The sequence below is a fragment of the Benincasa hispida genome, chromosome 7 (genome assembly GCF_009727055.1).
Source record: "Benincasa hispida cultivar B227 chromosome 7, ASM972705v1, whole genome shotgun sequence".
Lineage (NCBI taxonomy): Eukaryota > Viridiplantae > Streptophyta > Magnoliopsida > Cucurbitales > Cucurbitaceae > Benincasa > Benincasa hispida.
Window position 1 is genome coordinate 31,374,989 of NC_052355.1, and position 72,089 is coordinate 31,447,077.

The window sequence follows — 72,089 nt, forward strand, 5'->3', positions numbered from 1 at the left end:
ATTTCTGAATTAATAAAATTTTGTGCCTAAAGATATTCCACTGTGTAAAATTATTTTTTGGTTATAGAATTATTCTACAAGAATTATTAGGCAAAGTGTCAGCCAAAGAGTTTGATAACTGCTAGCAGTTCACGCCCTTTTCCTGAGGCCTAAAGAAGGTGAGTCTGGGGCGGATGTGACGAGTTTGGTATCAGAGCATAAGTTTCTGGGAAATTGATACTAGCCTTAGTATTTAAAGCATAAGAATTTTGGGTGAAAGAGAGAGTTCATGATTTATTAGTCCCATAAGTAAATCCCTAACAGTGTGCACTTATAAATTAGCAAAGATGCTGAGGGAGAAGTGGCAGGTGAGCCAGGCAGTACTGAGGAAAGGGATGTTGACCCTACTACGAGGTCCTAAGCTAGACGGGACCCAGATCCGAAGAGGAAGAGAGTTAGAGACTCAAGTAGAGCAGAAGTGACTTTCTTACAAATGAGTCGAGTACACCAGGGGTTAGATGATAGATCCCCATAATGGAGGATCGAGTGTTTTAATAGGAATCGCTCAAAGATTTAGGCGGCGAGTGTGGATCGATTCAGGATTGATTCAGACCGATTTAGAGAAGAAATCCGGCAATCGAGAGGCTGAAAGCTTTAGGGCCACGATGTTCGATTGGAGCTACAAATCCAGTAGATGCTGAGACTGTTGGACTTGATGGAGAAATTTTTTAAGTTATGAGGTGCCCCTGAAATCGTAAGGTCGAGTTAGCGCATTCTTGCGCAGAAAATGGGTGAGAAGTGGTGGAAATGATAGAGGCAGAAGGAATAGTTGGGAAACTATGACTTAATCTGAGTTTAAACAAATATTTAAGGATAATTATTTTCCCTAGGCTTTTAGTCCGAAAGAAGCGAAGAAGAGGGAATCCCCCCAGCCCCAAACACCCGCGTCATGCTCTTGTTCACCCCCTAGGTTTGATACTCCTCCAGGAGTTCAAGCTATCTTCCACAGCTAGTACTTTTTCGGGAGTTATATTTCAGAAATTGACTTGTTGAACCAAAACTCCCGACGACCTTAGACATCATCAGGGAGATAGTTAACCACCGATGAAGTATCAAACAAGCCTCGGGAGTTTTCTATCTCCCAACGAACATATATTAAGGTGTCAGGTTTTTCATAACTTCTGAGGTAGGCCTTTATCGTCGGAAGATGTTCTCCCAACGATTATTCCCGACCAAACTCCCGAAAATCATTAAGAGTTGATCTCATGACACGTTTTTACCTATTTTCTTGACAAATTGAAAGCTTAAAATGAATTAGTGTTTTCGTGTAATGTCAACTTTAGAAGTCTTCAGAACTTGGAGTCTTAGCTCCTCTTAAGTCTTGGTCCGGGCATCGATCTTTAGAACTTGGGAGCTTCAGTATTGATTCTTTAGGACTTGAGAGCCTCATATACTTTAGCTTCTTCAAAGCTTGAGACCATTAAGAGCTTCAACCCTGTAGGAGCTTTCCAACCTCTATTCTTCTCTTCTCTTTCAAATGAAAAGGTGAGGAGCCTCTATATACAGAGGATTCCCATGGCCTTTTAAGTGTGGGCTCATTGTGTTAGCTCTTGCGATGGCTAAGTTGGATTGTGATGGTAGTGAATTGGCTTGCTATGTGTTGATTATAGGCTATGCATTGAGTATGGACTATGCGTTGAACATCCAAGAGTTGGATGCATATAAAGGATGAGATCACCTAAAGGACGTCATCAAACCATGTGTCTTCTTGGGAGGAAGCCTTAAGCCTTAAGAATTTGAGGTGGTTGCATATGAGGACATGCAATTTGAGGCTCATGCATTGGCTACATAGGAGGAAGACACTTAGATTGCGTTGATAAAAAAGATGTGTTGGTAGTGTGAGGAGAAAACACTTGGACATGCAGCCAAGTAGGAGGTGTCGAATTTGGAGAAGGTTTGGACGCCTATAAATAGGGCCAAAAGACTTCATTTGTAGATCACAACTCAAAAAGACAGTAAAAAGAGTGGGAAAGTTGAGTAAACCTTGCATTGAGAGCAAAATCCATGCATTGGTCATAGAATTTCAAAGGGGATGCATTGGACAGTGAAGTCTGGAAAGCAGCATCAACTTGGAACGAGGAGTTCTCCCAATTTACTCGTGCATTTAGAGTGATTCTAAAGCCACCTAAAAGCTCTGGAAGTCTAGTTTTCAAGATAGGGCTGCTAGAGGAAAAGCTTGGGCATTTGATGGCATCTTGACTAGGAACAGTAAAAGACAGAAGGGTCAGACTATCAAATCAGCTTGGGCCAGTTTTGGAGATTCTGTGATTCCAGCCAAACCGAGGAGTTCTGAGCTCAAATTTTAGGATAAGCTTCCTGAGACATTTTAGTATATGTTTGTAGAAGGAAGTATCTCAAAATAAGGTCTAGAACTATGAGTGATTTGAGCTGTAAGTTGAATCTGAATTCTAGGGGTGAAAAGGGAGCCCGAGGTAGAAAAGGAACTAGTAGAGTGAAAAGTTCCTAAGCGATCGAGGTGAGTGACTAAAATGTTTGACTTAAACATTTTGACTAAAATGTTTGAATTACAATGTTTTGTAGAAAGCATGTTTTAAAGAAGATTATTCTCATGCCAGCTAGTTTTACAAAGTGATTTCCAAGCAAACCATGAGTTATATTTTAAACGCATACATGTATGGGAAGTTTGTTGAAAAACTATTTATATGTGTTAAATATACCCAACATGCATTAGTATCTTTAAAGCTATGTTTTGATATGTGTTATACTATACATGCTTTAAAGAGAAAGTCATTTATGACTAGTTTTACTTAAAACGTGATATCGAAGGACATTTGAGAAGGTATCCGCCCAATTAGATACTGAAGGACATTTGAGAAGGTATCTATTGGTATTGAAGGATGTTTGAGAAGGTACAACCAACCAGATACTGAAGGACGTTTGAGAAGGTATCCTAATAGCTCGATACTGAAGGACATTTGAGAAGGTATCTATTGGTATTGAAGGATGTTTGAGAAGGTACAACCAACCAGATACTGAAGGACGTTTGAGAAGGTATCCTAATAGCTCGATACTGAAGAACATTGAGAAGGTATCTGAGCAGATGTACCTAATGTGTGAGGGTACTTAGTGTGGCCACAGGTGAATAGAGTCAGAGATTGAGCAAAAGGGTTCTCTCTTGACTAGCAGTCAGAGATTGAGCAAAAGGGTTCTCTCTTGACTAGTAGTTGGTGTTGGGATTAGTTTTACCCACAGTGGGGTTACTTTCAACTGAGAAACAGTTTTACTGTTTTATGATTAAAACAACTTTATATGCTTTATGCTTGGAAAATGTTTATACTGCGGTAAAACGCTGTCTCTTATACACATCTAGATGTGTATAAGAGACAGATTTAGGATTGATTCAGACCGATTTAGAGAAGAAATTCGGCATCGAGAGGCTGAAAGCTTTAGGTGCCACGATGTTCGATGGAGCTACAAATCCAGTAGATGCTGAGATCTGGTTGGACTTGATTGAGAAATTTTTTAAGGTTATGAGGTGCCCTGAAGATCGTAAGGTCGAGTTAGCGGCATTCTTGCTGCAGAAAAGGGCTGAGAAGTGGTGGAAAATGATAGAGGCTAGAAGGAATAGTTGGGAAACTATGACTTAATCTGAGTTTAAACAAATATTTAAGGATAAATATTTCCCTAGTGCTTTTAAAGAAGCGAAGAAGGAGAAATTCCTAGGGCTAACTCAGGAAGTGATGACGGTTACTGAGTATGAGCAAATATTTACTGAGTTATCTCAGTATGCCCTTTCGATCATTGCGGAAGAGAATGAGAGGTGTAGAAGATTTGAGAATGGCCTAAGAAGAAAGATACGTACACCTGTTACCTCTACCTCCAATTGGGTGAATTTCACTCAGTTAGTTGAGACCGCTATCCAAGTAGAACAGAGTGTAGCAAGGGTAGATATACTTCGGCAAGATGCTGGACAGTTTAGGATGCCTGGAGAAATGAGAGGCAAGAGTTTTAAACCCTCGTTCTCTGGATAATCGGGTATGAGGAGTTTTGGAGTCACGAGCCAACAAAGCTCAGGTCGAAAGAGGTCAAGACCTGCAGCTGGACCGAGTGGTAGAACGGTATCAGGTCGTGCTAGCGAGTCTGTAGCTAGTACAGGAAGGGGACCACTTTGTGTAAACTGTGGTAGACCCCATACAGGAGTATGTTATGGAAATAGGAATGTGTGCTTCTAGTGTGGACAAGCGGGAAATTTCAAGAGAGATTGTCCTCAGCTAGGTCATGGAGCACAGAGTGAGCAAAGAGGAGTTACCCAGACTTTAGACCAACCTAGAGCGACCGAAACTAGAGGTGAAGGATCCAGTGTAGCTAAGCAGAAAGGGGTAGCTGGATGACCCCAACAGCAACAGCAACAACAACAGCAGCAGGGTAGAGTATACGCTATGACACACCAAGAAGTGGNCTAAGCAGAAAGGGGTAGCTGGATGACCCCAACAGCAACAGCAACAACAACAGCAGCAGGGTAGAGTATACGCTATGACACACCAAGAAGTGGATGAGGCTCTAGATGTCATAACTGGTACAATAACTTTATGTAATCAATCCGCTTATGCATTATATTATCCTGGTACTACGCACTCATTCATATCTAGCATATGTGCATTACATATAGATAGAGTGCCTGAGCGTATGAATGAGGATTTTTTTATCTCTACGCCTGTAGGAGATACTCTAGTGGTTTATGAGTATTATAAGAATTGTGAAGTAATTCTTGGAAATCGGAGTTTATGGGTTGACTTGATTCCATTAGAATTACTAGAGTTTGATGTTATCTTAGGTATGGATTTTTCTAAGTAAACACTAGGCCACTATGGATTGTTTTAGAAGAGAAATAGTGTTTAGAAAACCAGGTGAAAAAGAAATAACCCTGGTAGGAAGTAAAAGAATACTTCCAAGAAGTTTAATATCAGCAGTGAAGGCTAGGAAATTGCTGAGTCAGGGATGCGAAGCCTATTTAGCCTATGTAGCAGTTTCACAGGATAAGAAATTGAGCCCTGAGGATGTACTTGTGGTACAAGAATTCTTAGATGTGTTCCCTGAAGAGTTACCAGGCTTACCACCTGACAGGGAAATAGAGTTTACTATTGAGTTAGTTCCGGGTACAACACCTATATCCTAGGCACCATATAGGATGGCACCAATGGAACTGAAGGAGTTAAAAGTTCAGTTACAGGAACTTGTGGATAAGGGGTACATTAGACCCAGTGTGTCGTCTTGGGGAGCGTCAGTCTTGTTTGTTAAGAAGAAAGACGGTACTCTTAGATTATGCATAGACTATAGATAGTTGAATAAGGTGACCATTAAGAATAAGTACCCATTACCTCGTATAGATGATCTCTTCGATCAGTTAAAGGGAGCCACGGTGTTCTCTAAGATAGATTTAAGATCGGGTTATCACCAGTTGAAGGTGAAAGACACAGATGTTCCAAAGACTGTATTTAGAACTAGATATGGACATTATGAGTTCCTTGTAATGCCGTTTGGATTAACAAATGCTTCTGCAGTATTTATGGATTTGATGAATAGGATATTTCATCTTTATCTGGATCAGTTTGTGATAGTTTTCACAGATGACATACTAGTATATTCTAGTAGTGTAGAGAAGCACAAAGAACATCTAAGGATTGTGTTGCAGATGCTAAGGGAAAAGAAGTTATATGCCAAATTTAGTAAGTGTGATTTTTGTGGTTAAACCAAGTTGTATTCCTTGGGCATATAGTTTTAGTTGACGGAGTTAGCATAGATTCCCAAAAGATAGAAGCAATAGTCAATTGGGAACGACCCCTAAATGTAACAGAAGTACGTAGTTTTTTGGGCTTAGCAGGTTATTATAAGAGATTCGTGGAGGGCTTTTCTAAGATAGCTCTGCCATTGACAAACCTGACCAGAAAAGATGCGAAGTTTGAGTGGTCGCTAGAAAGCGAGCATAGTTTTTAGGTGTTGAAACAGAAGTTAGTGTCAGCACCAGTATTAACTCTACCTACACCAGGTAAAGAGTTTGAGGTCTATTGTGATGCATCCCGACAAGGGTTAGGAAGTTTGTTGATGCAGGAGGGAAAGGTAGTAGCTTATGCTTCTCGACAGTTAAAGAAGCATGAACGTAACTACCCTACACACGATTTGGAGTTAGCAGCAGCAGTTGTGTTAGCTCTAAAGTTGTGGAGACATTACCTGTTCGGTGAGCGTTGTTATATATTCACGGATCATAAGAGCCTGAAGTATATCTTTGATTAGAAGGAACTAAACTTGAAACAGAGAAGACGACTTGAGTTGATCAAAGATTATGACTGCACAATTGATTATCACCCAGGTAAAGCTAATATGGTAGTTGATGCCCTAAGTCGAAAAACCGGATCAACTAGAGCTAGTATCAATTCAATGAAATGTACACTGATTCATGAGTTGTATAATGCTAGGGTAGCATTATCAATCGGTCAAATAGGAGGGTTACTAGCTTCATTTCAAGTGCGTCCTACTCTTGTAGAAGATATTCTACGTGAACAATTAAAGGATTCCGATCTTCATAAGTTAGCTAAAGAAGTAGGTAAAGGATTGAGGATGGACTATCAATTAAGAGCCGACAAAGTGCTACTAAAAGAGGGTAGGATATGCGTACCTAAGAACTTAGCACTTAAACGAGCCATTCTAGAGGAGACACATAGTTCGGCCTATGCTATGCATTTAGGCAGTACGAAGATGTACAAAACATTAAAGAGATCATATTGGTGGCCTGGTATGAAAAGAGAAATAGCGGAGTATGTTGACAGATGTCTAATATGTCAACAAGTTAAATCGAACAGACAAAAGCCAGCAGGATTACTTAATCCACTCCCAGTACCTGAGTGGAAGTAAGAGCATATTACGATGGATTTCTTATTTGGACTACCTAGAACACCAGTGGGCTATGATGGTATATGAGTAATTGTGGATAGATTGACAAAAATAGCTAAGTTTTTACCTGTTAAAGTTACTTATATCCTAGACCAATTAGCCAAGTTGTATGTTGATCAAGTCGTGAGTCAGTTTGGAGCTTCGATTTCAATTGTATCAGATCAAGACTCCAGATTTATATCGAAGTTTTGGCCTAGTTTGCAGAAAGCTATGGGAACCAAGTTATATTTTAGTACCGCTTTTCATCCATAGATGAATGGTCAGTCGGAACGGACAATCCAGACATTAGAGGACATGTTAAGAGCATGTATATTGCAATTCAAAGATAGTTGGGATACGCATCTGCCGTTGATCGAATTCGCATATAACAACAGTTACCATTTGAGTATTAGAATGGCACCATATGAGGCACTATACGGAAGACCATGTAGGACTCCGATATGTTGGGATGAAGTCGGTGAGAGAAAATTACTAGGTCCAGAACTTGTACAATAGACATCGGATAACGTTAAGATTATAAGAGATAATCTTAAGACAGCTTGAGATAGAAAAGAGTTATACCGATAAGCGGAGAAGAGAATTGGAGTTTGAAGTATTTCTTAAGTTATCTCCATGGAAAGGAATACTCAGGTTTGGTAGGAAAGGGAAATTAAGCCCGAGATATATCTGACCTTACAAGATAATAGAAAAAGTTGACCCAATGGCATATAGATTGGACTTACCTCGAGAATTATCTCATATTCATGATGTGCTTCATGTGGCAATGCTTAGAAAGTATGTGCTAGATCCTACCCATATGTTGCCTGAGCAACCGATACAGTTGAGAGAGAATTTGTCTTATGAAGAGGAACCAGTGGAGATTCTTGACAGAAAGGAACATGTTTTAAGGAATAAGATAATCCCATTGGTAAAGGTACTATGGCGAAACCATAGTATGGAAGAAGCAACATGGGAAGCCGAAGAGCAAATCAGAAACAAGTATCCACAGTTGTTTAATTGACGGACTTGTAGCGAAATTTTGAGGACGAAATTTTCATAAGGGGGAGGTAAATGTAACCCCGAATCCTAATTTCTCTACTTGAGTACATTCCCTACTAAGACTAGTGTGGTGAGTGGGTTGATGTGGAAACGAGTGTGTAATGGTAGAGAAAAGAGTGGAGATTTGAAGAAAAGAGGAAATTTGGAAGCTTGACTTTTGGGAAAAAATTTGGAAATTTGGCTAAATATAGAATTTCGTGTGGGATGCGTTGGAAGGGACCAATGCATTAGAAGGGTGACGTTGATGCGTTGGAAGGATTGTTGGTGATGGCATGCGGCTGAAGGAAGAAAGATAGAGGTGATGCGTTGGAAGGCAGCCCATGCGTCGAGCAGGCCAAACGCTGCCAAATGCCCATGCAGCCAAGCACGCCCATGTAGCCAAGCGCACAGCTCATGCGGCCAAGCACGCCCATGCAGCTAAGCACGCCCATGCGGCCGAGCGAGTGAACGATGGTCAGCCTATACCGCACGCCATGCGTCGAGCGGCCAGCTTATGCAGCACGCCCATGCATCAATGACCAGCACCATGCGCCCATGCCAAGCAAGCTGTGCGATGCTACCTAGTGAGCCATGCGTCGAGGATGGACGGTCACCCTATGCATTGGTGATGCTAGCTCTTGCGATGGCTAAGTTGGATTCCGATGGCTAAGTTGGATTGTGATGGTAACAAATTGGCTTGCTATGTGTTGATTATAGGCTATGCATTGAGTATGGACTATGCGTTGAACATCCAAGAGTTGGACGCATATAAAGGATGAGATCACCTAAAGGATGTCATCAAAACATGTGTCTTCTTGGGAGGAAGCCTTAAGCCTTAAGAATTTGAGGTGGTTGCATCTGAGGACATGCAATTTGAGGCTCATGCATTGGCTACATTGGAAGAAGACACTTAGATTGCGTTGATAAAAAAGATGTGTTGGTAGTGTGAGGAGGAAACACTTGGACATGCAGCTAAGTAGAAGGTGTCGAATTTGGAGAAGGTTTGGAAGCCTATAAATAGGGCCAAAAGACTTCATTTGTAGATCACAATTAAAAAGACAGTAAAAAGAGTGGGAAAGTTGAGTAAACCTTGTGTTGAGAGCAAAATCCATGCGTTGGTCATATAATTTCAAAGAGGATGCATTGGACAGTGAAGTCTGGAAAGCAGCATCAACTTAGGACGGGGAGTTCTTCTCCCAATTTACTCGTGCGTTTGGAGTGATTCTAAAGCCACCTGAAAGGTCTGGAAGTCTAGTTTTTAGGGTAGGGCTACCGGAGGAAAAACTAGAAGGGATCGGGCTAGAAACTGAGAAGAAGAGAGAAGAGTCAGGCTATCAGATAAACTTGAGTCAGTCTTAGTGATTCTATGATTCCGGCCAAACTACAAGAAGTTTTGAGCTCAAATTTTAGAGTAAGATTCCTGAGATATTTTAGAAAATGCTTGTAGAAGGAAATATCTCAAAATAAAGTCTATATCTATGAGTAAGTAGAAAGTCGAGGTGAGTGACTAAAACGTAGAAAGCATATTTTGAAGATTATTCTCATGCCAGCTAGTTTCCATGAGTTATATTTTAAATGCATACATGTGTGGGAAGTTTGTTGAAAAACTATTTATATGTGTTAAATATACCCAACATGCATTAGTATCTTTAAAACTATGTTTTTATATGTATTATATGCTTAGCTCAAGATTGGAGCACATAAGGGAGGCTTCCAAAGCAAAGTTTTCCAATATGGGATTCCCCAACCAAAGGTTGGTTCCCTCTTAATTTTTAAAACTAAAATTTTCACCCAATAAATTTTTATCTCAAAAAAAAAAAAATTGAGAGAAATTCAAATTTTATTTTAAATTAACTCAAGCATCTTTGGTAGAAGTTCAGTTATGCTTCAAATGCAAATTTTGAATTAGGTAGAACATAAATTCTACTTAAATTCAAATTAAAGTTTCAAGTAAAAAAAAAAAAAGAAAAGAAAAGAAAAGACTCAAATTCATGTTTTGACAAGTTGGCATAAAAATGTATGTCAATTAAAAAAAATCAAATCAAACTTATGTACCAAATTAATAGTTTGATTAAACTGACCCATAAAATAGAGTCAAAGTCAAGAGGAAACAATTTGTATTTTGATTTCAATTTTATCTTTTTCGAGATTCATCCACTCAAACATGTGCATAAATGTGGCATTTGTTGAATGAAAAATTTTAGACCAGTCACAAATCACCATTTCATTTCTCAAATTAATGATGAAATTACAAATCGTCAAAATTGGGACCAATTAAAGGTTGATATGTATCCTAACTTGAAATTGAAAACATAAATTGGCAAATCTCGATGATAAAACTTGTTTCCATCATGACTGTTGGATTAAATAAAATTATTTTGGTTTAATTCGATATTATTATTTGGGATAAAGTCCAATTTGAGCCAATAAATAGACTTAATTTAGTCTATATGCCAAATAAGACTCAAATCCAATTAATTTGGTCAAAGGGCTAGGTCCATGGACCAACTATGTCCAAGCCCACGAAGTCTATTAGAGAACTCTAGAAAATGAGTTCTCTTTATTTTTTAGGATTAAAAATTTTAGACTCCAAAGAGTCTAGAGAGAATTTTCTATCGTCAGAAGACTCCCTAGCTGCTGAAGACTAAATTACCACTAGATATAAACCTTCTTCCAAGACTTCAATTTTAAGAACATCACGCACTCTAATTCCATACATCAAACATATACATTCAACGATAGTTAATCAAAGGATCAAGTAATAGAGATTGAACCACATCCGCAATAAATCTACATAAACATAAGTTCAACTCCATGAAACGCGTTTATCTAGAAACCTCATGTGAACACTCATTTTCTCTATTTTTTAGACTTATCGAAGAATTTCATCTTACAATCTCGAGAGAAAACTTCTAGTATTAGGTAGTATGAAAATTTTTTCATACTACCTCTACTAATTGTTTACACAAAAGTAGCATTTAAGAGTTAGTGGGGTCCATGAAATAAATCAGTAATAAATTAATAAATCAATTAATGATGTGTCAAATATTGAACGAGAGTAGCACTAGATTTTTTTCCCAACTTTAAACACAAACTTACAAATTCTAATATATTAAGTCTTTAACTTAGTAACCTTGTTAAGTAAGCCAAGACCCCTCAATGGATGGGTACAAATAATTGAGCTCTGTATTTTAGGCTTTTTAAACTTTCAAGAAAGCAATGAAAAGAACGAAAGAAAGAAAGCAAAGTATGAAAAAGATAGAAAAGAAAAGAAGACTCTTTTTCTTTTTAGATTAAAATTTCCTCCATTGTTGCTCTGCTTCTCTCTCTGATATTGATCTAACATTCTAACTCTCTCTCTCAACCTCAGTCTTGAACTTGAATAATTTTTTCTCATCTGATCTCAACCTTTCAAGACAATCTGCTGTTGCTAATTAGACTCTTAAGGTAAGTAACTTTCATTCTCTCTTCTATTACTCTTACTTTCTCATCTATTTTTCTTTCAAGGCTTAATCCTTTTCATCTTAAATTTTTGTGGGATATATACCTTTACTATGGTTTTAGTCATAAATAGGCAAAATTTTTGGAAATTTTTTTATGCACCACATATACATTCATTATCATCTCCATGTATTTTATCTAATTGTCCGATCATAATTGTCGCATGATATATTCTTCTTATATATTTTTCTAAAACCATGTTTGATTTATTTTGTATAAATTACGGTGTGATACAATGTCTCTAATTAGAAATTTTCTAGAGACAAAATTTTATAATTTATATTATTTTTTATAATCATTTGATTCTTTAAGATGGTGATCATTTTCTCAACTTTTTTATATTTAGCGGTAACAAATTCTTAATCAAATTATTAAAAAGAATAAATTTTTAAAAGTTATTATTTTTTAGTTTAGAAAATATGTCATAAAATTTTGAAAACAAAATCATAAGGTAATTGAGGGTAGTTTAATAAGTCTTAAGGAAATGGTTAGAAATAGTACGGTTAGATTTTCATTACAAAATTAGCACGTTTTTTGAAAATTCGTAAAGATAGTTTTTTTTCAGTCCATTAACGAGATTTACCACGAGATTTTAGTTAAAAAATCAACTTTTTCCAACTTATTGATTGTTTGGGGCATTCTTTGTACATCTTGTCAGATTATACACAAAGATTGTGTGCATCTCGATGCTAATTTCAGACAAAATAACATCGAGATTCTGTACATTTAAGCTTTCTCGGTAAAATCTCGGACATAGTTAAGACGAAAATTTATATATTTGAGTTTTCACGGTAGAATCTCGGACAAAATTAAAATCAAGATTCTATATATATCTCAAATCTTATCTAATTTTTTGAAAAGTTTAATATTTCCCAAAATTTAAAAATGAATCAATTTGAAAAATCTATTTTGATAATTGGAAAAATCATTTGAAATTTGGGAAATTCATATAGTTGTGAAAACATATATTATGCTAATTTTTTTTTAAAATTACGTAATAATTTGATATAATATTTAGTAAACATAATCAAAAATTGAAAATAATATAAGATTTGATATGAGATTTGAGAAGATTACATCAAAGAATTAGCAAATCTCGTCCTGTATTTAGGTTAGAAAAAGTTGATTTTTTAACTAATTCTTAGTGATCGATCTTGTGTGAGATGGACAGAGAAAATTTATTTTTACGAGTTTTCAAAAGGTGTGCTAGTTTTGTAAGATGAAAATCTAATCGTGTTGTTTTTGACAAATTTTCAAGCCTAAACCTTTATTTTTTTAGAACCACTCCAAATTAAATCATTGAAGCTTAAGTTTATATATCTTAATGCTTTTTTTTTTTTTTTATAATAAATAGACGAGGAAATCGAATCTCTAATTTTAAAGCTGATAATATAAAATACTATGTCAATTAAGCCAAGATCTTTTTGGCTTGTATATCTTAGCTGGTTGAAGCATAAGTTAACAACTCTTTATATAATTTATAGTCAAACATAAATTTAAAAAACTGAGTCATCGTTAGAAATAACAAAAAAAAAAAATTAAAGTTTTTATATATAAATAGCTCATTTTAAAGAAATTTGTTTTTTTTTAAATATCTATAAATACCATTTTCAATCAATATCTATGTTTTTTTTAAGAAGTATTTTCAAAATTGAAGTCCCAATTTTGAAAATCAAATAAAAAATTAGTTGTTATTTGTTTTTTTTTTGGGTGGGAGAGAATCAACCGTGACAACGTGTTAGAAATTTTCCGCCCATTTAGTAGTCTCGGTTCTGGCTGAGATAGTTTGTAAACAAGGGGCTATTTATGTAGACCGAAAAGCAAACAAATTCTTAACCTTTTTTTTTTTTTTTCAAAAAGCATAGTCATTCTTTGGACTTCTACGAAATTAATAATTTAGTTCATAAATTTTAGTTCGTCGATTTAATCTATGTATCAAATTGTCAAAAAGAATACCTTTTCTTCAATTTAAAAAATTGGAAGCTTTTATGTAACTAAAACATGCAAGCAAGTATCAACCATTATCACTTCAAATGGCACTCACATGAAGAGCTAGGTGTTCAAAGATGGATAAATCCACCATATGTTGGAAAAAAACCCACTACATAAACCAATTTTTAATTTCATTTTCTAAATTATATTTAATTTACAATTAAATTAAATATAATGCAAAATTCAATTTGTTAAATTGAAATTGATTTAATTTAAATAATTAATAATTTAATATCAAATATTAATTTAATTAATCACATATTTCACACATGAATCCTATTTAGGTAATTAATATTTAAAACAATATTTAAATATCGTCCCAACAAATAAATATTACATAATTGAAAAATTCCAAAGGTGGCAGGACAGGACCCTGACTGGAATTTTATCCTTTTAGAATCTTTCTTTTTAGAAAAAGATAAGATTACGATAAGATTTTTTGGTGGGACAGGACTCCACTTGACCTTATCTCATCGTAATAGGAAAAGTAATAATAAAGCAATAAAGCACAAAGCAATAAAGCAATAAAGGTAGATAGATGAGATATGTCTAAATTATCTTCAAGCATTGCTACAAACATCCCTTGATTCCAGTTGGATGGAGTTAGCATTTGAATATTCTCGATTTTGAGTATACAATTTTTGAAGGATTGGAATGATCTGGAACATGAATAATTTCCACGGATTTGGTGTCCACTAAGATGAATTCGTAGAAAGTTCTTGTTTTTTATACATCTTCGAGAAGATACTTGAATCTGTGAGGGAATACTTGAGAACAGACTTCTTGAATGGATGATTCGTCAAACTCTGGCTCGATCGTTAGATCGACTATTGTTGTTTTAGTGAAATATCCCGAAGTTGGTGGCCTCGAGTGGAAAACCTTTGACTTTACCACTTGGGAAAATGTTGTTAGGTTTTTGGGAATTAAATTTGAAGATGGCCTTATGGGTCTCTTATTTGAGTTGTTTACTCCCGAAGGACGTAATAGTGTTGTTGAGGGTTGAGAAGGCAGGTTTAAGGATCTTGACTGTATTGAAAGTGCCTTTTGGGCACTACCTTGACGCCTTCTAGACACAACTTCAAAGGCGGTGTCCATGGCATAATCTGCAAGAGTGTTTTCCATGCCTTTTATAGGCTCAATTTTGAAATCAAAGCAGGATAAGATTGCCTGCCATCTTGCAAAGATTTACTTTGAAACTAGATTCTTCACATCCTTTTCAAAGATGTATTTACTGGCCTTTGAATCTGTTCACACCAGAAAGTCTTTGTTGACAAGATCTCCTTGGAACTTTTCAACGCAATTTACTATTGCGAGAATCACTTTTTTTACCATGGAATAGTTCTTTTGAACACCATTCTAGACTCCAGAATAATAACGAACTACTGTTTCTCTTTCGTTAATTCCTTGCTTGAGAATGCCACCGTAACCAACGTCAAATGCATCGATTTCCACAATTGTATAAGCTTTTTCATCCATGCTTATCCAATTGAAAAAGTTTATCCAATTCTGGAAACCAATGCTTCTAACATTGATTACGGCGACATTCTCAAGCAAGGAATTAACGGAAGAAAACAGTAGTCCGTTATTATTCTGGAATCTGGAATGATGCTCAAAAGAACTATTCCACAGTAAAAAAAGAGATCTTTGAAGGAAATCAGAAACAAGATTTCCATGAGCAACGGAACAAGACTATTCCAAATTACAATAATGAATTAACATATATTTACAGTCGACTTCAAAACAAACGATTATACAAATTATTTCCAAGAAATTACAGCATGAACAATACAAATACATAAAGAGACAAACTACTTGCACATCGGCAGAAACGTCTCGACAGATCTGTTGCGCACAAACACTGGAACACATAGCAGCCTCGAACGCTCGATCTACACGACCGCAACACAGCATGAACACTCGCACTCATCCTTAACGATCTCCTTGGTCATGAAAAAACTCTGTAACATGAAACGGCCTCCAACAGCAACCACGAACGACCTCTAGAAAACCTCGACGGTGTCAAGTTGAGTCGATACCACCAAACAAGGCGACCTTGGTATTCTCGGTGTGAGTATCCAGAGGGTGGGCTCTGTTCGAACTTGGTTATGAGGCAGACGAAACTGAGGAAAACAACGGATCGCGTACACGACTTGGCAAGTGGGAGATGCCGGAGACCTATCGTAATAAGTCGATGCCAACTGTAGATAAAGCTAAACAATCGTCTAGCAAAAGTTATGCGGTCGTTTAGCTCGGTCTGTCTCTACAGATGGATCGTTTTTACCTTGGGCCAGCGATTGTTTAGTAAACACTGCACTTTCGTTTAGCTCGCCATTGCATGATCGTTTAGCTCGCTCAGCAGTCATTTAGTAAATCCAAATTTACTTGACGACTTCGTGAGTTTCTTTTGCACGAGAAAAGACTCGAAAAACCTTTTCAAACTTTTGTAAAAAACTTCTTTTCAAAATAGGAAACCACGTTCCTTTTAAACTCACGGTTACCATGATCCAATAATCATCCACTACTTTGGTTATTTAAAAGAAAAAGTATTAATTATCCAATAATTAATATTATTATAAATATAAATAATAACCAACTTACCATATTATATTTATAACCTATAGTTTTAATATTTCATCTCATGAAACATAAAAACCATGATTCTTTTTCTATTCCATGGTACTTAATGTAAATCTCATTTACATCAATCCTCCACTAGATGTATCTTATACATCATACCGATTATATCATATATAATCAAAATACCTCTTGTCAATTAGAACATTTCAAATTAACACCAAGAACTGATCCTCAACAGAATCCAAGCTACCAAGGGGACCTCACAGACCTGTAGCTCTGAAGCTCCAACGGTACGTGAATAACTAACTAAACTCTTTAGTCATGGGATTCATCATCAGTTAACTGCCAAGTACTCCACTAAAGACCGACAGCTGAACTCCTTACCACAGATATATTATGTGTCTATCATAACCAATCAGCAGTGCGATAACCCTTCATAGATCACTCGTAAGTACAATTGGGCCAATAACCGTTATGCCCTTGTAGTTACATCTGTCTCCTTAAGTATCACCGATCCCTCTAATGAACATAAGTCATAGTCTCACTATGACTGAGTCTTCTCTTCTAAAGAGAAGTTATGGCCACTATGTTCAAGCCCTGGAATCAGCCCTTAAGGGAGCCATCTCTCTACTTATTCCTGCTTCAGGAAATGAGTGAATTTCATATAGTGGATTGAGTTCCCAACTTCCAGATCAGACAAGTCCCCAAAAAGGTAGGCATGTTTAGTTGGCAATCTGGCCACTCTCACCCATACTAATCAAAGGACCACCCTCAAAGGCAGAAGTTCCCAAAACACTCAGGATTGAGGTCGTGTCACCTATGGTCGTTTAGGTGAGATGCAAGTCTAGTATCAACGGCGTTATATACAAAGTCTAGTCATCTCATGGTCCAAGTCTTATACAAACTCTTTGTATAGGACACCCCCGCTCCACGTCTCCACACGAATGATCAGAATCTACCATATGTAGTAGTTTACAACACTTGCAAACCTCTACAAAGCGGACCGTATCCATAGTGTCACCAAGATCAGGTATCCCACCTTAATCCTTATACTACAGACCGATTTCGGTTATCACTAAAGACATGATCCACTTGTATATCACATATACATGCTTAAGTTCATATAAGATAACCAAAGAGCTTTGTTTATTGGATATGAGTAAATGCCAGAATTAAATAACATTTATTTATTCATTGAACAATGTGTATCTTTACAAAACAACGAGACTCCGGGAGAATTAGGACACCAATCCCAACAATCTTATCAACAAATATTTTCTGGTGTGAATAGATTCAAAGGCTAGTAAATACATCTTTGAAAAGATGTGAAGAATCTAGTTTCAAAGCAAATCTTTGCAAGATAGCAGGCAATCTTATCCTGCTTTGATTTCAAAATTGAGCCTATAAAAGGCATGGAAAACTCTCTTGCAGATTATCTAAGCAGAGAACACCTCTCAAAGGAATAACCTCCTAAAAATTATCTCCCTAAAAAACCCCTAAAAGCTCATGGAACCTCTCAGCCGTCCTCGGCCACCAAGGCGGCCTCCGCTGAGGCAGAGCATTCAGGCTACCCTTCCAAGGCTAGTATTTCAAAGGGCAAACAACCCATCTCTCAATCTTCTGCACCATCTCCCATGAGTGTAGACAATTATGCCATGGACACCGACTTTGAAGTCATGTCTAGAAGGCGTCAAGGCAGTGCCCAAAAGGCACTTTCAATACAATCAGGATCCTTAAGCCTGCCTCCTTAACCCTCAACAACACTGTTATGTCCTTCGGGAGCAAACAACTCAAATAAGAGACCCATAAGGCCATCTTCAAATTTAATTCCTAAAAACCTATCAACATTTTTCCAAGTGGTAAAACCAAAGGTTTTCCAACTGAGACCACTATTTTTTGGATATTTCACTAAAACAACAATCGTCGATCTAACGATCGAGCCAGAGTTTGACGGACCATCCATTCAAGAAGTCTGTTCTCAAGTATTCCCTCATGAATTCAAGTATCTTCCCGAAGATGTATAAAAAACAAGAACTTTCTACGAATTCATCTTGGTGGACACCAAATCCGTGGAAATTACTCATGTTCCGGATAGTTCTAATCCTTCAAAAATTGTATACTCAAAATTGAGAATATTCAAAGTGCTAACTCCATCCTACTGGAATCAAGGGATGTTTGTAGCAAAGAAATTCTCAAAACCCTTCAAACCTCAAACATATACATATTGTGACTACATGCGAGCATGGTATAATATTTTTTTTTATTTCAAGCATACAACCATTCTTGGTTTGTTACATTTTGTAAGCAAGCTTACAAAATACATTTTCCAAATTGGTTTCAAACATGGTGCTATTTCAAACTATCAGAAGAAATCTTCCCAATAGAAGTCCAAAGGTCATACCACCTTTTTCAAAATAGGATCTTTTGTTGAAATTTCCAACTAGGACGATATGAAAATTTTAAAGCCTTAAGAAAAACACTAAGGATCAAGTGGTGGGAAAAGTTTGACTACTCTCACTTAGAAGTGTCAAAGCTAAAAGATTGGTTCAAAACCAATGTTGATCTACAAGATCTATCTCGTCAAGAAGATGAACAATTTACTTTGGCAAAAAAATTCAACTATGAGTTCTCTCACTGGAGCAGGATCACATGCTGATTTTACTTCAGTTCTCAATACAGTTGTCAGTCAATTATCAGACCATGACGAAACTCAAGAAGATGCAAATTCTTCTACATCAGTAAATAATGAAGTCGAAAATGATGAAGATGATTATGATCTCTTTGCCGATTACGACATCAACAACCCATTCTTAGACTCACAACCAAATTAGTCTAAAAAATGGTGACTCAAATGTTTATTTAAATTTAAAATTATGTAAATTATTTAAATCGTCTTTGTACAAAGGTGTGTAATCAGTCTGCAATTACTATTGTCGTTCAAAGAACTTACATTTGAGACAAAGATGATGGAGATAGTATGTTTTTGAAGTGGATTAACCACCCACTGGCCACAACGGTTAGCTGAAGATTGGAAAGCTCGGACAATTCACTGTGAGAGAAATGACTATAATATCCCATAAACTCATAAGGATTAGGTTGGGCAACCAAAGTAGGTGGGGTAGCCGAAGGAGTAAGACCCTAGATCATAGTCTCAAAAGAGTTGATAGGTAGATATATTCAATAGTTGTTCCAATCAAGGTCATTCAGGATAAATTGGGTGACATCATCAATAGCTATCAACTGAAGATATTATCAAGTGTGCTTGAAGATAATGCAGACATATCCCATCTATCTAACTTTATTACTTTATTGCTTTATTATTACTTTTCTAATTATGATGAGATAAGGTTAAGTGGGGTCCTGTCCCATCGACAAATCTTATCGTAATCTCATCTTTTTCAAAAAAGAAAGATTCTAAAAGGATAAAATGCCTTCTGCCTACTAGTAATTTCGATAAGATATTGACACGCGTCCCAACAAATAAAGATTACATGATTGAAAAATTCGAAAAGATTATGATAAGATTTTGTCGGTGGGACAAGACCCCCACTTGACCTTATCTTATCTTAAAAGGAAAAGAAAAAAAGCAATAATACAAATAGTAAAGCAATAATTAAAGCAATAAAGATAGATGGGATATGTCTGCAATATCTTCAAGCACGCTTGATAAGATCTTCAAGTGATAACGATTGATGATGTCACTCAGTTTTTCTTGAATGGCCTGCATTGGAACGACTATTACATATATCTACTGTATCAACTCTTTTGGGACTATGATCCAGGGTCTTACCTCTTCCGCTACTCCGCCTAGTTTGACTGCCCAACGTAATCCTTATGAGTTAATGGAATATTATAGTCATTTCTCATACAGTGATCTGTCCGAGCTTTCCAATCTTCAGCTAAGCTCTATGGCCGGTGGTTGGTTAGTCCACTTCAGGAATATACTATCTCCATCATCTCTGCCTCAATTGTAGGTCTTTTATAAACGGCGATGATAATTGCAGACTGGTTACATACCTATGTACAAAAGCGATTTAAATAATTTACATAAATTTAAACTTAAATAATAATTTGAGTAACCATTTTTTAGATTAATTTGGCCGTGAGTCTAAAAATGGGTCATTGATGTCATAATCGGCGAAGGGGTCGTAATCATCTTCGTCATCTTCGACTTCATTATTTACAGATGCAGAGGAATTTGCATCTTCTTGAGTTTCGTCATGGTCTGATAATTTCCTGACGACTGTATTGAAAACTAAAGTAAAATCAGTGTGTGATCCTGCTTCAGCTAGAGAACTCATAATTGAATTTTTTGTCAAAGTAAATTGTTCATCTTCTTGGCGAGATAGATCCTGTAGATGAACATTGGCTTTGAACCAATCTTTCAACTTTGACGCTTCTAGGTGGGAGTAATCAAACTTTTCCCACTATTTGATCCTTAATGCCTTGCTCAAGGCTTTGAAGTTTCCGTATGGTCCTAGTTGGAAATTCCAACAAAAGATCCACTGAATTTGAAAGTATAATGCAAATCTAAACGTCTTTGAAAAAGGAGACACATATATGCTAGTTTGAAAGAGGTGGTAAGACCTTTAGACTTCCACTGAGAAGATTTCTTCTGATAATCCAAAGTAGTTCCACAATGATTGAAACCAATTTGGAAAGTGCATTTTGTAAGCTTGCTTACAGAATGTCCCAAACCAGGAATGGTTGTATGCTTGAAACCAGAAAATATTATACCATGCTCGCATGTAGTCACGGTATGTATATGTTTGTGGTTTGAAAGGTTTTGAGAATTTCTTCATTACAAACATCCCTTGATTACAGTAGGATGGAGTTAGTAATTTGAAAATTCTCAACTTTGAGTAAACAATTTTTGAAGGATCTGATCGATCCGGAACATGAGTAATTTCTAAGGACTTGGTGTCTACCCCCAAGATGAATTCGTAGAAGGTTCTCGTTTTTTATACATCCTCAAGAAGATAATTGAATCCATGAGGGAATATTTGAGAACAGACTTCCTGAATAGATGGCCCGTCGAATTCTGGCTCGATCGCTAGATTGACTATTGTTTTTTTTGTGAAATATCCCGAAATTGGTGGCCTTGGTTGGAAAACCTTTGGCTTCACCACCTGGGAAAATGTTGACAGATTTTTTGGAATTAAGGTTGAAGATGGCCTCGTAGGTCTCTTATTTGAACTGTCTACTTCCGAGGGACATAACAGTGTTGTTGAGGTTTAAGGAGGTAGGCTTAAGGAGCTTGAATATATTGAAAGTACCTTGTGGGCACTGCCTTGACGCTTTCTAAACACGACTTCAAAGTCGGTGTCCATGACATAGTTATCTGCACTCATGGGAGATGGTACAGAAGATTGAGAGATGGGCTATTTGCCCTTTGAACTACTAGCCTTGGAAGGGCTAGCTTGGATGCTCTGCGACGGCGGAGGCCGCCTTGGTGGCCGAGGATGGCTGGGGGGTTCCATGGGCTTCTAGGAATTTATGAGGGAGTTGTTTTTCTTCTAGGAATTTATGAGGGAGTTGTTTTTCTTTCTTAGGAGTATATTTGCTTGAGAGGTGCTCTCTGCTTAGATAATTTGCAAGAGAGTTTTCTGTGCCTTTTATAGGCTCAATTTTGAAATCAAAGCAGGATAAGATTATCTGCCATCTTGCAAAGATTTGTTTTGACACAAGATTCTTCACATCTTTTTCAAAGATGTATTTACTGGGCTTTAAATCCGTTTGCACCAGAAAATCTTTCTTGATAAAATCTCCTTGGAACTTTTGAACGCAATTTACTATTGCGAGAATCTCCTTTTCCACGGTGAAATAGTTCTTTTGAGTATCATTCAAGACTTTAGAATAATAACGAACTACTGTTTCTTTTTCGTTAATTTCTTGTTTGAGGATGCCGCCATAATCAATGTCAGATGCATCGGTTTCCACAATTGGATAAGCTTTTTCATCTATTAGCCATAAGCATGGGATGCCTTTTGCTAAAGCTTTTATTGATTGGACCACTCGAGTATGCTCGTCCGTCCATGGTTTTGAATTCTTTTTCAATCTATCATAAAGGGGGAGACAGATGATACAGAGGTCTTTAATAAAGTCTCCAATATAATTTACACACCCAAGAAAGCGTTGGAGCTGTGTCTTGTCTTGAATAGTGTCTGGAAACTTATCCACGAAGTCTAGTGATCATAGGATTGGTTTAATTATTCCTTGATTAATATCATAACCAAGAAATCTAATTTTTGTTTGAAACAATTAAGATACCACAAGACCATTTGTCTTAATGATGTTGAAAAACACTTGCAAGTGCTTAAAGTGTTGTTCAATTGTATTTGAGAATACCAAGACATCATCAATATAGAAGATGGTGAAATCATGATATTTGTTAAATATGTCATTCATGACATTTTGGAACTCCGAAGGAACATTCTTTTATCCAAAGGGCATGACATTCCATTGATATTGCCCGAAGGGGACGTTGAAAGCTGTTTTATATCTGTCCTTTGTAAATACTTGGATTTGCCAAAATCCAAACTTCATATCGAACTTTGAGAAAATCTTGGCTGAGGTTATTCTTTTTAATAAATCTTGTCGACTAGGAATTGGATACCTAATCCATTTGAGAGCCTTGTTAAGGGGTTTATAGTTGCTTACCAATCTTGGAACTCCTCGTTCCTTCTCGTCTTGATTATTGACGTAGAAGGCCACACAGGACCATGGGCTTTTTTATGGCCTAATAAGCCCTTTTCGGAGGAGCTCATCAATTTCTGCTTTGTAGATTTTGATCAGGTCTTTTGACATTTGAATGGGCCTGGCCTTTGTGGGAATTTGTGTTACGTTAAATCCATCAACATATGAGAGCTCGACTATATGCTTCTTGCGAGCCCAAAAGGCATTTGGAATGTTTGAGCAAATTTTGGCTTCCATTTTCATTAGCAAATGCTGGATTTCTTTTGGACCGAAGGACTAGTAATTTGGTCAGCAACCTTCTTGTTCTAAATGTCATTTTGAAGGAACTCGGTTTGCTTTTCTTTCTTAGAAATTCTATTGATAAACTGCTGGATTTCTTCTTCAATATTTGAGATGTACTTAGAAGTTATCAGATGATAGAACTCAAAAGTCATTACTTTTCCAAATTTCTGAGATGATAATCCTTTCTTAGAAACATGAAAAAGGTATAATTGAGTAAGGAAGGGTGTTCCCAAGATAACTTTCTCTGATAAGTCTTTGACTAAAAGAAAGGTGTTAACAAAACACACATCTCCTTTGCAAATATGCGCTTTTGGCAATTTATAATTGATGTGAAGTCCTGGTTGTTGGCTCTTCTAAGAACTTCCATTGTTTTTTCAAAATACCTTGATGGTATTAATCCTTCTTGGATGACGTTTTGGTCTGCTCTAGAATCCAGTAAGGCAACTGCTTCGAACTTGAAATCTTGAACCTTAATAGTGACCTTAAATAACCATTTTTTATTGTAGACTTTACTGATATAGTTGATTACTTCTATATCATCCTTTTGAACTCCTGAATTTTCTCTTGAAGGAATTACGTTTGCGGATTGCTGTTGGAAATTACTGAATGCATTTTCCAGAATCGACAGTCATTGCTTATTGATTGCAACTTCCCTTTTGAGTTTCTTGACTTCCATATGGAGGTCGGAATCTTTTGTGGGCTCTTGGAATGATTCATTATTGACCCGATTGAGTATTTCTTGAAAGGAATATTGAATTGGTTCAAAGACTTGAAGCTTCGAACTTTGTCCTTCTAGAGACTCCCGGAGTTTTAGAAGGACCGTTTTCTTAGATAATTCATCGGGAAGCTCTTCTATCAGATCAAGTAGGTGTTCTTGATCTCTTGTTAGAACATTGATACATCCCGTGCAAGGGATAGCTTCTTCTGAAAATTGAGAGGAACCGGAAGAGTATCTTTCAGAGGAGGAATCTCCAATAACTTCATTGATTATTCTCTCGGAGATGATTCTTCTGAAATAGAGATTTCATCTTCAAACCAGATGGCAAAGAGAAGAGATTGTTTTAGGTCATTGTCAATCTCTAGATTGTTGATCTTCTTTATCAAGGGGCATTTATTAGCATAGCGTCCCTGTTTGTTGCATCGAAAACAAGTGGTTCCTTTCTTCTTGGAATACTTCTTGTTTCTATTGTAGTTTGTAAAAGGATTACCTACTTATATTGCCAAAAAATTTTATCAGAAGATGTCTGAAATACTACAATACAGAAACTTCAAAGCCTTGAGCAAGGAATTAAGGATCAAGTGGTGGGAAAAGATTGATTACTCCCACCTAGAAGCGTCAAAGTTGAAAGATTGGTTCAAAACTAATGTTCATCTATTGGATCTATCTCGCCAAGAAGATGAACAATTTACTTTGACGAAAAAATCAATTATGAGTTCTTTAGCTGGAGCAAGATCACACGCTGATTTTACTTCAGTTCTCAATACAGTGGTCAGGCAATTATCAGACCATAATGAAACTCAAGAAGATGGAAATTCCTCTGCATCTGTAAATAATGAAGTTGAAGATGACGAAGATGATTACGACCCCTTCGGCGATTACGACATCAATGATCCATTTTTAGACTCACGGCCAAATTAGTCTAAAAAATCGTTACTCAAATTATTATTTAAATTTAAATTTATGTAAATTATTTAAATCACTTTTGTACATAGGTATGTAACCAGTCTACAATTATCATCGCTGTTTATAAAAGACCTACATTTGAGGCAGAGATGATGGAGACAGTATGTTCCTGAACTGAACTAACCAACCACTGCCCACAGCGGTTAGCTGAAGATTGGAAAGCTCGGACAGATCACTGTATTGGAAATGACTATAATATCCCATTAACTCATAAGGATTACGTTGGGCAGTCAAAGTAGGCGAGGTAGCAGAAGAAGTAAGACCCTGGATCGTAGTCCCAAAAGTGTTGATACGATAGATATATGTAATAATCGTTCCAATCCAGGCCATTCAGGAGAAACTGGGTGACATCATCAATAATTATCACTTGAAGATCTTATAAAGCGTGCTTGAAGATATTGCAGACATATCCCATCTATCTTTTATTGCTTTACTGTTTGTATTATTGCTTTATTTCTTTTTCTTTTAAGATAAGATAAGGTCAAGTGGAGGTCCTGTCCCACCGACAAATTCTTATCCTTATCTTTTCTTCTTCAAAAAGAAAGATTTCAAAAGATATTTTACCAGTCAGGAGTCCTGTCCTGTCTGTCACATTTGGAATTTTTCAATCATGTAATTTTTGAAATTGTTAGTAGGCAGATAACAAAACAAGAAATTCAGAGATGGTAGAAGTGTTTGTAGACTTCATTTTCAAAATAAAATTTAAAAAAACTCAAAAACTAAATAGTTACTAAAAGGGCCTAAAGTGTTACAATTTTGAAATTACATTGACTAAATAGTTACCCATTAAAATATATGCATCATGAATCAAATGTGTTTTCTAACCAAACAAAAAATAAATATATATGCATTAGATATTAGTGATAAAAAAAAACGTAGTTGCAATTTGTGAATTAAACTTAAAGAAAAGCTTTGCGTTGCAACTTTAAATTAAAGAGGTTAGCACAGATCAAAATGACACAACAAACAACTAACATGAGATTGAAGCTTTTAATAGACACAGAAAGAAGTGTTCTTTATGGTGAAGCGGACAAAGATTTCATAGATTTTCTTTTGAATCTACTTTCACTTCCACTTGGGGCTGTAATTAGGCTGTTGACTAAACAACACATGATTGGTTGCTAGGGAAACCTATACGAAAGTGTAGAAACCTTAAACGAGACGTGTTTTATTAAACCAAGGCAAAGCAAAGAAACCCTATTGAGACCCAAAGTCTCACTCAATTGTTCCACCAAGCTTTTGCCTTATATTATTGATCAAACCTCTAGTAGTTCAATTGGTGATAATGCTCCTAATTCAAGTACTTGGAGTCATGGTTGTAGTTCATTTGGAGCTCATTCAACTACTTTGAGTGATAGTTGCAGTTTATTTGGTGCAGCTTCAAGTACTTCGAGTTTTTGTTTTAGTACTATTCCTTCTAGTTCATTCAGTCTTGGTTCTCTTAGTTCGGGATTTAGTTCTATTGGCTGTTCAAGTACTTCAATTGAAAGTGGAAGCACGAGGTGCGAAGTGTAACGGTCATGCTTGTCCAGAGCCTGTTTCCCATGGCCGCATGCCCAATCCAACCCCCTTCTAGCTTACTTTCATATCCTGTATTGTATTAGTTTAGTTAGCTTGCTTTCTTTACATTTACATTGTAAGTGACCACTCGCCCTTTTGCATATGCAAAGGCGCCAGTTGGCTTTTTGTTCAGAATGCACTATATGGGGATAAGACTAACCATCACTTCCTCATACCCGGAGTAGTACTCTATAAAGCCGTTGTTGTTGCTTATTGCTTTCTAGTCTACTACAATCTTTCTTTCTTTATACACACTCTCAAATCTTCTTACGAAAACCTTTTCTCTAAACCCGTTTTCTAAAACCATTTTCCCTAAAACGGGGTTGGAGGTTGCAAGAGGCACTCGGTGTGCCATCGGCAGTCCGTATTCGAGTTGGCTGGCTTGTTCGTGAGCGGGAACAAGTGCCGCACAATCGCTAAAAGAAGCTTCCGAAAGAGCGATTGTGACACGAAGCAAGTAGTAGCAGTGGTGGTGATGGATTAAAAGTGGGATTTGTGAAGGAATTGGCAACTTACATTGTGATGGATGATCTAACTGTGAAGCATATTTCTGACTTCTCCATAGTTTCCCTTTTCAGAAAGTTCAATATCAAGGATGCATATACCTTGGAGGAGAAAGTTATCACTTTGAATGTTGATGAGGTGATATATATATAATATATATGTCCACTTTTTCGATTTAGGGTTGGTTAACGTTTTAAAGAGTATTTGGTAACAACTTATTATGTTTCCAATTTTTCATTTTCTAAAAAAAATGGAAAACTTTTGGAAATAATAATTTTGGTAACTGTTTCTAATTTATCATTTTCTGAAAAAAAAAAAAGAACTTTCTAAATGATAGAATTATGGTTTGGTTTAGAAATTTATGCTTATTTTCTTGGTTTTCTCTCAAATTCTTTTATAATATGGTTTTCTTATTAAGGAAATATTTTAGTTTTATATATGTGTATATATATATATGTATATTTTGTCGAAAAATAGATTGTAACCCTAGGGGTATTTTAGTATTGTATGTACCCTAGGGCTTCCCACTAGTCTATTTATTTGGCCTATTCCCTTGTACTTTGTGTATCAGAATTAATAATAAAAAGCAGTCTCTATCGTGGTTTTTTCTCCCTATCTTGTGTTCCTTTCTTCCTCTTTTTTCAACATGGTATCAGAGCATGGCGATGAAACCCTAGTCAACATTGATGAAAATAGACCAGATTCTCCATCAACAACCTCCATTGGAACTAGTCGGGAAGCCGATATCACCAAAGTCGTTCGGGAAGCCGTAGAACAATAGCTCGAAGTCACGCTACCAAAACTCATCCAATCCGTTTCAGACCCTAACCCTAATCGACCTAGTTTCAGTCGACTAGATCCCAGCCGTAGCCGAACCCAAAATCATCCAGTTGCGTGACCCCGACGTTTTCCAGCCGCTCGACCATTCCCAATCGCTGCGGATGTACCAGCCACGAGACCCCAATGCTTTCCAATCGCTCGACCACTCCCAACCGCTGCGGATGTTCCAGACGCTCGAGCACAATGTTTCCAGCCACTTGACCACTCCCAACTATAGTGATTCCAGCCGCACGACTCCAGTTACACCTCATCATCGGTCGACCTAGCTGGTGCGACAAACCAGTCGAAGCAGATCCCGCCAGTCGCAACTTCACATCCTCTTCTAGCTGGTTGCTGTGGTCGAGCAGAATCAATAGTCGATGCGACTTCTCATCAACGGCCTACTCTGATGGTGCCAGCAGTTAGACCTGAACATCAACCTTGTCGGGGGTCTACAAGTGATCACCAACGGCGTTTTGCCCATCTACAATAGCAGCTTGCAGATTTCAGGACGATTCTTGGGACTAACTCTCAACTAGATGTCTTGGCCAACATACCAGTATACTCTAAAAACCCGATAAATTCTTTCCCTATTTTACCCACTACAAATATCCTGTCTGGATCCATGGAAAATTCTACCCTATTTTACCCATTACTGGAGAGAAATTGAATGGCCAGAACTACTTTTCCTAGGCTCAATCCATCAGAATGGCCTTGGAAGGACATCATAAGTTTGGATACTTGACTGGAGAGATACCTAAGCCCGTTCAAGGAGACCCTCAAAAGCGAATCTGGAAAGAAGAAGACTCGCTGTTGATATCTGTTCTGATTAATAGTATGGAACCCCAGATTGGCAGACTGTTACTCTATGCTGCAACTGCCAAGGATATTTAGGATGTTATTCAATAAATTTATTCACAGAGGCAGAATGCATCCCGACTCTATACATTACGAAAACAGGCACATGAATGTAAGTAAGGCACTATGGACGTAACGTCCTATTTTATTAAAATGACTCTTTTGTGGTAGGAGATGGATCTTTGTAGGGAAACAATCTGGAAATGTGCTCATGACGGAGCACAGTATGCAAAAATTGAAAAGCAGATCATGTCTATGACTTCCTGGCCGGTCTAAATTCGAAGTTTGATGTTGTTCGGAGTTGGATTCTGGGGCAATGCCCTACTCCCTCTCTCATGGAAGTATGCTCAGAAATACGTCTGGAGGAAGATAGATCAATTGCAAAGAATAACTCTGTCATCACCTCTACTGATGTTGCGGTTTTGCCACTAAGTCCTCAAGTACTAACGGCGATAAAAGGCCCACTTCTGTCTGTGAGCATTGTAAAAAATCGTGGCATACAAAGGACCAGTATTGGAAGCTACATGGACGACCCCCAAATAGTAAACGTTGCCAATCACATGATAAATCAACATCTGGATGTGCCCTTGTGAGTAACTCAGTAAATGAGAATCCTTAGAAACCCTCAGTAGATAGTTCGACTAGCCTGAGTACGATTGGAGTCAGTGCCATCGCCCAGTTAGGTAATATCCAGTCTTTTAGTCTTATTAGTATTAACAGGAAAAAACCTTGGATTGTTGACTCAGGGGCGACATATCATCTTACTGGTACCTCTGAACAGTTCCTCTCATATTGTCCAAGTGCCGGTAACGAACGAATTAGGATTGCAGATGGGTCGTTTGCACCTGTTGCAGGAAAAGGGAATTTATCTCCATTTGAGGGTTTGGTTTTGCGAGATGTTTTGCATGTTCCTAAAATTTCATATAATTTGTTATCCATCAGTAAGATTACAAGAGATCTGAATTGTCAGGCAGTTTTTTCACCCGATTTTATTTTATTTCAGGATTTGAGCTCGGGGACGATGATTTACACTGCCCGGCACGATAGGGGACTCTACTTCCTGACAGATGATGCTTCCTCTAGGAATGATTATAGAACTAGCCTTGTCTCTTTAAATTTTTATATTTCTGAGAATGATTTTCTGTTATGGCATTACCGCTTAGGACATCCAAACTTTTAATACATAAAATTCTTAGTTCCGCATTTATTTCGCAATATTAATATGTCTTCTTTAAATTGTGATGTGTGTATTCGTACCAAACAGTGTCGTGTCTCCTTCCATTCCCAGCCCTGTAAACCATCCAAACCCTTCACCTTAGTTCATAGTGATGTTTGGGGTCTCTCACCAACCATTACCTCCACAGGAAAACGTTGGTTTGTCACTTTTATAGATGACCACACTAGGCTTACTTGGGTATTTCTTCTAACTGATAAGTCCGAAGTGTTATCTGTATTCCAGAAATTCTATACCACTATGGGAACCCAATTTAGTGCCAGGATTGGTATTTTGAGAAGTGACAATGGGTGGGAATTTTTAACACTTCCTTCCAGGAGTTCCTTGTATTCAAAGGGATTTTCCACCAAAGTTCGCGTGCCTACACTCCCCAACAAAACGGGGTAACCGAAAGAAAAAATCATCATTTGGTGGAAATTGCCAGGTCCTTGATGCTATCCACATCACTCCCATCTTACCTATGGAGTGATGCCATCCTTACTGCTGCTCACTTAATCAACCGAATGCCTTCCCGAGTCCTCAACTTTCAAAACCCATTAGACAGTTTGAAAGAGTTATACCCCACTATTCGTTTAGTCTCCGATGTACCACTTCGGGTTTTTGGCTGTATTACTTTTGTTTACTCCCATGGTCAAAACCGCATGAAATTCACCCCCCGTACTAAAAAATGCGTCTTTGTTGGGTATCCACTTCATCAACATGAGTATAAATGTTACCACCCATCGTCTCGCAAGTATTTTGTTTCTATGGATATCACCTTCCTTGAGGATCAGCCCTTCTTCCCTGTTAGCCATCTTCAGGGAGAGACATCTAGTGAAGAGACTAACTAGTCCACTTATACAGTTCCCTTGGAGTTCCCGAACATGTCGGTCCTATCCTCCCTACCAATCAAGTCCCATGGATAACATACTATAGGAAGAATCTCATGAAGGAAGTAGCGTCACCTGTTGCATCTTCGGCTCCAGTCCATGAGTCAAACCCGACATCAGGTACGTGTATTCCTGAAATTAATGAGATTGATACTTGCACTGAGACTAACGAGAGGAAAAGGGGGGAAAAGGTGCTGATAACACCACTATAGCAGATGGGAAGACTACAGAAAATAATGTTTCGAACACAACTCTAGAAAATGTGAGTGATACTAGAGATAATCGTGAAAAGGTGATATCTGAAGATGAAAACCAGGCAAAGGAGACTAGGGATCACAGTGAAAATTCTAACAGACTGAAGGAGCATGATGCTTCTCTTGATCTTCCAATTGCCCTAAAGAAAGGTATTAGGTCATGTACAAGGTACCCTATGCATAGTTACATGACCTATAGTAACCTGTCATCTGAATTTAGGGCGTTTACCACCAGTTTAGATACAGGGGTGATATCGAGTAACATACAGGAAGCAATAGGAACTAAAGTTTGGAAGGTTGCTGTTATGGAGGAGATAAGGGCTTTTGAGAAAAATGGAACATGGGACCAGGTGATCCTACACAAAGGGCACAAGAAAGTTGGATGCAAATGGGTTTTCACTATAAAATACAAGTCGGACGTGACTGTTGATCGGTACAAGGCCAGACTAGTTGCCGAAGGGTTTACCCAAACCTTTGGGGTAGATTACTCCGAGACAATTCTCTCTCAGGGCTAAACTCAATACTATCCGAGTTTTGCTATCAGTTGCAGTTAATAGAGATTGGCCTCTGCATCAACTGGATGTAAAAAATGCCTTTCTCAATGAAGAACTTGAGGTGGAAGTCTACATGAATCCTCCCCCCGGATTTGAAGATTAGTTCAAACAGCGAGTTTATTGGCTGAGAAAGTTGTTATATGGGTTGAAACAATCTCCGAGAGCCTGGTTTGACATATTTGCCACCTTTGTCAAAGGACAAAGGTATACCCAAGGGAATTCAGATCACAGACTATTTACAAAGAAGTCAACTTCAGGGAAGGTTTTCGTTCTCATTATGTATGTTGGCGATATTGTGCTCTCCGGTGATGACGATGATGAAATTGTGAAACTCAAAGCGAAGATGGCCAAAGAGTTTGAAATTAAAGACCTTGGGAAGTTAAGATACTTTCTTGGAATGGAAGTAGCCCGGTCAAGGGACAGAATCTCAATGTCCCAACGGAAATACACGATTGATCTTCTAACGGAAACAGGAATGACTGGGTGCAAATCTGCTGACAGCCCAATTGAATATAATTCAAAGCTCAGCAATACCAGTAACAATGTCCCGGTCAATAAAGAAAGGTATCAGCGGTTAGTTGGAAAATTGATATACTTATCTCATACACCTGATATTTCATATGCAGTGAGTGTTGTCAGTTAGTTTATGCAGGCTCCTTGTGAGGAACACATGACAGCAGTTGAATGCATTCTATGATATCTGAAAGGTACACCAGGTAAGGGGTTAATGTTCAAGAAGTCTGATAAATGCTGCATTGAAGCCTACACTGATTCTAATTAGGCAGGGTCTATTGTTGATAGAAAATCAACATCAAGGTATTGCACATTTGTTTGGGGTAATCTAGTGACTTGGAAGAGCAAGAAACAGAGAGTTGTGACCAAAAGTAGTGCGGAAGCTGAGTATCGAGCCATGAGTTTAGGGATATGTGAAGAAATCTAGTTGATGAAAGTGTTGTTAGATCTTCATCAAGACAATGAGCTCCCAATGAAACTATTTTGTAACAATAAGGCAGCAATAAGTATTGCAAATAATCTTGTTCAGCTTGATAGAACAAAACACGTTGAGATCGACCGACACTTCATCAAGGAATGACTTGACAACGGAAGTATATGCATTCCTTATGTTCCCTCAAATCAGCAAATTGCAGATGTGCTCACAAAAAAGTTACTGAGACTAAGCTTTGATTATTGTATCAGCAAGTTGGGCCTTATTGATATTTAAGCCCCAACTTGAGGGGAGTGTCGAAAAAACAACTTGTAACCCTAGGGGTATTTTAGTAATTGTATGTACCCTAGGGCTTTCCACTAGTCTATTTATTTGGCCTATTCTCTTGTACTTTGTGTACCAGAATTAATAATAAAAAACAATATCTATCGTAGTTTTTTCTCCCTGTTTTAGGATTTTCCACGTAAATCTTGTGTTCCTTTCTTCCTCTTTTTTCGGCATATATATATATATATAAGCAACAAATATTTGGTCATGTCAAATTAAGTAACAAAACAGAAGCTAAATCCAAAAGCAAAGATTTGGTCAAGTCAAATCTTAAATATTTTGATAATTAAGCAACAAAACAGAAAGACCAGAGGAGCATTATGTTTTACAAATATGCTTCAATGTTGAAGTGCAAGAGGAAGTGTCGAGAGGCTTGTACTAACCAGGTAAGGCAATAAAAGCATTTGAATGCATGAGGCATCTATTCAATAAGATATATAAAACAACAACAAGCACTCAGACCAACGTAGCTAAGTACTTCTCAACATCAATAAAAAAAAAAAAAAAAAGTTACACAATAAAACTAAAACAATCAATATTCATTCAAGAAAATGATTAAAAAACAACCAAAGACAAAAGGAGTTAATGATGTAGTTTGGCCATAGTCAAGATATTCATTATCTATAGATCACAAAACTCCAGCTTGCTGAAAATTTCAAAACAAACAAGCATTTTCGCTATTTTTGCCAGACGTTGTTAGCTCTTGTTCAATAAATCTAAAATTAGCTCAAAATTGCAAATAGAGAAATTTCAGAGGTTAATGTCCAACTAACAACACTTGAAACATGTTGAAAAGTGAATAAACAAGTCCTTACCCATTGTTATCTGTCGAAAAAACTTATTCATTGTTGGTTCCTTGTTTGAAGAGGTTCAAATTTGAAAAGTACAACAGGAGGAAAATAAACCAATCTAAGTTCTTCGAGTTTCCATCGAAACATGGGGCAATTTGTACTTAAGACCAACGATATTAAAATCTAGAAGAAAAATGAAATATGTAAGTAAAACGAACTCAATAAAAACCATTAACAACACAAGAAAATTACCTATAAATCCAAGCAAGTAAGCGTATCAAACAACTTTAGAAAAATGCATAAACATAAACAAAAATACTTATAAACTTATAAACACAAGACCACATACATGTTTAAGTTGTATCTAATAACCTTGGATCTTAGTTTATTGGTTTTCAGGTTAATGCAACTAAATGTTAAATAAAATGCAACTTATTTTATTAGATAAATAATATGTTTGTACAAATACAATTTACAAACTACAAGACCACGAGATTTAGAGCATCAATCCCAACAAATATAACACTGAGATCGAAGCTAACATAACACTAAGTTTGAAGCTGATAGAACACTCAAGTCAAAGCCAATAAAACACTTGAGTCAATGGTGATAGAACACTGGGATCAAAGCCAATAGAACACTGAGATCGAAGACGATGGAATGCTTAAGTCAAGGATTGAGGTCGAAGCTGACAGAATGCTCAAGTCGGGGACTAAGATCAAGCCAGTGGAACACTGAGATCAAAATTGATAAAGCACTGAGATCGAAGCCAATAGAATGCTCAAATCAAGGACTAAGGCCAAAGCCAATGGAACACTCAGGTCACGGATTAAGATCAAGTCAACGAAACATTGAGATCGAAGCCGACAGAACACTCAAGTCAAGGACCAAGACTGAAGTCGATGGAACGCTCAGGTTCTAAGATCAAGCCAACAAAACACTGAGATCAAAATGGGTAGAACACTGAGATCGAAGCCAATGGAACACTCACATCAAGGATTAAGGTCGAAGCTCACAAAATGCTTAGGATTGCAGACTAAGATCAAGCCAAATGAAACATTGAGACCGAAGCCAATAGAACATTGAGATCAAAGCCGGCGAAATATTCAAGTCAAGGACTGAGGTTGAAGTCGACAAAATGCTTAGATTGTGGACTAAGATCATAACATAACGCTAAGATCGAAGCAGACGAAATGCTCATGTCAAAGACTGAGGCCAAAGTCGATAGGACGTTCAGGTCATAGAGTAAGATTAAGCTAACGGAACACCAAGATCAAAGCCTCTAAGATCGAAGCCGACAGAACGATCAAGTCAAAGACCGCGGCCAAAATCGATGGAACGCTCAGGTCACGAATTAAGATTAAGCCAACGGAACACCGAGATCAAAACTGATAGAACACTGATAACAAGCTGTCAGAACTTTAAAATCGAGGTCGAATGGACACTAAAGTCAAAACATTGAACCATCGTCTATTTCATTTATAGCTGTAAAAAAAATACTCCCTTGAAGTGCAACTAACCAGTAACTTTAATTCTTGTAAAGAAAAAAGCAATAGGGTTAGTAAAAAAAAGTATACAAAATCCCAAATGATAAAAAAGAGAAAATTTGGAAAAGATAAAGAAAAAAAAAAGAAAGAAGAAAAGAAAGAAGAAAAGAAGAAACAAAAAAGGAAGAAAAAAAAGAATAAGAAAAAAAGAAAAAAAGAAAAAAAAAACGAAAGAAGAAAGGGAAAACAAAGAAAAAAAAGGAGAAAAAAGAAAAGAAACGAAAAAAGGAAAAAAAAGAGAGAGAGAGAGAAATGAAGGAAAATGAGATGGAAAAAAATAAGTGGAGAAGAAAGTATGGTTGACCCTATTTATAGAGGTTAATTCTAGATTCAAATCTTAATTTAATTTAGATTTCATGTGAAAGTCTTACTTCCGTTTGATTTATGATCGAAAATTTGTTTTCGAAAACAAAGAATGAGTTGAAAACAAAAATAAATTTTCTTTTTTACAATATCCAAAAACACGCTTGATTCCAAATTAAAATTTTAAAATTTGAATTCAAAATTTAAAATTTGTATTTCGTGAATTTGAAAATGCGAGAGAACATTAATTTGTGTTCGATAAAACTAATTATTCTAGATAATTAAAAATAATAATTTACTTGTTTTGTTATTATAATAAAAATATGAAGAAGAAAATTTTTTTGATTTGTGAAAATGTAAGTGTATGAGAATAAAAAGTTACTCATGAGAAAATAATATAAATAATTACTATTCCATCAAGATAAAAGAAAATCAAAAAGGAAAATCTTACAAATTTGTAAGATTAATGTTGATAAGATGTTGCACCATTTAAATTAGTGGTATATTTATATTCCTTCATATATGTAACGATAACAAAACTCTTTACTAAAATGGATAAGAGATACACTTTGTAGATAGAAGCAATCGTCTCGGTTCTAAAGAAAAATATTATAATATTCAATCTGTAATTTATGTAGTTTGGCATAAATATGTCAAGTGTATTTTGTGTTCACAATCTTTTAAAACAAATTTTGAAAAAAAAAAAAAAGAAAAGAAAAAGACAATTTATTGTTTTTGAAAATGGGTTATTTTAAGCGTTTTTTTGGAAAATCATTTTTTGAAAATAAATATACCAAACACTTTTTAATAGTTTTCCTTATATTTTTTGTTTTTGAAAATATAAAACTTAAAATGAATTACGAACCAAACGCTTTTCTCATTTTTTTATTAGATTTAAAATAAAATATCTTATCTTTTAAATTTAAATTTAAGATTTATGATGATTCAAATGGATTAGCCTAAAATCAAGTGTTAGAGATATCAAAATCCATTCAATTCAAATTCGAATTTAGAGCATATTCTAAAATTTATTTCTAGTCCACATTATTTAATTTTTTTTAAATTAGGCTTTTATCCTCAAATCAAAATAAATTGTGCATAAAACCTCATATTCATCTCAAATTAAAATTTGGCTATATTTCAAACTTTATATCAAATTTAAATCATCAAACTTTGGCTTTTTATCTTCGTGTCAAATTAAATTACAGATAAAACCTCAAATTCATCTCAAATTAAAATTTGGTCATATTCTAATTTTTATTTCAAATTCAAATCATCCAAACTTAGGTTTTTATCTTCATGTCAAATTAAATTGCGGATAGAACTTCAAAGTCATCTCAAATTAAAATTTGGTCATGTTCAAAATTTTGTCCCATATTCAACCATCAAAGCATAGACATTTATCTTCAACTCAAATTAAATTGTGAATGATACCCCAAGTTTATTTTAAATTAAAATTTGACCATAATCCAATTTTCATCCCAAAGAAAAATTGAGAGAAATTCAAATTCATCTCCAAATTTTATCTAAATTTAACTCAAACATCTTTGATAAAAGTTCAATTATGCTTCAAATGCAAATTTTGAATTAGGTAGAACATAAATTCTACTTAAATTCAAATTAAAGTTTCATGTTAAAAAAAAAAAACGACGATTCAAATTCATGTTTTGATAAGTTGGCCTAAAAATGTATGTCAATTAAAAAAAAACAAAAATCAAATTAAACTTATATACCAAATTCATAATTTGATTAAACTGACCCATAAAATAAAGTAAAAGTCAAGAAGAAACAATTTGTATTATGATTTCAATTTTATCTTTTTCGAGATTCGTCCACTCAAACCCGTGCATAAATGTGACATTTGTTGAATGAGAAATTTTAGACCAGTCACAAATCACCACTTCATGAAATTACAAATCGTCAAATTTGGGACCAATTAAAGGTTGATATGTATCCTAACTTGAAATTGGAGACATAAATTGACAAATCTCGATGATGTCACTTGTTTCCATCATGACTATTTGATTAAATAAAATTATTTTGGTTTAATTCGATATTATTATTTGGGATAAAGTCCAATTTGAGCCAATAAATAAACTTAATTTAGTCTAGATGTCAAATAAGACTCAAATCCAATTAATTTAGTTAAAGGGCTAGGTCCATGGACCCACTAAGTCCAAGTCCATGAGGGCTATCTGAGAACTCTAGAAAATGAGTTCTCTTTATTTTTTAGGATTAAAAATTTTAGACTCCAGAAAGTCCTGAGAGAATTTTCTAGTATAGAAGACTCCCTAGCTCTTGAAGACTGAATCACCTATAGATATAAACATTCTTCTAAGACTTCAATTTCAAGAGCATCACGCACTCTAATTCCATACATCAAACGTATACATTCAACTTAAAGGATCAAGTAATAGAGATTGAACCACATCCGCATTAAATCTACATAAACACGTTTATTTAGAAAGCTCATGTGAACACTCATTTTCTTTATTTTGTAGACTTATCGAAGAATTTCATTTTACAACCTCAAGAGAAAATTTATAGTATTACCTACCTCCACTAATCATTGACACAAAAGTATCATTTAAGAGTTAGAGGGGTCCATGAAATAAATAAGTAATAAATTAATATCAATTAATGATGTGTCAAATAATGAACGAGAGTACCACTAGATAGATTTTTTTTCCCGACTTTAAACAAAAACTTACAAATTCCAATATATTAGCTCTTTTAACTTAGTAACCTTGTTAAGTAAGCCAAGACCCCTCAATGGATGGGTACAAATAATTGAGCTCTGTATTTTAGGCTTTTTAAAGTTTCAAGAAAGCAATGAAAAGAAAGAAAGAAAGCAAAGCAAAGTATGAAAAAGATAGAAAAGAAAAGAAGACTCTTTTTCTTTCTTTAAATTAAAATTTCCTACATTGTTGCTCTGCTTCTCTCTCTGATACTGATCTAACTCTCTCTCAACCTCAGTCTTGAACTTGAATAGTTTTTTTCTCATCTGATCTCAACCTTTCAAGACAATCTGCTGTTGCTAATTAGACTCTAAGGTAAGTAACTTTCATTCTCTCTTCTATTAATCTTACTTTCTTATCTATTCTTTTTTTCAAGGCTGAATCCTCTTCATCTTAAATTTTTGTGGGATATATATACCATTACTATGGTTTTAGTCATAAATAGGCAGATTTTTTGGAAATTTTTTTTATGCATCACATACTACATTCATTATCATTGCTCTGTATTTTATCTAATTGTCCCATCATAATTGCCACATGGTATATTCTTCTTCTATATTTTTTAAAAACATGTTTGATTTATTTTGTATATAATTAGGGTGTGAAACACGATTATGGTTCGATTACTGTCTCTAATTAGAAATTTTCTTAGAGAAACTTTTATAATTTATATTATTTTTTTTTTATAATCATTTGATTCCTTAAGATGGTGATCATTTTCTCAACATTTTTTATATTTACCGGTAACAAATTCTTAATCAAATTATTAAAAAGAATAAATTTTTAAAAGTTATTATTCTTTTAATTTAGAAAATTTGTTATAAAATTTTGAAAACAAAATCATAAGGTAATTGAGGGTAGTTTAGGATGCATAAAAAAAGTCTAAAGGGAAATGGTCAGAAATAGTACGGTAATATTTTCACTTTACAAAACTAGTACATTTTTTTGGAAACTCGTAAAAATAATTTTTTCAGTCCATCTCGACGAGATCGACCACGAGATTTTAGTTAAAAAATCAACTTTTTCCAACTTATTGATTGTTTGGAGCATTCTCAATATATCTTGCCAGATTATATTCCAAGATTATGTGCATCTCGATGCTAATCCTAGACAAAATAACACTGAGATTTTATACATATGAGCTTTCTCGGTGAAATACCGAACATAGTTAACACCAAAATTCATATATTTGAGCTTTCAGTGGAATCTCGAATAGGATTAACAACGAAATTCTATATATATCCCAAATCTTACCTAATTTTTTGAAAAGTTTGATATTTCCCAAAATTTAAAAATGTTGAATCAATTTTTTTCTTTTAAAAAAACCTATTTTGATAATTGGAAAACCCATTTGGAATTTGGAAAATTCATACAATTGTGAAAAAATAAATTATGCTAAATTTTTTTTAAAGATTACGTAATAAATTGATATAATATTTAGTAAACAAAATCGAAAATTGAAAATAATATAACATTTGATATGAGATTCAGAAAGATTACATAAAAGAATTAGCAAATCTCACCATGTCATCAGGTTAGAAAAAGTTGATTGTCACTTCAAATGATACTTTTTTGTAACTATATCAAATTGAAAGAAATAATACTTTTTTTCAATCTCAGAAATTGAAAGCTTTTATGTAACTAAAACATGCAAGCACCGTAAATATCAGTCATTGTCACTTCAAATGGCATTCACATGAAGAGCTAGGTATTCAAAGATGGATAAATCCACCAAAGTTGGAAAAAAACCACTACATAAACCAATTTTCAATTTCCATTTTCTAAATTATATTTAATTTACAATTAAATTAAATATAATACAAAATTCAATTTCTCACATTGAATTTGTTAAATTGAAATTGATTTAATTTAAATAATTAATTAAATAAATAATAATTTAATATCAAATATTAATTTAATTAATCACATATTTCACACATGGATCCTATTTAGGTAATTAATATTTAAAACAATATTTAAATATCGTCCCAACAAATGAAGATTATATAATTGAAAATTTTCAAAGGTGGCTGATAGTACAAGACCCTGACTGGCATTTTATCTTTTGGAATCTTTATTTTTTGAAAAGATAAGATTACAATAAGATTTGTCGGTGGGACAGGACCCCAATTGACCTTATCTCATCATAATGGGAAAAGTAGTAATAAAGCAATAAAGCACAAAGCAATAAAGCAATAAAGGTAGATAGATGGGATATGTCTGCATTATCTTCAAGCACGCTGGATAAGATCTTCAGTTATAGCTATTGATGATGTCGCCCAGTTTCTCCTGAATGGCCTTGATTGGAACGACTATTGAATATATCTACGTATCAAATCTTTTGAGATTATGATCCAGGGTCTTACTCCTTCCTCTACCCCACCTACTTTGATTGTCCAACATAATCCTTATGAGTTAATGGGATATTATAGTTATTTCTCTCACAGTGAACTGTTTGAGCTTTCCAATCTTCAGATAACCGCTCTGGCCGGTGACTTTTTAATCCACTTCAGAAACATACTATCTCCATCATCTCTGCCTCAAATGTAGGTTCTTTTGAATGGCGATAATAATTGCATGTTGATTACACGCCTTTGTACAAAAGTGATTTAAATAACGTACATAATTTTAAATTTAAATAAACATTTGAGTCATCATTTCTTAGACTAATTTGGCTGAGTCTAAGAATGGGTCGTTGATGTCATAATCGGTGAAGGGATCATAATCATCTTCATCATCTTCAACTTCATTATTTACTGATGCAGAAGAATTTGCATCTTCTTGAGTTTCGTCATGGTCTGATAACTGCCTGACGACTGTATTGAGAACTGAAGTAAAATCAGCGTGTGATCCTGCTCCAGCGAGAGAACTTATGATTAAATTTTTTGCCAAAGTAAATTGTTCATCTTTTTGACGAGATATTTCTTGTAGATAAACATTGACTTTGAACCAATCTTTTAGCTTTGACGTTTCTAGGTGAGAGTAGTCAAACTTTTCCCACCATTTGATCCTTAGTGCTTTGCTTAAAGTTTTAAAATTGCCATATGATCCTAGTTAGAAATTTCAACAAAAGATCTACGGAATTTGAAAATAAAATGCAAATCTAAACGTCTTTGAAAGGGGAGACACGTAGATGCTATTTTGAAAAATGTGGTAAGATCTTTGGACTTCTACTGGGAAGATTTCTTCTGATAGTCTGAAATAGTTCTGCTATGTTTGAAACCAATTTGGAAAATGCATTTTGTAAGCTTGCTTACAAAGTGTCACAAACCAAGAATTGTTGTATGCTTGAAACCAGAAAATGTTATACAATGCTCGCATGTAGTCACGATATGTATATGTTTGAGGTTTGAAGGGTTTTGAGAATTTCTTTGCTACAAACATCCCTTGATTCTAGTAGGATGGAGTTTGCACTTTGAATATTCTCAATTTTGAGTATACGTTTTTTGAACACAATCTCCCTAGAACTTTTGAATGCAATTTACTATTGTGAAAATCTCTTTTTTTTACTGTGGAATAGTTCTTTTGAGCATCATTCCAAACTCCAGAATAATAACGGACTATTATTTCTCTTCCGTTAATTCCTTGCTTGAGAATGTCACCATAACCAATGTCAGATGCATCGATTTTCACAATTAGATAAGCTTTTTCAATTGGATAAGAATGGATGAAAAAACTTAATTGAGAATATTCAAAGTGTTAACTCCATCCTACTGGAATCAAGGGATGTTTGTAGCAAAGAAATCTCAAAACTCTTTAAACCTCAAACATATACATACAATGACTACATGCGAGCATGGTATAATATTTTATGGTTTCAAGCATACAACCATTCTTGGTTTGTGACATTTTGTAAGCAAGCTTACAAAATGCATTTTCCAAATTGGTTTCAAACATGGTGGAACTATTTCGAACTATCAAAAGAAATCTTCCTAGTAGAAGTCCAAAGGTCTTACCATCTTTTTCAAATTTGCATTATATTTTCAAATTTCGTGGATCTTTTGTTGAAATTTTCAACTAGGACCATATGGAAATTTTAAAGCCTTAAGCAAAGCACTAAGGATCAAGTGGTTGGAAAAGTTTGACTACTCTCACCTAGAAGTGTCAAACCTAAAAGATTGGTTCAAAGTCAATGTTCATCTACAAGATCTATCTCGTCAAGAAGATGAACAATTTACTTTGGCAAAAAATTCAATCATGAGTTCTCTCATTGGAGCAGGATCACATGATGAATTTACTTCAGTTCTCAATACAGTCGTTAGGTAGTTATCAGATCATGACGAAACTTAAGAAGATGCAAATTCTTCTGCATCAGTAAATAATGAAGTCGAAGATGACGAAGATGATTATGATCCCTTCGCCGATTACGACATCAACGACCCGTTCTTAGACTCATAGCCAAATTAGTCTAAGAAATGGTGACTCAAATATTTATTTAAATTTAAAATTATGTAAATTATTTAAATCGCTTTTGTACAAAGGTGTGTAATCAGTCTGCAATTATTATTGTCGTTCAAAAAACCTACATTTGAGGCAGAGAAGATGGAGATAGTATATTTCTGAAGTGGATTAACCACCCACCGACCACAGCGGTTAACTGAAGATTGGAAAGCTCGGACAGTTTATTGTGAGAGAAATGACTATAATATCTCATTAACTCATAAGGATAACGTTGGGCAACCAAAGTAGGCGGGGTAACCGAAGGAGTAAGACCCTAGATCGTAGTCTCAAAAGAGTTGATACGGTAGATATATTCAATAATCGTTCCAATCAAGGCCATTCAGGAGAAACTGGGTGACATTATCAATAGCTATCAACTGATGATCTTATCAAGCATACTTGAAGATAATGGGCACATATCTCATCTATCTACCTTTATTGCTTTATTGCTTTATACTTTATTACTTTATTATTACTTTTCCCATTATGATGAGATAAGGTCAAGTGAGGGTTCTGTCCCATCTACAAATCTTATCGTAATCTTATCTTTTTTAAAAAAGAAAGATTCCAAAAGATAAAATGCCAGTCAGGGGTCTTGTCCTTTCAGCCACCTTTGGAATTTTTCAATTATGCAATCTTTATTTGGTGGGACACGTGTTGAAATCTTATCGAAATTGCTAGTAGGCAGAGACCTAATAACAATTCTATAAGTAGCACTCGATCTCGACCCAAAATGGTATCAGAGCCTTCAAGCTCAGCTTTTCATAAAAAAAAAAAAAAAACTCAAAATGGTATCAGAGCCAAAATAGTATCGAAAGGAATTAAGGACTTTCTGCAAACAATACGGCGTTGAACAAGATCTACTGCCTTCAAAAGTAATTTTATTTTTTTTAACTAAGTCTTGGTTGTCGATCTCGGGCGAAATAAATCGAGAAAAACTATTCTAGCGAATTTTAAAAAAGAGTGTTAGTTTTGTAATGTGAAAACTTAAAAAAGTTATTTCAGACAACTTTTTTTTTGAATCGATAACAATTTAGCTCCTAAATTTTATAAAAAAGTATAATTTAAATTAAAATACTATATTGGTCAGTGTACTCAAAACAAAATACGTATGGAATGAAATTTCAGTGTACATTGTATCGGAATGAATTGTAAGTACATAAGTAATATTAAAATATAGCTAAATATTATGTAACCTCAAAATATTGTGGCTGATTGGCCTCTTTACCATAAAAAGGGAGAACTTAGTCCAAATTAAAAAGTTATCTGCGGTAACGAAGAGATAAAAAAAACCATTTGAAAAAGAAAGGCATAATAATAAACAAGAGTGAACAGGCTGGCCAATATTTAAAAAGAAAACAAAGAAAAATGAATTTCCAAACTTTCTCAATTGTTGCTTATTAGTTCAATGACTAAGTTGATTTTAGTAACTATTTTATTTTTTGTTTTTTTTTTCCTTATTTTTTTTAGATTGAGCCTATTTTCTTATATTTTCATATAATGGTATACATCTTTCTTGAGTATAAGAGTTGAATTCTTAGCCAAACTCCAATAACAAAACAAATTTTTAAAAACTATAACTCTGTTTGATAATTATTTTATTTTTTATTTTTGGTCTTTTGAAAAGTAAATCTATTTTCTCTTCATTCTTAATTATTCTTATAATAATTTGCATCTTTCTTAAATACAATAATTGAATTCTTAGTCAAATTTCAAAAACAAAAACAAGTTTTTAAAAGTCATTTTTTTTTCTAGTTTTTAAAATTTGGTTTGATTTTTTAAATCTAGTAATAAATAGATAACACAGAAGAAATTTGGAGTTGAAAATAGTGTGTCTAAACTTAATTTTCAAAAACAAAAAAATCAAACAACAAATAGTTACCAAACGGTATCTACTTTTTTAGTTTTCAAAATTCAGCGAGTGAAAAGCAGATAGCAAAACAAGAAATCCAAAGATGGTAAAAGTGTTTGTAGACTTAATTTAAAAAAAAAAAAAAAAAAAAAAAAAAACTAAATAGTTACTTAAGAGGGCCTAAAGTGTTACAATTTTAAAATTATATTTAGAAATAGTTACCGATTAAAATTTATGCATCATGGATCAAATGTGTTTTTTAACCAAAACATATATGCATTACATATTAGTTGATAAAAACAACGTAGTTACAATTTGTGAATTAAACTTAAAGAAAAGCTTTGCTTTGCAGCTTGAAATTAAAGAGGTTGGCACAGATCAAAATGGCACAACAAACAACTAACGTGAGATTGAAGCTTTTAATAGACACAGAAAAAAGAAGTGTTCTTTATGGTGAAGCAGACAAAGATTTCATAGATTTTCTTTTCAATCTACTTTCACTTCCACTTGGGGCTGTAATTAGGTTGTTGACTAAACAACACATGATTGGTTGCTTGGGAAACCTATACGAAAGTATAGAAACATTAAACGAGACATGTTTTATTAAACCAAGGCAAAGCAAAGAAACCCTATTGAGACCCAAAGTCTCACTCAATTGTTCCACCAAGCTTTTGCCTTATATTATTGATCAAACCTCTAGTAGTTCAATTGGTGATAATGCTCCTAATTCAAGTACTTGGAGTCATGGTTGTAGTTCATTTGGAGCTCATTCAACTACTTTGAGTGATAGTTGCAGTTTATTTGGTGCAGCTTCAAGTACTTCGAGTTTTTGTTTCAGTACTATTCCTCCTAGTTCATTCAGTCTTGGTTCTCTTAGTTCGGGATTTAGTTCTATTGGCTGTTCAAGTACTCCAATTGAAAGTGGAAGCACGAGGTGCGAAGCAAGTAGTAGCAGTGGTGGTGGTGGATTAAAAGTGGGATTTGTGAAGGGATTGGCAACTTACATTGTGATGGATGATCTAACTGTGAAGCATATTTCTGACTTCTCCATAGTTTCCCTTTTTAGAAAGTTCAATATCAAGGATGCATATACCTTGGAGGAGAAAGTTATCACTTTGAATGTTGATGAGGTAATATATATATATAATATATATGTCCACTTTTTCGATTTAGGGTTGGTTAACGTTTTAAGGAGTATTTGGTAACAACTAATTATGTTTCTAAGTTTTCATTTTCTAAAAAAAATGGAAAACTTTTGGAAATAATAATTTTGGTAACTGTTTCTAATTTATCATTTTCTGAAAAAAAAAAAATGAACTTTCTAAATGATAGAATTAAGGTTTGGTTTAGAAATTTATGCTTATTTTCTTGGTTTTCTCTCAAATTCTTTTATAAGTATGATTTTCTTAAATATGTGAGTCATTATCCTTTTCTTCTTATTTTTTTAGTTTTCAAAATTTGGTTGTTGGATTTGAAAAACATGGTTAGAAAATAGATGATAAAACCTTTTTTTTTTTTTAAATAACAGAGGTCAATAGTTTGGAATTAGTGTTTGTAAGTTTAATATTTAATAATTTTCAAATATAAAATCAAATAGTTGTCGAATGATGCTAAAGTTTCTATTTTTTTCAATGCCAATTTTTTTTTTCCAAACCATGAGTAAAAGAGTTATCGTATATTCTTGATATAACAAGTGTGATTGTTTAAGCCTCCGTTTGGTAATAATTTGACTTTTAGTTTTTGTTTTTTTTAATTAAACTTATTTCATTCGCATTTCTTATAATCATTTGCATCTTTTTAAGTACGATAATTGAATTCTTAGTCGAATTCCAAAAACAAAAACAACTTTTCGAAAGTTATTTTTTTTTAGTTCTCAATTTTTTGCTTGGTTTTTTAAATCATTAGTGAAAAAATAGATAACAAAGGAAGAAATTTGAAGGTGGAAATAGTGAATAATGAATTTTTTTTATTTTTTTATTTTATTTTTATATTTTTTTTGTAGGGAGTGGAATTACTAAGGGCGGCTCTGCAGTCAAAGATGGTTCTCACAGATGTATTTCTTAGGAGAGAGCGACAAATTATTGATAATTATAATGATGATGAAAGACCATAATCACTTAAATTAGTGCATTGTGTTTTTTGATCAATTTGTTTGAACACTCCTTACTCTATGAGTCTACTCTCTCTTTCATGTAAGTTTTTTTTTTTTTTTTTTCCTTTTTTAATAGTTGAAGGAGAACCAAACTACGTATGGAACTAAACTATAGACTTCGAAATTACTCAAATACTACTATGACAATTATTATAGTAGTTAATGTAATGTTATCTTATTATTATTGTTATCATATAATACTCATCTCAATCTTTTTTTTTATTTTTATTTTTCAATAAATTCTGCTTGATAGCCAAAGATAATGATTATCATATGTTTGAATTATAAATTTAGATTATATAGGTATATGAATAATTTGATTGGTAATTTTTTCTTTCTCCCATGAATAATGTTTTTTTTAGTTTAAAATTGTTCGTATAGAATTAATCATATAAAAATTTAGTTAGAAATTAATTGTTTAATTTAAACTATTCATAGTCGTTAGGATTTTTTTAATAGAAAAATGGGGCTTTTAAATATAAAAAAATATTTAAAAATATTCACAATTTATTTAGAACTTTCTACTATAAAGTTGATGTCTATCTTGCGGACTCCGGTAGAGAGCGACTTATGGATGAGGAGTGTCCTGAGTGTGCTGCTCGCCGCAAGGAGGGAGCCAATCCCGACGAGTCTATTTATTCGTACCTGCGGTCCATTGACAACTCACTATCAAGGTTGGATGGTCGTATATCAGGTTTAGATAGTCGTGTATCCAGTATGGTGAAAAACATGATTGACATGAAAGGGCAATTATCGACCATCCTGTCATTGTTGCAGTTTATGTGCAAGGTTTGCATCATTTTATGTCTTTATGTGTTTAGTTTTTACGTGTTCGTGAACTCACCATTTTACTTTACTAATTAAAAGGTTCCACGGTGAATGAGGAGACGACCAGATCACCCATCCCATCTCGGGATCCCGATACGACTGCAACTGCCTCTGACACTCCCATCCCCATCCCCCTCTACAGCCTGATACCACCACTTCACCTACTCCCACCCCCTGTACAGCCTGATACCACTACTGCCTTGACATCACCAATTGATGTCGAACTTATACAGGCCGACGTCCCACAAACAGAGCCCGACATGTCTGCCTTACTCACTATGCCACATACAGAGGCTGACATGTCTGGCATCCCAGAGGCCGACACTTCTGAGATTGTTACGACCACAGAAAGAGTTCCACTGGTGAGTAATTTATTGATCAGTAATCTTTGTTTATATTTTATATTTCTTGATGAGTAAAGTTTTATTATCTGTTTATGTAGGAATCTCGACGAATTAGTCGTAAGAGAAAACCTGTTGATAAATATACACCCCCAGCCCAAGTAAAGAAGAAAAGTGTAGTTAAACATCCTCTCCCAGGTGTAACTACGTCAATATCCAGATCGATCGTCAAATATAACATACCACACGATGTTCCACACAATATCCTGACAAAAATGATGGGTTGGATCTTGGACGAAACAATACAGACAACGAGGTTCGAGAGAACTCCTTTAAACCACTCGCCAAGCAATTCTTCAATGAATTGATTACACCAAATTCATTGGTCGAGTGCGATGTAAGTGTCCTAGTCTTTACATCTTTACATGTTGGATATCTTGTACTTTTACTGACATATTAATTTTTTGTGCAGATCATAAATATTTATATTTATTTTATGAAAGGTAATTTTATACCCAGCTCGACATGTGCATGCACAAGTTCACCATCTTGTCAATTGGTGTAACGGTAAATTTTGATATTTCGTTTCTTAACTTCTCATTTCGTTAAGTTTCCTGGTCTTTACTTCTTTACTTAACTTCTCATTTTATTTGATAGAGTCACCTTAATGCTCGTGGCGAGGTATTTAAACGAATAAATAATAAGTCACTTCTGAAGGCTACCCTAGCATGGGAAGATGAAGACACGTATAAGGACTACGTCACCGGTAAATTCGATGTCAAATGGGCAGATGTGGATTTCATTTATACGGTGATGAATATCAACGACCACTGGATGGTCCTTGCAATGGACATTAACAGAGGTCACATATTTGTGTTCGATTCACTTCCGTCATACACATCAATGACAAAGTTGATGAATTGACTAGAGCTATTGACGGTTACAGTACCATCCCTACTTCACTACTATGACGTGGATCGATCGAAGCTGGACCTATCCACAGCCCATTGGAAAATCTCGCGACCTATGAACGCTGACATATAACACGGGTCGCTTAATTGTGGCATCTTTGCAATCAAACTACTGAAACACCTGATGACTGGTGTGGATCCATTCGTAATCACTCAGGAGAAGATGAGTGAGTATAGGATGCAATTAGCATGTCAACTATGGGCAAACACTCCATTTTTTTATATGTATAGAGCATGTATTTTTTATTGTATTTTTATGTATGTAAAAACATTCATTTATTTTTTATGTATGTAAAAACATTCATTGTATAATTGAACATGTATTTTTTATGAAAGTTCAAAGTTCAAAGTTAAATATCAGAATTTTATCAAAACGTGCATTTTTTTATGTATAATGGAGCTACTGCTCTTTTCATTGTATAATTGAACATGTATTTTTTATGTAGGTTCAAAGTTCAAAGTTCAATATCAGAATTTTATCAGAACATGCATAACTGAGCTTAGAACATTATATGGTTCAAGGTTCAAAGTTCAAAAATTGAGAGAGCGAGATGTTGAGAGAGAGCAAGATTGTGAGAGAGAACGAGATGTTCAGAGAAAGCGAGATTGAGAGACCGAGATGTTCAGAGAGAGCGAGATTGAGAGAGGGCAAGATTGTGAGAGAGAGCGAGATTCAGAGAGAGAAAGATCTAGAGAGTTGATGAACTGGGTAAAATTGCCTTAAAACACCCCGCGATCGTCTAGACAATAAAACAAACTCTTTACTATACGATCGTCTTGACAAATCCAAACGATCATTTAGTTTACCCGCGCTCCCAAAGTTAAACGATCATTTCGCTTTACTATACGATCGTCTAGACAAATCCAAATGATCGTTTAGTTTACCAGCGCTCCCAGAGTTAAACGATCGTTTAGCTTTATTATATGATCGTCTAGACAAATCCAAATGATCGTTTAGTTATTAGTGTACGATCATGTACCTTTACTAAGCGATGAAGCCTGAAGTACACGATCGTTTAGCACGCTCTGCATAGGTAGTAACCAAGCAAGAGAGCAAGATTCATGGAGAACGAGATTGTGAGAGAGAGCAAGATTGAGAGAGCAAGATGTTCAAAGAGAGCGAGATTGTGAGAGAGAGCGAGATGTTTAGAGAGAGCGAGATTGTGAGAGAGAGTGAGATTGAGAGAGTATTTCTTATCCATTTTTGTTACAAGTATGAAGATTGAGAGAGTATGAAGTTATTGTTTTTTGTTACAATGGAATATCAGTGTTGGTAGACAATGAAATATCATCCTCTTCCCGACTAAACTGATACGATTCCTCGTATTGTCTGTCCACAACCATATCATCATAACTTATATTTCCAAACCCCATTCGACCCTTTCGTCCTGTTTAGACTTCGACATTACAGCTATCTGAAGTCTACTAAGCTCTTCTCGAAAAAGAAGGAAGTGACATCATCATCATCTATTATGCATTATGGAGGGGCTTCAAATTCAAGATTATATTTAACTTTCAGGATAAGATCAAACTCTGAAGAACTGACTTTTGTAGCCTTGTAAATACGAGATTTAAGTTCTCATAATTCAATGTAGGGGGCACAATGATTCCTTTCAACAGTCCCCCAATATACGCACTTTCATTCTCATCTCAATCACCTCCAAATCGAATAAATAGACACTTTTCTGTCATCCTACAAAGCAAGAGAACATTTGTCATTAAGTTGTACAAGCAATTGAAGTGTACTCTCACACTCTCTCAAAATCTCGTTCTCTCAATCTCACTCTTGCTCTCTCAATCTCGCTCTCTCAAAATCTCGCTCTCTCTCGTAATCTCGCTCTCTCTCGTAATCTCGCTCTCTCTCATAATCTCGCTCTCTCTCATAATCCTGCTCTCTCAAAATCTCGCTCTCTCTCTTACTCTTCCTCTTTCTACTCTCTCCCAATACAAAATTTCGTAATGCTACATTTCCAAAAATAACACATAAAAAATAATTAAACAGACTCAAAATAATTCACCTTTCTGAAAAAGCTGTTCCTTTCTAAGAAAGCCTCATCTTGGAAATCCCCGTTCGAAAAATCTCCATTCAACACCATCGAAAACCAGAGAAGTAATCACCTTTGAAATGGAGTTTAGAGTTTAAAGAAATCACCATTGTATTGTGTTTAGGTATTATTCATTTGATTTGAGGCTTCTGTCGTGACATTTTGTCAAATCAACAGTACACTGACGAGCAATCACATCAAATCAGGAAATTTCAAGTGAGAGAGAGCGAGAGCGAGAGCGTTTAATCAAAAGAGAGCTAGATTTACCTCGTGAGGCCGGTATAAGGGCAATTTACATAATTTGGTATGGTGATGATGTCAGTAGAGAGTCAATTGACATTATTTTTTAAAAAATGATCATTTGACATTTTGGGCCCAATTTTTGGGTCATCCGTACAAATTTTCCAAGAGGGAGGAGATGACAATTTCAATTTTTTCCCTTCCTCATCAACCCCACGCGCGTTTACAAAATTTTTCATTTCCCCCTCTTTTTTTCCATTTCATTTCATAGCTCATTTTAGAATTTTAAAAAAAATAATGTTATTTTAATATTATTGATAAAAATAGGGTGGGTTTGAAACTATTGACAAAATAGGGTTGTGAAATCGTGGACGGGGTCCACAAGTTTTGAGTCAGTACATAGTGCACGATTTAAGGCTAAATCGTGCACCCATCCACGATTTAAGGCCAGCCACGAATTAAGGCTAATTTTTTTTTCACATTTTATCCCAACTTCTTCTTATATTTCTGTGTTTTGAATCTTCGGAAAATATTTTATTGTGAAATTCAAATTTTCAAATGCCTATAGTAAAATAAAATTGAATCAAATTTGTAGCCACGAATTAAGATTAAATCTTTTTTTTTTCAAATTTTCCCTCAACTTCTTTCTTCTTCTTTTATTCTTTTAGTGTTTTTTTTTTGTATTTTCGGAGAATTTTTTAATGTAAAATTCAAATTTTTAAAGATCTACAATAAAATAAAAATTGAATCGAATTTCTAGCCACGAATTAAGACTAAATTTATTTTTATTTTTTTTCACATTTTCTCCCAATTTCTTTTTTAGTTTTTAGTTTTTTTTTTTTTTTTTTTTTTTTTTTTTCTTTTTCAGAGAATTAAAATTCAAATTTTTAAAGGCTTACGGTAAATAAAAAATTGAATCAAATTTCTATGCACAAGTGAAGGCTAAATCTATTTTAATCCCTTTGTATCCACTTAAATAAAAAAAAATCGTCTGTTGACATAAAAATCGTGTACTGGCTACACGATTTTGCTACCCTATTTTTGTCAATATTTTTTTCCTCCACGTTACCTTTATAATTCCTTTCCTATATACCCTATTTTTGTTATTACTTTTAAAAAATACATTATTATTGAATTTATCCCTCATTTTAGAAAAGGCTATCTCTCAATGTTATAATTTTTTTTAGTGATTAAGGTAATGATTAGGTGTAAGTTAAGCTACATCTAATCATATGCATCTCCAGACATAAGAAAAAAAAATAAAAAGCAACTAATTTTTAAAAATGACCTTATGATAAAATCTTATTGGACAATTACTTTGACTACACCTACATAGTAATGAAATGAAACCTTAGAAATATGATTATTGAATACCCAAACATGTCACTTTTGATTAATATTTAAAAAATTAAAAAAGAAAAACAAAAATTTAAGTCTTTAATTGACTTTTAAAAATTTAATTTATAAACTTCACTTTCATCTACAAGTTTTTTTTTTTTTTTTTTTATTTTGCTAAACACTTTTTGTTTTTAAATTTTGATTAAAAGTTCAATTGTTTTGTTATATATAATTTTCAGAAGAGAACAAACATAAATTTTTTTTAAAAAAGATTAAGCGAGATGTAAATAATGTATGGTAAAAATGTTAGTTTTAAAACAAAAAGGATAAAATAAATCGAAAACATTTTAAGGCATCCGTTGTAGTTCTGGTTGAAGTGTTCAAGAAAATATAATAAGTTCCTAGATAGGTCTTTAAATCATTATTCTTCTGCTTTCCTTAGATTAATGCATAATCTTATCAGCAATCCTTACCCACTCTTTTTTTTTTTTCTCTTTTCATAAGATTTTTTTACTTACTATTAAAGATAACAGTGTTCCAAATTATGATCGGTGAATTGAGTAAATAAGATTAAAAATAAAATAATACATGAGTTATTTTTAAGATGAAATTTAATGTTTACCTAATATGGTTATAATGGCATGTTTGAAACTGAACTTGTTAATTTTTTTTTTCTTTGTCTTTGATTAAATCTAAATTGTTAAAGATCCAACACTACCCTACCCACATTAACGTATATATTGAATGAAGAATTTTGGACCAATCACAAGTTGTCACATCGTTTACTAAATTAATGACGAAATTCTAAATCATTAAATTTGGGTTCAATTTGAAGTTGACATATGCATCGAATTGAATTGAAGACAAATTTCGATGACGCCACGTGGTTGGATTAATTGAGATTAAATTGACCCAATTTGATATTATTATTTGGGTTTAAAAATCAAACTACAAAAATAAAAAAAAATAAAAAAACTGAATTGGACCCAAATTTCAAATCAGGCCCAAAACCAACTAATTGGGCCCAGGCTAGGCCCATGGATCAACCAAGCCCAAGTCCAACTAATTGGGCCCATGGACCAATCAAGCCCAAGCCCACGAAGCCCACCTGAGAAATCTATAGATGGAGAAATTCTCTTCATTTGTGGAGGTCAGTATTTTCTATATTCAGAGAGCCCAAAGAGAATTCATCAACAAGAAGACTCCTGAAGTTGCACTCCTAGAAGAGAGAAGACCCTTGAAGACACAAAGACTCTTCCAAGACTTCTACTTCAAGAACGTTCGGTGCTTTTCTTCTTCAAGTCAAACACATACACCAAACTGAGAGAGAATCAGAGGATCAAGTATTAGAGATTGAACCACATCGCATCAAATCAACTTCAACATCAACACCAACTCAAGTTCAACTCCACGAAACACGTTTCTCCAGAAACCCTGGTGAATAAATTGGCACGCCCAGTGGGACCTCTCTACCTCTCATCTCTCTCAGTATCCAAACAAGGCAAATGGCACCTAAGAAGATGACATCCAAGGCTTCCTCCAAAAATGGCTCGTATATGGGACCTATCACCCGCAGTCGCTCAAGAGAAGTCATGTACGAGCAAGAGCAGAGCTCCCTCATTGCCCACAATATCTTGAAGCAAATGATGGAATCCCCACAAAGTGGGGTGGTCATCAAGGAAAACCCCCTGTTTGAAAACTCTACTTCCGCCTCTAGCAAGCTGAAAAGAGATTCACCGCCAAATGTGATTTCTGTTATGATGGCAGATATGACGGTGGAAGTGACCATGGCAGAGATGAAAAGGAAGATTAACTTTCTGATGAAAGCCGTTAAGGAGCTAAACCATGAGATCGCTACCATAAGAGAAAAAATGTAGTCTTGAAAGGCTGCTGAATCAAGCCAAACACCCATGGTCAAAGCAACTGACAAGGGGAAGACCGTGCTGTAAGAAAACCAACTGCAACAGTCAGCCTCGATGGCCTCTTTGTTGGTCCAACAACTACAAGACATGATCATGACCTCCATAAGAGCTCAATATAAAGGGTCGGCTCAAGCTTTCTTCATGTATTCCAAGCCATACACTTAGAGGATCGACAATCTGAAAATTCCTGTAGGGCATCAACCTCCAATGTTCCAACCATTCGACGGAAAGGGCAACCCAAAGCAACATATTGCCCACTTCATAGAAACATGCGAGAACAAGGGCAGATCTACTGGTCAAGCAGTTCTTCAGATCCCTTAAAGGAAACGCTTTTGGCCGGTACATAGACTTAGAGCCTGAGGTGATTGACAGTTGGGAACAACTTGAAAGAGAATTCTTGAATCGCTTCTACAGCACTAGGCACACCGTCAGCATGATGGAGCTAACAAATGCCAAACAACGGAAAGGNAATCGCTTCTACAGCACTAGGCACACCGTCAGCATGATGGAGCTAACAAATGCCAAACAACGGAAAGGGGAGTCGGTCGTCGACTATATCAACCGATGGAGAGCTCTGAGCCTGGATTGCAAAGATTGACTCACCAAATTATCTGCTATAGAAATGTGCACGCATGGTATATACTGGGAACTCTTCTATATCCTACAGGGAATAAAGCCCTGTACCTTTGAAGAATTGGCGACCCGTGCTCACGACATGGAGCTAAGTATCGCCAGTAGGGGAACGAGGGACTTCTTGAGCCATGAACCGAAGAAAGACAAGAAGAAAGTAAAGGGCGCCGAGAAAATTGTGAAAGGTGCCATAAAGAAATCAATGATCGTTAATACAATCCTGTTGAATTTCTCCTCGAAAGGGAAAGAAAAGAAGATAGAAAAGAAAGGCGAAGGAGGTGAAGGAGCGACAGGAAAAACTCTACTCGTTCCTCGACTCTGATGTTGCAGATATGCTTGAGCAACTACTAGAGAACCACCTTATCCAGCTACCAGAATGTAAATGACCGAAATAGGCCGGTAAAGTGGATGATTCCAACTACTGCAAGTATCACAGGGTCATTAGCCACCCAGTTGAAAGATGTTTTGTACTGAAGGAATTGATCCTCAAATTGGCCCGTGAGAGGAAAATAGAGTTAGATCTAGACAAGGTGGTCCAAATGAATCATGCTGCAGTGATGGTAACTCCAAGTGTGGCGGCACTAATCATATATTATGAAGAAAGGGAGAGCTCGGTCCAGTTTGGGACCTTCGAACCTATGGTAGTGCAGTTTCAGTAGGAGGTCCAAGCCACAGATTCTCAAAACAAAGGAGAGCGCGCTGACGATGACGATAACGAGGCTGGATCCTTGTGGTGTGTCGTAAGAAGGAAAGACTGAACTCTACCAAAAAAGAGTCACGCTCTCATAGAAGCTACAAGAGAGGGAGTAAAACACAAAAAAGGAAAGGTAGAAAGAAGGCTTGGAAGCCCAAAGCCATTGACGAGAAAGGCGAGCACGTACATATGTCTTATGTTGCACATCCATAGGCTTCTCAGACGAAGATTTACCATTGGGATCCAAATTGCATAATAGGCCTTTGTACGTCTCTGGATATATTCGAGAATAGAAAGTAGGTCAAATCCTCATCGACAATGGATCTGCCGTTAATATAATGCCTAAGACGACTATGAAACAGTTGGGCATACTCATGGAAGAGCTATCAAACAGCAAATTAGTAATTCAGGGTTTTAATCAAGGCAGCCAAAGGGCGATAGGCATGATACGCTTGGAGCTCCTCAATGGCGATCTGAAGGCTGACGCGCTGTTTCATGTGATAAACTCAAGGACCACTTACAAGCTGCTATTGGGACGCCCTTGGATTCATGGGAATGGTTTGATTACATCGACACTACATCAGTGTTTCAAGTTTTACCAATCTGAGGTCGAGTTTCACTTCATAGATGCAAAGTTTTACCTAAAGAGCGAGAATTCTGATGAGACTATGCCAACAGAGAACTTGCTGGCTAAGGAAGCAGGTGGATCCCGGTTAAGGTCGCCAATAGACACAGAGAAAGGGGCGGGTAGCAAGGCACAAGCCTCCAACCCAAAAAAGAGTAGGACATCCCTCAGCGTTGGAGAAACACCTGTGGTGAGGGGCGAAAAAGCCTCAAAACCTTCGATTCTGCGCTATGTCCCTTTGTCGAGATGAAAAAAAAGTGACTTTACAGAATGCTCAAAAGGTTTGCAGGTCGGCGACATAGAAATTTTAAAGGAGAGTTTTGTCACACCCCTCACGCCGATAACGAAGTAGGAATCCATAAGCCGGAGGGGGAAGTGACAGGGTTAAAGCTGCCCAAGAGTCGAACTGAAGACGAATTCGATCCCAAGGCTTATAAGCTGTTGGCAAAGGCGGGCTATGACTTTACAACTCACACTGAGTTCAAGAGTTTGAAGATTTATGAGCAACCCCGACTCTCCCGACCCAAAAAAAGCTTTTGCAAGAGGGACACACTATACCCATGTCGAGGGCGGGACTCGGATATGAGCCGTTAGATCNCTCTCCCGACCCAAAAAAAGCTTTTGCAAGAGGGACACACTATACCCATGTCGAGGGCGGGACTCGGATATGAGCCGTTAGATCTAGTCCACATAATCAGAAAGGCGAAGGGGAAAGTGGCCAACAACAATCATACTACAGAAGAAGTCGATGATATAGGAGAAAAGAAGGGCAAAGATAAAAGAGCCTCAGTCTTCAACCGTATTAGGTCGTTTGCCGCACGCACCTTGGTCTTCGAGAGGTTAAGCATGACAAAAGCAGAAAGGGGAAGCCCACATACTATTCCTAGAGCTACTCGACGCTCAGTCTTCCGAACGTTGACTCTTCTGAATGAAGGAAATGAGGAAATCATCTGTCAATCATTAGTGGTGGTGCGACCATTAGCCTTCGAAAGACTAGGTTCAATTCCAAAGGAGAGCGAAGAAAAACCCCGCGATCCCATTTTTTATTGCCTGAAGTACGAGAGGTTTGAAGATCCCCTTAACCAATATGTCCCTAGTAAGATAAAGAGGAAAGGAAAAGCCTATGCTGATGCCCCCGAAATGACTATAAGAAAGAGGGAGCCGATACCCCGAGCGTCCTTCTTGCAACGAATCGACCTTAAAAACACTGAAGGGTCACCATACCAGAAGCCATCAGGAGAGGCAAGAAGTGATGGAGAAATCCATAGTATCGTCCCCTCACATATGAAGAGAAAGACTTTTGTTACTCTAAACACAAGTGAGGGCTCGCTCAAAGTAAAGAGGTGTAACGTCGTTTTCACCAATCCTCAAAATGAAAATTTAGAGCAGGAGGAAGGAAAAACTTTGTGCTACCACATCACTATCACAAAAGAATCCGAAGAAGGTATGACCGAAGAGTAAGTGGAGGACGCTCCGCAAGGTCTAGAGGACGGTGGTCAATCCATGGTGGACGAACTAAAAGAGGTGAATCTGGGCACAGTAGGAGAACCGCGTCCGACTTTCATCAGTGCATCCCTCTCAGAAGGGGAAGAGGAAAAATACATGAGTTTTCTCACCGAATACAAGGATGTTTTCGCCTGATCATACAAAGAGAATACCGAGACTAGATCCAAAAGTAGCAGTCTACCATCTCACAATCAAATAGGGGTGTCGACCTGTAAGTAGGCTCAGCAATACTTTCGATCAGAAACTTATCCCCAGATTGAGGTTAAGGTCAATAAGCTGATTGAAGTCGAGTTCATTCGCGAAGTTAAATATCCAACAATGGATAGCCAACATTGTCCCAGTTAGAAAAAAGAATGCATAGCTTCGTGTCTGTGTAGACTTTCGCGACCTAAACAGTGCATGCCCAAAAGAGATTTTTCAATTGCCCATCACAGAGATCATGGTCGATTACGACGACGGGATATGAGGGCCTTTGTCCTTCATGGACGGATCTTTCGGGTATAACCAGATATGAATGGACCTCGCATACGAGGAAATGACGAAATTTCGAACCCTAAAAGGGATATATTGCTACAAGGTAATGCCCTTCGGGTTGAAGAATGCTGGCACTACTTATCAACGTGCCATGCAGAAGGTGTTTGATGATATGTTGCACAAAGATGTGGAGTGTTATGTGGATAACCTCGTGGTCAAGACCAAGGTGATGACAAGACCATTTGAAATATCTAAGAACCGTGTTCGATCGTCTGTAAAAGTAGTAGTTAAAGATGAACCCCCTCAAATGCGCGTTCGACGTAACTTCAAGAAAGTGTCTAGGCTTCGTTGTGAGACATCGAGGGATAGAGATAGACAATCTAAGATCGATGCCTGTTGGAGGAAAATTAGGGGTGGGGTTTACGCACGGAATCATGTTTAGACATGCTTAAGTTATTGTTTACGCCTATGCGTTAGAGATCATGCGTCGGAATGAAAATGCATTAATCTAGTATGCAATGACCATGCGTTCCTATCTCAAGTTTTCTTACGCCGCGCCAAGTATAACGCGAACGCAAGTTTTCTCGGGTAATCCAGGTCGAACACAGGGACTTGTTCACTCAATAATGCTTGTGAAACAATGCGTTTGAGGTGATGAATAAAAATAAAAAGAATAAGTTTAATGAATTTACCGCACTACTTTACTCCTACTAAATAGAATTGAGCAAAAGAAGACTTGCTATGAGAATAGGTAGATACACAACAACCATTAACGCATAGTAATGTTTATTATCTTAAATCGCTCAAGTAATCCCAGCTCATCACACTAACATATCACACACCTCTCGGTGGTTAGCCGCATGACTATATTTCTATAGTGCATGGTTGCGTCGAGCATAAGATTATGCCTATCTCTAGGAACAATGCATACTTTGCTTTAGTGCGTTCTATCTCTTACCTTCTCAGGAAGTTAGATGCGACTATTTAACTTATAGACAAGCATTGCAACGACCCATAGACAAGCGTTGCTACAACCTTTCACCAAGCAAAGAGGATAACTCACTATATTGCACAACGCAACACCTCTCGGTGGTTTGCTACATGCGTCCTATCTCTAGGCTACACGATTAAGTATGCAATGCCTTTGATAAATAAACGCTGAAGAATAACAATGATAGAGATAAAGATGATGAAGAAGACGGCGATGAAGGAATCACAATATGCATTAATTACAAAGTGTCTTAAATTCTTAAGCTAAAATGTAATACAATATAGAGGTTAGAGGAGAAATGAAGGACTCTGCGTCAAGGCTACCAGTGTGCCAATGGATGAATGGTGAGATGTCTCTCTCGAGCTCTATCTCCGGCGAAAGCTCCAGTCGTCACTCGGTCTGGTTTGTGGAGGTGAAGAATTCTCATTGAAAATCTTGCTCAAGCTCTCATCTGTGATCGCAAACCTCTGCCTCGGATGTCTTGAAATGAAGGTCTGTAACGATATTTCTATTATCTTTAAGCATGTGGACAAATATGAATATGAATGAATGAACAAGTCCATGTCCCTAGCAACGGTGCCATAAACTTGATGACATTAATTTTCTTTCTTTATCTACTCTAACGCATAGCTTGTGGATGAAATGAATGATGTCCTAAATATGCGCTCGAGTACCTTGCGATAAAGAGAATTTTTGTGATACTACGTCTAAATAATGCGTGTCACAAGTTTCCTTGCGCTGAAATCAAGTATAATTTCAACGCAAGTTTCTCAAAATAATCCGAGGTCGAACACAGGGATTGTTTTGTTAATGCGCTACTATTGTGATACATGCGACCGGTTTTTAACAATGAATAAAGAATTTGGGTTTATACAGGAATATAAATTGTGATGAAATAACATTGCGTTGATAAAGTAAAATTGTGTTAATAAGTAAAATCCTAAACTAATATGATACAAGATACAAAATACATGATACATGTTATTGAGGTCGAGACTGACTGTGAAGTTGTACAAAGAATCCATGTATGTGATGGTAAGTCTTTATGAATGGAGCAGAAAGAGAAAGAGTAAATAGTAAAAAACACCGCAAGTTTGTCGATTGCGTTAAAGACACAACTAAGGTTCTGCTTTCCCTTGGCGTACACCTCTCGGTGATCGGCCATGTTCTCATATCTCCATGGTGAAACAGGGATGAACGTGATGAACGCAAGGTTGTTTCCATCTCTGGAAATACTTCTCGCTTTAGTTAACGCATTCTTCCAACCTTCTCTCGATAGGTGGAATAACATCTTCACTTCTGCTCTCATAGGTGAAGATTCCATCGAACATGCTTTAGCTAAACTTAATTATTTCCTTAACACAAATTAACTCACTTGCTTAATTCTTGCTATTTACTCAAGGGATTAAGAACACATCATGGAGAAAATGGATTATGGATGTATGGAAAGAGACAGAGAGATGACAATGGTGATTATTATAATATTTAATTCGAAAACTAAGCGTTTGATACATGGTGTGAATGAAAGATTAGAGAAGATGAATACAAATGATGAAATAGAGATTAGAAACAAATATAGAAAGAGTGTCAACGTCTTGACACAGATCTTGAACGGAGATTTTATTTGCCGGTGTGTAGAAGTGGTAGAGAGCAAAGCTTCCCTTTCAGGCTTGCTTTCCCAATAGAATTGACCTTCGCACAGAGCTTCAACTATGGGAATTGGAAGGATTCTCTGCTCGGAGACTCATCTCTCGGCCTTGTCTCGTGGTTCTCTTGAATCTACTCTGGAAAGTTGCTTCAGACTAGCCTCTCTCTCAGAATCAGTATATGCACGTCTCTATGTATACATGTATATCTTTCAGTGAATTTGCATAAGCTATTTATAGGCGAGACTTGACTCTTTGCAATTGTGGTCCCCACTATATAGTTATGGTAGTTTCTGAAATGGCAGAATGAGAAATTCCTTTTGTTACGCAATCAGCCCGTCAGAAATGCACAACTGAAAGCTGTACACTTGTCAGAATCCTCCGCAAATGCGTTGCTCTTTACATCTTCGATCTATCGCCGCATGTGGTGTTAATTTTGATTACCACATGCGGTTGAAATTGCATTGATCGCTAGAGCCCTTGATCGATTATTACATGTGCCGTCATTGCATTAATCAACTCTTTGTTCTTGATTGATGGGTGCAATGCGATGTAGATGCGTTGTTTATTTCGTCTTTGAGCCATGAACGCATGCGGTGACTGATTTCCTGCAAAACAATTACTGAAACATTCTCTTCTACCATCGCAATGGTATTAATGGGTGTATTGACAACATTTTATAATTTTCGCATTTCTTAGCCAATTTCTATACTATTGACGCAACTTTTCTTTCTTTTAGCCGCAATATCTAAATAAAACAGCATAAATAACTTGTATTTCTACAAGTTATCAAGGTCCAAGGGGCTATTTATAGAGTTAAACGCCGATAGCTATCATGATTGCGTTATGTCTCACTACTGCTTTTGTCGTGGTATGGACATTGTCACAACGTCTCATCTTATTGATACTCCTAAGGTATGCGTTCGAGCTTGATTCAGCTGAAGTATCAACGCGTTCTACCCATCTTGCGATCTTCAATTATGGCTATCGCTCCGTGGCCATAATCTCCAAGTGATTATCGCATTCGCTTAATCATCGCAACTTCCATTCGATGGATGCATTCGATCACCGCAACTTCCATGTGATGGACGCATGCGATCACCACATGCATTCGTCATGCAATAGCTCGGTTCTCAGTGCATGCGTTTGTCTTTGCGTTCGCCTGGCTTCACCGCATGCATTTGATTGCGAGTGCTTATTTCCAACGCACACGTTTGATTCCTTCGATAGCTACAAAAATAGACACTTTGGCACGGAGTAACACATAATATTGGGTCAGTGAGGATTTAGGTGCTAATCGACGCAAAACTCAATTTTTCACAAATCTAAGTATTATCACCACATTTTCTACTTGTTAGCCCTCATAATTCTAAATAAAAGGCTCATAATAATTGGCATTTCTGCCAGTTATCAAGAATCTACATGAATTAAGAAGTTTACAAGGACGTCTAGCCTACATCCGAAGGTTTATTTCTAACCTGGCAGGGCGGTGTCAACCCTTTCAAAGACTGATGAGAAAGGGAGAGATTTGAATGGGATGAGGCTTGCCAGAATGCTTTTGATAGCATAAAGAGGTACTTGATCAACCCTTCTGTCTTAGGAGCCCCAGTAACGGGCAAGCCGTTGATACTGTACATTGCCACAAGAGAGATCACTTGGGATATTGTTGGCATAAGAAAGACAAAAAGGAAAAGAACGCGCTCTCTATTACTTGAGTAGGACTTTGAATGGAGCTGAGATTAATTATTTCCCTATAGAGAAGATGTGCCTTGTGCTCTTCTTCGCCATAGATAAGTTGAGACACTACATGCAGGCCTTCACAGTCCACTTAATTGCAAAAGCTGATCCCATCAAGTACATCCTATTCAGGCCGATCATCTCAGGACGTTTAGCCAAGTGGGCAATCGTGCTTCAACAGTACGACATTGTTTATGTACCGTAAAGGGCAGTTAAAGGGCAAGCGTTGGTCGACTTCCTGGAAGATCACCCAGTTCCATCGAATTGGGAGTTAAGTGAAGACTTGCTCGATGACAAAATTCTCTTCAATGAAACCTCAGGGCTGTGGGTCATGTTCTTTGACGGTGCGACACGGAAAAGTGGTACGGGGGTAGGTATCGTCCTCATTTCGCCAGAAAAGCACATGTTGCCTTATAGCTCCACACTTGCCGAGTTATGCTCAAACAACTTCGATGAATACCAAGCCTTGATAATTGGTCTCCAAATGGCCTTAGAGACTGAAGTAGCTTGTATAGAGATCTTCGGTGACTCAAAGTTGATAATCAATCAACTCTGATGCCAGTACGAGGTGAAGCATGAAGACTTGAAACCCTACTTATCTTACGCTCGCCAGTTGATGGAAAAGTTCAAAAGCGTGACGTTGGAACATGTCCCGAGGACGAAGAACAAGAAAGCGAATGTCTTGGCAAACCTAGCCACTACCTTAATTGTAACATCCCCAATTTCAGGAAAATTTAAGTTAATTATCTAAACTTATTGAGTTTAAATTTCCCCTTTATTTGAAAAATTAGGATTAAATTGAAATAATTGAAAAACTTTTATTGGTTATATTGAATTTAATTGATTAGATATTCAAATTGATTATCTTGAAAATATTGAATTTTGCTTCCCTTTGATTTGAATTTTAGGGCCAACTAAAAAGAAAAATTTAAAAGAGATAATTAATTTCATGTGGTTTTGAATTGATTTTAATATTTGGAAGGATTTAATTTGTATCAAATTGATGGATCTTATGCCCTTTAATTTTGGTTTTTGAAGCCTAAATTAAGATAATTTGAAAAGTTAATTGATTTATAAATTTAATATCTTTGGAGATTTTGGAGATATTGTAATAAAATATTTTATTTATCTTTTCAAAATTGGAAAAAAATAATAAAAGAATTGGGATTTTTTTTTAAAATTAAATGAGAGTGAAAAGAGGCCAAAAATTGGGAGAAAGCAATTCGGTTTTTCAGCGACAGCTTCCATAAAATTGTCAATTTCTGAAGTTTGAACCGTTGGTTCGTGCTCAAATTTGGTCAGTCTGTTCGATATATATAGAAATTCATTTTGAACGATTGGATCATTGTTTGAAGCTTTGGTTTGTTTGTAATCGCTGCTAAATAAAATCTGTAAAACTAGAAATTCCCTCTCTCTCACTCTCGCAAACCCTCCTCATGCAAGACCCTCACTACCAGCCGCTAACCTAAACAATTTATGCCGTCTGATAGCAACACTCGCTGTATATCTATGGTACCATGAGCCGATGCACCATCAGCTGCCACTGCCCGATCTTTGCCGAAATCTTGAGAAAAACCTTGGGTAAGACTTATTTTTCCTTATAATTTGGGAGGTGAAATTCACCCATTTGATCTTTGGTTAAATTAGTAACCTCTCTTTGGTGTGAAATTTAGATTCAAGATTTAGAAGTTTTGAGGCATTGACCATCAAGCTAGAGACCATTTTTCGTTTTGTAGAAAATTGGTAAAGATCCGTAAGCTTTGGGTAAGAGCGATTGAGTTTAGAAGGTTCTCGGTCGCCCATTAAATTTTGGTTTTCTTTTTGGTTGATGCCAATTATATTTGGAATCTAGATCCAAGATTGGAGTACTTCAGAGTGCGCAACGTGCTATCCAGCGGATTCGAGTTCATTCGGCAAGTAGTTTGGTAAGCATTGTGATCCTTGTTGGTTGTCGGCCACCTATTGATTATTGGACTAAAAGAATGGTTTAATTTTAAGTATTTTGAAGGTTCTAAGTCGTCACCCATTGAGTTTTAAATCTGCTAAGAGGATATTTTGGAGTTGAAATCCTAGAGTGTCTGTTGATCAAGTTTCGTTTCGGAGACTCAGTTTAGGACTTATTTGGTTGGAGATCATTAGCTTGGATTAATATCTGAATTTGACTTCAAGGTAAGTAATCTTACTACTGGAACTGGCCACGGGCCAGACACCGGATGTATGCTAGCATAATGGATGAATGTTATGGTAGAATGACAAAATGATGAACTGATAGTCTAGTATAACCGATGTATGTTCTTGCTTGAAGATCTGAAAGATGTATTTGTGCACATAGATACTTGAATGCTAGCATGAAATGATATTTTATTTCATCAGGTTGTATGTGATCTGGGGATATTGAGGCATATGTGTATGCTGTAGAGCCATGATGTTGAGACATATATGTATGTCATAGAACCATATTGTGATAATTATGGTGTCGAGCCTATGATAGTGATTTTACTGATTAGTTAGAATGCCCACTAAGTTTGTGTTTCCTTCGGAATTCACCAATTTGTGTTTCCTTCGGGATTCACCAGTTTGTGTTTCCTTCGGGATTCACCAGTTATTGTGTCTCCTTCGGGACACAAGTTTGTGTTTCCTTTGGGATTCACCAGTTTGTGTAATAACGTGCATTTCTGCCCGTTATCAATTCACCAGAGGAAGTGGGCATATTTAGCTACAGTAGGATAGAACTCAGTTTTCCATGGGTATGTGTCCCATGAGGACTAGACAGTTTATATGTTCCACCAGAGGTAGGCATCTAGAGGAAATAGATGCCTAACCTAACCCCAGTAGTGGGGTTACTTACTGAGTATTTTATACTCATTTTTTCTCATGTTGTTGTTTCAGGTAAAGGTAGAGATGCACCAGCGACGGACAAGCGGAATTCGTGATCGAGCCACTGGGACTATTTTTATGCTTCCGCTTATGAGATTTAGATTTCTTTTCATGTTTTTCTTAACTTTCAATTTTGATATTTAAAACTTACTATTAAGAATCGTTTTTAGACTTATTTATTATCATTTATGATTTATGGGTACCCTACTGTTGTTTTTAATGTTTGAATTTAATGAAAGTCTTTTGAACTTACCTTATTTAACTAGCATTTATTTCACCATAGCAGAGTATCGTTTTAAGTTCCATGCATGCATATTTAGTAACGACCTAACTTAAGTCCTAAGGGGTCGGGTCGTTACAATTGGTATCAGAGCCTAAGTTTTAGGTTCTGTAGACTGACTTACGATGTAAGTCTTGGTTTTGTGTCCCTTATGGCTATTCACGAATCCTTCGTCCTCGCTAGGTATGTTCATTCATTAAATGTTTTATGGAAAATGTGTTTAAAAGCCTTCGTGTCTAAACTTTATGTACTGAATGATTGTTATTGTTAGTTTAACGACCTGAAAGAAGTTAGTATGAGATGGCTATTTTGTTTTGGTGTTATGGAAAGAAAGAAGAATCATAATAAGGTCATTTGGCGTTAGTTTAATTCATGGAAGGACTGTTAGAAATGGACATATATTTTGGTTTAGGGATATTGAAACCTAATAGAACTATGAAGTATTATGCACTTATGACATGAAAGAAAGAAATGGATGTATTTGGTTAAGCTATAGAATAAGGTAGGTGAATTGGAAATTCACTTGGGAATAATATTAAGTTTTGCATTACGAGAATAAAACTAGTGGTGCTACAAGGAACTTTATCACAAGGCATACGTTCTTAGTTACGAGATTAAAGTTTCTTTATAAGAAAAAAAAAGAGGTGAAGAAGAGACTATAAATTCTATTAAGGGTTACTAGATATTAAAGTCAAAATGTTCCAAGAATAATTTTGAAAGGATTAATAGGTCATGATCACATTCATGGTATCAAAGTTGGTGGACCGAGTAATGTATGGTATTTTGGTTCTTTATGTAACATGCCTAAAAGGAAGAAGAATTACTAGATGGAGCATAAAGTAATAGTATGAGGAACACTTTACAAGACCTAGGTAAAATGAATTGGACAAAGAATGCCAAGATGGTTGAAATTATAGTTGCCTTTAGATGGGAGAAAACGAGTTATTGGATTGAAAATTCTTAAGGTGCTTTGGTTTGAATTATGTGTTTGTTGCAATGAAAAGGTTCAAGTTTAATTAACCATACCAAGAGGAAGGATAAACGTTTTGAAGTTTAAAAGCAATGTTGTCTTGTGGGGATACCCTACTATAGTTTCAAGTTGAGAAGGGAATTTTAGATTTATGGAAAAGGTTATAAAGGGTCATATGTCTTGGTTTAGGGATTACGTTTCGCTCTTGAATTAAAAAGTGCACTTTCAAGTTGTTAGCTTAAGCAAGGATAAATGTGAAGAAAACAATAGTATTTAAGGAAAGGTTTTATTCATTTGTGAAGATAAATGGAACTTAATGTGTTCAAGATTCTCAAATAATTAAGAAAGATTTGGATTTTAAGACATGATATGGGTGGATACAAGGCATGACTTGGTGTTAAATATGAATCTCTTATTATCATTTGGAACTTTGGACTACAGTAAGCATTATTCGGAAAAAAAAAAAAAATAGCCTGCTTAGGTTGTTGGATTGTAGACTGTGAAAAGGGATTCGAATAGTCACATGTTTTGGTATAGATATATTTCACTAGGAAAATGAAATAGAGGATCCTGGATTTATTGGTCTTGGAAAAGATAAAGCAAGATGAAAGGATTTGAGAAAGATTTTGTTGTTTTGAGAAGGTAAGGGGAATTGATGTTTTGAGATTAAGAACAAAGGTTTGGTTTGGTGTCCGAGATAGGAAATATGTGTTTACGAACCTTTAGAGTTGGTATGAACAATCTCGTTACTATTTGGAACTATGGATCTTAGTATTTGTTGGTTGAATGGATATCCTACCTAAGCTATTGGTCATGGAACACAGTTTTAGCATGCGAATTTGATTAAGCTAGACTATCACGCGTTGGAAGAGTGCTTAGCAATCTTCTTCAAATTATAGTGGGGTCGAGGAAATAACATTTTATGAAAGGATGTTTAGTAGTAATAGTTGCTAGAAACCATGGAAATGGAAGGGGTAAGGCCTCGTTAAAGAGGGGGAAGACGTTGAAAGATATTAGCAATGTTTAGAGGTTTTGATTGTGGACATGAATATCTAGAATAAGGAAGTAAAGAAGCCATCAATTTGATTTGAAGGTGAAAGTAGTCTAGCTTTAAGTAAAAAAAAAAAAAAAAAAAAAAAAAAAAAGCTATATGAGTATTAAGGTTGAGTAAATCTGATCTCCTATAATGACCCCTAGCACTAGAGATGAACTTGAGTTGAGAGCACTCTTATTCTTAAGGCTTCCCATAGAAGGACTTTAGTAGAGTTGGAATAGCCTAAGTCACTCATACAAGAACTAGTTAGCAAAGTGTTTCATATGTGCCTTAATTTTTTGCCTTGGAGCACATCAACTTTGTTTATTAGGAAAGAAAGATTATTCACGCGACTTTGTATCAACTATTACGGATTGAATATGATAGCATATCTTGGTTGCAGGGGATTGTCAGGGCAATTTGATGTCGAATCCGAATTCTGAATCTTAGATTTGAGATGCCATGAGAGATATGTTTTCTGTTGCATGGACAATGAGGTGACCCATTCTATGGAGTGTGAACATTCTCAATATAGATGTACACAATCATGAAGGTCTTTATCTTAGAAACTGGCATTAGGTAATGGTTATAGCTATTATGAGGTTATGGTGATGTATTTTGGAATGAAAAATACTCTACAGTATATGGGGACTTCAAGAGCTTCATTTAAGAGAGATTTTAAGACTCGTGCATAGGAGGGTCTAAATGGTGATATGTGTTTGTTTTAAGATTAACGAGTAACATGATATTTTCTCAGATAAGTTATATAATTCATGGTAGGATGTGAAGACTTTCTGAAACTTGGAGAAAGTGTTAGTTAGAAGTTCTTTGGCAGAATTATCGGTTTGAAGAAGTAATTTAAAAACATGAAGATGAGACAAGAACTAAGTGTCACGAGCCTTTTAAGGACTTGAACTTTCAAGGACGAAAGTCTCTTAAGGAGGGAAGAACGTAACATCCCCAATTTCAGGAAAATTTAAGTTAATTATCTAAAATTATTGAGTTTAAATTTTCCTTTCATTTGAAAAATTGGGATTAAATTGAATAATTAAAAAACTTTTATTGGTTAAATTGAATTTAATTGATTAGATATTTGAACTGATTATCTTGAAAATATTGAATTTTTCTTCCCTTTGATTTTGGATTTTAGGGCCAACTTAAAATAAAAATTTAAAAAAGATAATTAATTTCATGTGGTTTTGAATGATTTAAATATTTGGAAGGATTTAATTTGTATCAAATTGATGGATCGTATGCCATTTAATTTTGGTTTTTGAAGCCTAAATTAAGATAATTTGAAAAGTTAATTGATTTATAAATTTAATAGAATCTTTGGAGATTTTAGAGATATTGTGATAAAATATTTTATTTATCTTTTCAAAATTGAAAAAAAAAAAAATAATTGAGATTTTTTTTTTGAAATTAAATGAGAGTGAAAAGATGCCAAAAATTGGGAGAAAGCAATTCGGTTTTTCAACGATAGCTTTCATAAAATTATCGATTTCCAAAGTTTGAACCGTTGGATCGTGTTTAAATTTGGTCAGTATGTTCGATATATATTGAATTTCATTTTCAACGGTTGGATCGCTCTTTGTAATATGGTTTGTTTGTAATCACTGTTGAATAAAATCTGTAAAACTAGAAATTCCCCGTCTCTCTCACTCTCGCAAACCCCCCCTCATGCAAGACCCTCACTACTAGCCGCTAACCTAAACAATTTATGCCATCTGATAGTAGCCACTGCCTATCTATGGTAGCCATGAGCCGACACACCATCAGCTGCCACTGCCCGATCTTTGCCGAAATCTTGAGAAAAACCTTGGGTAAGACTTATTTTTCTTTACAATTTAGGAGGTGAAATTCACCCATTTGATTTTGGGTTAAATTAGTAACCTCTCTTTGATGTGAAACGTAGATTCAAGATATGGAAGTTTTGAGGCATTGACCATGAAGCTAGAGTCCATTTTTCGTTTTGCAGAAAATTGGTAAAGATCGGTAAGCTCTGGGTAAGAGCGGTTGAATTTAGAAGGTTCTCTGTTGCCCATTAAATTTTGGTTTTCTTTTTGGTTGATGTCGATTATATTTGGAATTAGATCCAAGATTAGAGAACTTCAGAGTGCACAACGTGCTGTCCAGTGGATTCGAGTTCATTCGGCAAGTAGTTTGTTAAGTGTTGTGATCCTTGTTGGTTATCGGCCACCTATTGATTATAGGAATAAAAGAATGGTTTAATTTTAAGTATTTTGAAGGTTCTAAGTCATCATCCATTGAGTTTTAAAATCTGCTAAGAGGATATTTTGGAGTCGAAATCCTGCGAGTGTCTGTTGATCAAGTTTCGTTTGGGGGACTCAATTCAGAACTTCTTTGGTTAGAGATCATTAGCTTGGATTAATATCTGAATTTGACTTCGAGGTAAGTAATCTTACTATTGGAACTGCCCACGGGCTAGGCACTGGATGTATGCTAGCATGATGGATGAATGTTATGGTAGAATGACAACATGATGAACTGATAGTTTAGTATAACCAATGTATGTTCTTGCTTGAGGATCTGAAAGATGTATTTGTGCACATAAATACTTGAATGCTAGCATGAGATGATATTTTATTTCATGTGGTTGTATGTGATCTGTGGATATTGAGGCATGTGTATATGCTGTAGAGCCATGATGTTGAGACATATATGTATATCATAGAACCATATTGTGATAATTATGGTGTCAAGCCTATGATAGTGATTTTACTGATTAGTTAGAATGCCCACTAAGTTTGTGTTTCCTTCAGAATTCACCAGTTTGGATTTCCTTCGGGATTCACCAGTTTGTGTTTCCTTCGAGATTCACCAGATATTGTGTTTCCTTCGGGATTCACCAGTTTGTGTTTCCTTTGAGATTCACTAGATATTATATTTCCTTCGGGATTCACCAGTTTGTGTTTCCTTCGGGATTCACCAGATATTGTGTCTCCTTCGGGATTCACCAGTTTTTGTTTCCTTCAGGATTCACCAGTTATTGTGTTTCCTTTGGGATTCATGATGCGTTATTTTATGAGGTGAAATTATGGAATGAAATGTGGTGATGGAAATGTGTTGAGCAAATAGTTTTCTCAGCAAAATCCAAGTATAAATTCCACTGAGTTTCCTGGTAAGTCCAGGGTTGAACTCGGGGACTAAGGAAAAAGGTATGCAGTGGTAATTTTTAAGAAGACTTTGCGGTAACAAAGAAATCAAATAGTTGTTTTGGGTTGTTGTTTGTGGTAATAAAATAAACAAATGCAGCGGAATTACGAAAAGAGTTGATAATATGGAAAATGCGATGAGTATGCAGTGAATGGGTTGAGAAGGGGTTCGGCTAACGCTTCCTAGGATGCGTTCATGTTATGCGATCATGTAACAAACTTACAATAGAAAATCATCTCTCAACGCAAATGCTATGGCTTCTAGTACTAGAATGCATGCGATATATACGATGAGTGTATAGGACCTACACATAAGCCTCTATTCTTATTTATGCGATGATAAAATGGCATACACACAAACAAGACGACCACATAATATCATAACCTATCTCTAGGGTGCATGCAATGGAGGTTGGAAAATAGAGTTTATCTCTAAGTTCTTATCTCTTGCTTATGCAGATCTAATCTTGCTCTCTCCAGTCTAGATTCTAACCTAGCTCTCTCAAGTCTTAGGTTCTTTCTTTAGACTTTCTCTTAAGTAACTCTAAAGGGGTGTTGGGCACAGCATAAAACAAGATAATCACATGCGATGAAGATCCTAGGTCATGTTAGCTTAGTTCTTCTCAACACATTCGATAAATTTAGCTACTCATGCATTCTTTTAAGAGAGTGAACAGATGTTGAAAAAGAAATTCCATTGTATAGATATAGAGGTGAAATACAAAATAACAATGCAAGATGAGAATAAAGAGCCTCGTAGCAATCTTTTGCTTCCCAAGGCTTTTACATTGTATTTTCTACTATGTTCAAAAGATAATCTCGCTCTTGCGAGAGTTAGCCCGCTCTCTGCTTTTCCATGCCTCTGGTTTCTCTCTCGAGTTGTCCTGAGCGATCTTCCGGTGTTTTATCCATTCTCTCGCTTCGCCTTTTAAATAAAAAAGAAAACTATGAACAAGGCTATTCTAACTAAGGGAAAATTGTCTAACTATCCGAACTCCTTTTCTGAAGGTTGTCTTTGGTATAAAATAGAGCTCTGGGTGAAAGGCGTCTTCTCTCTCATGATTGCACTGATGGGATGGCTTTCATTCTCTGTCTGATGTGCTAAATATTTGTCACCGAAAAGTTGAGTGTACTTGCTATAGTAGATCGTTAGCGGCTTGTCAACTTAATTCGGACTCGATCGTCATCAACTTTCTATTCCATCGTGATTAATTATGCTTTTCACCCAGATGCGCTCACCAAGTTGCGCCGCCTCTATGCGGTAATCCTTCTCGAGCAGATGTTTGCGAGCACAAATCACTGCAGGGCCTTGCAGTAATG

The 72,089-nt window shown here is 35.9% G+C and overlaps 1 protein-coding gene and 1 long non-coding RNA gene across 3 annotated transcripts; both read left to right on the plus strand.

The window, feature by feature from the left end:
- The first annotated feature begins 11,219 nt into the window (after positions 1–11,219).
- On the plus strand, positions 11,220–33,131 carry LOC120080785. The gene is made up of 2 exons (XR_005482647.1): positions 11,220–11,412; positions 29,442–33,131. It is a non-coding gene; the product is annotated as an uncharacterized LOC120080785 (long non-coding RNA).
- Positions 33,132–38,087: 4,956 nt separating this feature from the next.
- On the plus strand, positions 38,088–46,643 carry LOC120080784. Of its 2 annotated transcripts, none has more exons than XM_039035411.1 (3): positions 38,088–38,316; positions 44,646–45,423; positions 46,296–46,643. In XM_039035411.1, exons 2-3 carry the CDS (start codon positions 44,677–44,679, stop codon positions 46,404–46,406), a joined length of 858 nt encoding a protein of 285 aa, XP_038891339.1. In that variant the 5' UTR covers positions 38,088–38,316; positions 44,646–44,676; the 3' UTR covers positions 46,407–46,643. The 2 variants fall into 2 exon arrangements, with proteins under 2 accessions (XP_038891339.1, XP_038891341.1); XM_039035413.1 differs by lacking the exon at positions 38,088–38,316 and adding an exon at positions 43,096–43,316 and having other exon boundaries at positions 46,296–46,440.
- Positions 46,644–72,089: the final 25,446 nt, after the last annotated feature.

Coding starts and splice junctions, on each gene's coding strand:
- LOC120080784 (XM_039035411.1), top strand. CDS start 44,677: ATGGCACAACAAACAACTAACGTGAGATTGAAGCTTTTAATAGACACA. Junction 45,424..46,295: donor TCACTTTGAATGTTGATGAG/GTAATATATATA, acceptor TTTTTTTTGTAG/GGAGTGGAATTACTAAGGGC.